The sequence below is a fragment of the Dipodomys merriami genome, unplaced genomic scaffold, assembly GCF_024711535.1.
Source record: "Dipodomys merriami isolate MVZ:Mamm:240054 unplaced genomic scaffold, mDipMer1.0.p SCAF_134, whole genome shotgun sequence".
Classification (NCBI taxonomy): Eukaryota; Metazoa; Chordata; class Mammalia; order Rodentia; family Heteromyidae; genus Dipodomys; species Dipodomys merriami.
The window spans coordinates 687,974-760,062 of record NW_027202649.1 but is presented as its reverse complement, the minus strand read 5'-3'; the positions used below and the strand labels follow the sequence as shown (position 1 = coordinate 760,062).

General features: G+C 45.4%; 1 protein-coding gene and 1 long non-coding RNA gene across 2 annotated transcripts; one reads left to right on the top strand and one right to left on the bottom strand.

The window, feature by feature from the left end:
* Nucleotides 1–52,162: 52,162 nt before the first annotated feature.
* On the bottom strand, nucleotides 52,163–58,235 carry LOC138825092 (transcription factor Maf-like). Its single transcript, XM_070019467.1, is given in 3 exon segments — nucleotides 52,163–52,277; nucleotides 52,280–52,302; nucleotides 56,876–58,235. Coding segments are annotated over 3 exon segments (1,236 nt in total). The 5' UTR covers nucleotides 58,021–58,235; the 3' UTR covers nucleotides 52,163–52,209.
* A 1,421-nt stretch (nucleotides 58,236–59,656) lies between these two features.
* On the top strand, nucleotides 59,657–62,188 carry LOC138825090 (uncharacterized). Its single transcript, XR_011371339.1, has 2 exons — nucleotides 59,657–60,513; nucleotides 60,857–62,188. It is a non-coding gene; the product is annotated as an uncharacterized lncRNA (long non-coding RNA).
* Nucleotides 62,189–72,089: the final 9,901 nt, after the last annotated feature.

Genomic DNA, 72,089 nt, shown 5'->3' with positions numbered 1-72,089 from the left:
ATGAAGATTCAGAGAGGTTAAGTAACTTCCCAAGACCGTTCTGTTGGTAATGCTGGAGTCTCACTCCAAACAGCTCTGTCTTAACCATTGGATTTGGCTTATCCTCATACCCAATGAAATGATGGTTTAAAGGCAAGAACACATGGGAAATACTTGGGATATAGATCGGGGAAAAAAGGAACACAGACTTCTGTGAGAAAAACTTGGTGTGCAAAGGACCAGGATTCCTAAAGCCTGGCTCTTCCGTGCGTGCTGTCCCTATTCACCATAAGTTAATAAGATCATAAAATATCATTGGGTCTTAATGGGACCCCGTGGGGGTTAATTACATGGTTGAGAATTGTCCTCCAGCTCCACCACTGTTGGTATAATAGATGTACCTTCAGGAAAAAATATATAGCACATTGATCTCTAAAAGGAAAAGGAAAGATGCCCCAAGTGTAGATGAGGAAGAGGAAAATCCGCACTCAGCATTTAACCCCCCATTAATCCTCGGGACACACTTCCTACAGGATCTCTGGGTCCTTCCTGTTGTGGGCTATGGAATTCTAGAGTTCAAGGCTTCCAGCCAGAGCGACTTCCCAACCACACTACACAGGATCCTCCTCCCTCCTTTTTCGAAGATGCCCAGAAAAAAACAACAAAAAAAAAAACAACATACCAAAAAAAACCCCAACCACCTTCCCACCTTGTGTATACTTTTACCACAAATGATAACCATGCCTGGTTCATCAGCCAGTCTGGTCTTTCTAGGACAAGGACCTTCAATGAACTTGGATCTCCGAGACTCAGTTTCCCCATCTAAAAGTAGGGGTAATACTCTGATGCCAGTAAGAGAGCTTCATTTCAGGCAGGTCCAGAAGACGCTTGCCAAAGCTTTCTTTGTGTGTCCTATGTAAAAAAGTCTGCCATACCTAACAAATACCTCTCTATCTCATCGGCTTTTACCTGACACGAATCTCACCTAGGCGAGAGAGGTTACTCTCCCGCTCTTCATTTTCCTGGCTCCAGGGAAATAAAGGTGAAAAGCCTAGAGTCACATCCCTCAAAGAGCTCCCCTTCCATTGGGAAGAGCCTGGGACAAATGGTCCTTGGAAGGCAATCGAGTCAGTGTGCTGAGCACTGTGACACACAGAGAGGGGGTCAGAGACATCTAGGGAACCAGAGGGACACTGTGCTTCAGAGCCTGGGTTGAGGTCGAGGTGGTCCCAGCCCCAGGTCATGGGCCTCTACGGTTTCGTGCTCTTGGGTCTTCTTAGTCACACACCAGGCTTCCCTGGGGTTGAAGCTACGCTGCTCTCCTCGCACAAGCCTTTCTTTGTGTGCGAGACAGAACTGCAGTGACTTGTTCCACGGGAGAACAAAGCTCATAACAATGAAGGTTTTGCCTGGTGCGGTGCCTCACACCTGTAATCCTGTTTATTCAGGATGCTGAGAACTGAGGATCACAGTTAGAAGCCAAACTAGGCAAGAAAGCCTGTGAGACTCATATTCCATCAGCCACCAAAAAGAAAACAAAAAATAAACAGTGGTAGAGTGCCAGTTGAGTAAAAATGCTAAGGGACAACACACAGGCCCTGAGTTCTAGCCTCAGTAACCAGCACACACACACACACACAACACACACACACACACACACACACACACACACACACACACACACACAAACACAAATAATGGAGGATTGATTGTCCTGCAAAGTGCTTCTAAAAGGGCAGTTCTGAGGTGCTGCTCCTGAGAGCCTGCACAAGTAGAAGAAATAACCACCAACAAAACAGAACCAATGATTACCGGAGCAGCTGTATGATACAATGAGTCTCCCTGTGCCTGGCACAGGGTGGAGGCACCAATAGGCACTTGGACTTTACCTCTGCCCTTTGAGAAGTGACAGTCAAGCCCGGAAGGCCTGGCTTACTTGAGGGGCAAGTGGAATGTACGCTGAGGTCAACGATCAGGAAAGAGCTCCAGGAGGCGGAGAGAGCTTCTTGGGTTAAGATTAGTACAGCCATGGCTTGCTTGCCGGGGCTTTGGGCAAAAGTCATTTAGTAGAGCTGAGTGTTGTAAGGCTGAACTCGATTAAGGTTTTACACGTTCAGAGCGCCTCAGGTTTTACACGCTCAGAGCTCCTCAGGTTTTACACGCTCATTGCTCCTGGAGGACCCTTGCTTCCTAAATATCATGCAGTTGAACAACTTGGTATAATGATATATCCCTGTGGGCATCCTGGTTAGACTTCTAAATTCCAAAGAGAAGACACACTGTCTTCTGCTTCAAAAACCTTTCCTAACCCAGGGCAAAGGAGGAATGAAGGGGTAGGGTGTGCAGGATTTAGAATGATAATAACCCTAGAGTCATGGTAAACAACAACAAATTACTATTCTAACATATTTCTCTCCCAGCAGCTAATGTTTTCACTTGACTCCTTGGAATTTTTCTGATCCATTGAGCAGATACCATTTGGGTATTAGAACCCCGGGCTTTCTATGTGGTAGACCCCCAACTGGCGTCCATTTGGACCAATTCCCTGTGACAACAGACTACGCTGTTGTCACAGAAGTCCTTCCACATTCTCAGCGGCAACCTCGGCTTCTATGGCTTACTTCTGATGGGGTAAATCCCCCAACTTGGGCCAAGGACACTGCTGAGGGCTGTGCTCTACCCTAGACCAGGCGTCATTATAGAACACGATGGAAAGAACTGACACACATATGACTTATTTCCACTTCCACACCACTCTGTTGGTGTGAGTTCATTCATTCACTCGTTCTAAAATGTTTCCTGTTGAACACTTCCTCTGGACAGCCACTTACTCGACTGGTGAATAAAAGATCGTAAGTGTCCTAAGAGTTAAGTGACAAGAAGAAGGGACCACAAGAGGAGTCTGGAGGGAATTGGCTCCAGGACCCTTCCCTAGCATATCCAAATCGCTGAATACTCGAGTTCTGTACATTAAATGGCATTGCATTTGCACACTAGGCAAATATATAAGCAATGCAAAGTCACTATTCTACTTCAGGTCAACTCGACCTGCTGTACAATGTCTGATACAGAGTAAATGCTATGTAAACTGTGTTGTTGAGAGAATGTTGATGAGAAAAAATAGGACAATTGAAACTCTTTCCCCTAATTATTATTATGTTTAATCTACAGCTGGTTGAATCTGAAGCTATGGAATCCTGTGATACCAAAGGCCAATGGTAAACAACAAGGTGACAAGAAGAGTCACGTTGAACGCAGCAAACTAGAAGCTCCAGTGTATGGAGAGGTCAAATGACTCGTGGAAGATCATCAGCTGTCATCAACAGCATCATCCAACCAGGCCTATGAACTGATCCACCTTCATGGAAATGAATGTATTAGGCCAATAACCCAATAGCGGTCCAAAAAAGTGTTACTTTCGCAACCCAGAGAGTGTTGGAAAAGTGTGTTGTGGTTTTCTGCATTTTCTTGTTCTTGAAGAAGAGAACTGAAGGGATCCTGGACTCATCAACATGAACCCATCCCCTGATGTCTTGTGTACAACACACACACACACACACACACACATATACACACACACACACACACACACACACACACACACACACACACACACACACACACACACCTATCTTGGAGCTACCACAATTTCCCTGTCATTCAAGCCAGTTCAGGCAGGCACTGGGGGATTTGGGAGCTTCGGAAGGCATTCCCTGGCATCCAGCTGTGCCTGTCCCCATCAGCAGTGGCTTTTTCCTCTTTGATAAAGCCCCTGATCCCTGTTCAGGTCAGTTTCAGTGGGCTAGCAGGGAGCCTGCAAGGAGATATAAGCGACTTAACCCTTCCACGGGGGAGTTAATTTGCTGCGTAGGCTGGGGGCTATGCAGTACCTTCTCGCTCAGATTTCCTGCTCCTCTCTGAAGGATTATGCTTTCCTCTGGGATTGGCCTGCTTTTTTAGATGGGGATTTATTTGAAACGGGCAAATGAAACTTATCTAGCCATTAGTTTGTTACAATTCTTCCTGTCTGGTCAGCCAAATGAGAGCTCAGATGAAGACCCCAGAGTGTCCAGGTACCTATCCCACATTAACCCACGATTCTGGAATTTCTAGGCACAGCAAGAGGAAAGAAGCATGAACCCTTAAGATATGGCTCTCCTCCCCCACCCCCAATCATACTTGCTTGTACCACACTTGGTAATTTCTCTAGGAGCTTTGGTTTTGTTTTATTTTGAAGGTTGCCACCACCGCTCAATGTCAACAGACACTTCTTGAAAGAAACACATTATTATTTCCCATTGACCAACTGTAGAAATCATATGGTTATCATGTAAGGGGAAAAAAATCTGTCATTACTTTCTTTCCTCCCCAATTTTTTAATCCCATTGGATATGGGAATTAGATAAGATTAAGTTCTTAGGCAACACTGTCTTATGGGGTGAGCAGATTCTCTGTTGTCCCTCTGTGTCAGGACAACATTTATATCTGCTTAAGTAGGAGACAATGTTGCCAACACACACACACACACACACACACACACACACACACACGCACAGATAGCCACCCGAGGTTTGCTTTAAGCAGAGCTGTGTGAGATGACTTTAAGGTGACAATTTCTAAATGAGAGCAAAACTGTGTAATAAGATTTAAAAAATTGGACCCATTCTTAGTTCACCAGCTCCCCAGCCAGTGACAAAATACGCCATTAGTGGCCACAGCACGATTCTGAAAATATACCTTCCTTACGATTTAACGCTTTTTTTTTTCCCTGTGAGCTAAAAATTACAAAGCCCCGGATTTCATCGCTCTTGCAATCTATTCTTTTCCCCTGACTTCCTGTTTTCATGAAATTTTAATCAGGCACTTAAAATAAATAGCTATGCAGAGCTCCTCTGCCTCCCCCAATACCCAGAATGGATGTTTGGAGTAAAGTGATAGTTCAGAGACCTTGAGAACAGTGAATCCCGCTCAGACTTGGCAAGACTACAGAAATGACAACACAGCCCCATCCACGGTCATGCTCAAAGGGACAGAGTGGTCGTGAAGGATCAAAGACATAATAGGTTGGCCTCTCTTCTTCCTCCCCCAACTATTGACAGCAACTTGGCCAATTTAGAAGGCAGGCAAGCTCAAACACAACAAAATTATTCCAGGAGAAAGAAACAGAAACGAAGGAATAAATCACAGCAAACTTTTCCAGTCTCTTTAAAGTAGAGTAATTAGGCCTTTGTTATAGGCTGCTAATTCTTATTACCAATGTTTTCTTCACCATGCCTCTTTAAGTCCTCTTCTTTTAAATAAAAAGATGAGTAGAGTTTAAAAGCAGCTAATATTTCTGTTTTGTTTCTCTCCATTTCAATGAATGAGTCTATTCATAAATGACAGGAGAGAAAAAGTTTAAAGGGTTGGGTCACATAAACCCGTCTATCTAGGAGTGATGCTTTTCTAATAATAACTTCAGCCTTCATTATTAAGAAGGTGAAAACACTAAGTGGAAGAATACGTAGTTACTAAACATTTGACAATTCAAATTCTCCCACTAAGTAGTACAGTAGAGACAAATAAGTATATAAACAATGGCATACTACAATAAAACAATTTGAAGGTGAGGACTTTTTAGTACTTGTTCCATTTGCAAATAGAATTTATTTGATTACAGGTTTTTGTGATTTGCTTATGTATGTGAGAAGATGGGAATTAGAACTCAGGGCTTCCTGCTTGCAAGGTAAGCACTCTGCCACTTGAGACACACTCTCCAGCCTTTTTACTTCAGTCATTGTTTTCAGACCAGTTCTCAAGTTTTTGTCCAAGTTTTTGTCTCAAGTTTGTGATCCTTCCTATTTCTACTTCCCAAGTAGCTTGGATTACAGACCTGTGTAACCACACCAGATTCCACATGATTTGAGGTTTAATAATAACCTCACAGAGCAGCAACTTACAATGCTTCTGAAAATGTAGCAGTGGGTTTTTGTTAGCTAGTAAAGTCCAGGACCTGATTTTGGAGATGTGAGCAATGGCAATGGTCATTTGTGGCTTAGTACACTTACTTTTGGATCTACGCTGGTTAGGTCATGGCCTTCCCAAAATTTCCCCATTACAATTGACCACAAAAGACCACTGTTTTGCTGTTGTTGTGTTGTCTTGATTTTATTTTGTTGTTGTTGTTTTGGTTGTGATTTGTTTTGGTTTTTGTCTCTTAGTCTTTTTTTTCTTCTTTCTTTTGTTATAGACAGTTATCCCTTTCTTCGTCTCCAAATACAGCTCTTAGCTAGCTTTCCTACCTTAAGGAAAATGTAAATATAATCTGAAGAAGACAGAAATCAACTCTCTAGGCAGAAAAAGCAGTCATTCAAGCTGTATGGAATATAATATCAAAAAGAATGAGCTTGAGAATATGTCCCTCCTACAGGCCCAGAGGATAAAGTTTCACTAGAGAAAAGAAATGAAACTCGATTTCCTTTCCTACGGCTAACACTTGGTGACCCCTTAGAACAAAGGGCCCGGGATGGAAGGATGCTCTGTCGTTTGGTTCCAGTCCTTGAGATCAATCCTCAAGCTGTGCGGAGTGAGCATCTGTAAGAATTCTCACAGCAGTTTGAAGAAGAGAACGTTGTCCAGGCATTTGGATGAGCCACCAGAGTTCTCTGAGGAGAGGGTGCATCCAACACGGTTCCAAGACCAATAGAGAAGAAGGCGAGAGCTTCAGATTGAAATTAAATCTGAAGCCTTCGGTTCAACTTGCCAGGAGGTTCATATTCCTACAGTTTTCTCTGCCCTCTTTAATTCCTTGGCCAGGTCTGATTCCAAGCTCCCAGCAGCCTTTGGCCCCTTCTTGTGGCAGCCCCAGCAAGGAGTGGTCTGGGTTTCTGGCCTGATCCTCATGCAGAAGGCCCATGAATGCCTGCGGCTGAATCCTCCTAGCTTCTGTGAACCGCACACACTAGCAACAGACCCTGTCCTGCTGGCCCCGGGAGTCATCCTGCTCCTGGCATCAAACTGTGACACTTGGGTAGGAACTGAGCAACACCATCCAATCCAAGCAAAACTGAGCAGAGAGCAGAGCAGGGTGCGCTCCCTTCCCCCACCCGCCCCTGTCTACTAAAATCTAGATTCCGCATGAAGGATCTTGGCCGAACTACAGCTAGTTAACGTCACAACTGTATCTCAAATAACCCATTCTCTTAATAAAACACAGTTTGACTTAAAGGCTTTGAGATATCAATTTGAAGGGAGGGCGAAAACAATAAAAGCAAGCCAGAGGGAAGGCAGTGAAAAGCCTCCTGCCGTATTAGTGCTCTTATTGAATGCATATGCTTAGATGCATTCCTGACAGACTTAATCCCAGACTCTGCAATTCAAATTGGCCGCCTTCAGCTTCTTTATTTACGATCCCTAACTACTCTGGGCTTCTCAGAAATGCCAGTTATCCCTGGGAGCTGGGTGCCTCTCCTTCAGTCTCAATCAAAGTAGGTGGTGACCCTGAGCAGGATTTCCCTGCGTTTGCATATTTATAGGGTCTCCTCCAGCTCCACTAAGCCTAGCTGGGTGCCAGCAAAAGGAAATCAAGCTGTCAGAAGTTTCTATTTTTGTTCTTACCTATCCTCTCAGTCAGCCTACCCAAGCTCTTCTCCCAACTGAGAATAAAACTACTCTGAGGGTTCGCTTGCCTGCTACATTAGGGGTACCCTTAGGCAGACTGGGATGTGGGAAGTGGATGTAAAAGTTCTGGCTCTAGAATGGAAGATTCCAGACTCCAGCTGGGCCTAATATATCCGTTCTACCTTCCCCTGGGCGAAAGGAGGCAGGAGGTTTATTTTGGACTCCCACGTACCTGAGTTTAAACCCAGTCTCCCGTTGGAAAACAACTTTGCTATCTGAGCCCCACTTGTCTTATGTATTAATAAACAGACAGACCAAAAAAATATAGAAAAGAGAAGAAACTCTCCATTGGGGAAAGTTAAACAAAGCATATTTAGAACTCTGTGCTATTTTAACAACTTCTTGTGATTTTTTAAGTGTGCATTGATAATAATAACAATAATATTTTTCTTAGTACCTCAGAGGGTGTTTTGGGAAAGGTTGAATAGCATGCTATGTGGAGAAGTGTCTAACAGGTAGTTGACATTTAAAGAATGTTGAGTGAAGGCAGAGAGAGGAGTGTGGATGCTAAGCACATGGTAAGTGTTGGATAAGTGTTGTTGGAGCTTAATTTCAGACAAGGGACGATGTGAGTTGCAGGCATCGAGCTCCAGGAGAGACATTTTTGTCTTAAACCAAACAAAAAGCTAGAAGAAATCCTCACCCACAGCCTCGAGTGAGGCCCAGTTGAATGGACTGATAACGCCATATGTTTATAGAACATTCAATCCAGAAGACAACCCAAACAGTGTCTTTTAAAGTGCTGTTTATCTTCTAAAGTTCGATTTTATCGTAATGTTTCTTCACACACCCCATTCTCACGTAGCAGGCTTCCTGAGATCTTGCAAGCAACCCACACAGGCTGGCCAGGGGGCCGATCACAATCTACAGTCACTCCTCTCCAGACACCAAAACGCCGAGGTGGAGAGGTTCACCAAGATGGCACTCATATACTGAGCATTCTAGAGGAAAGGCTGGGATACGAGCTGTCTTAGTTTGACAGCCACGGAGCTTTTAGGTCCTATTCCGGCTTGAGGAACAGCCAGATCTCTCCAGCTTCAGAAAACAGTGAACTACAAGATAGACAACAGAGTGTGGATATGTGGCAGTCCCTGCCCTCTGTACCGGTTCCCTCTACAAAGAGCCCCGGAAAGCATTTCCTATGCCAGGCACCTTTGGGTGCTACGAAGTGTAAGGAAGCAGGTACAATGAGATGATTGGTAGGAGACCCTGTCCCGTTAGCTGGGCATGTGATGGGCTGGAAGGCCCCAGAGTGGGCTGAAGACCAGCTGAAGACCTCTGGGGAGAGGGCTCTGCACTGGGCTGATCCCTTATGATACGAACTCCGGCTAAATGCTGATCCCATAAGTAGATGTCAATACTGTGTGGGTTCTCCTGATACTAAAATACATTTTCTCATTTGTCCACAGTTCCCACTGAACCAGATTTCTTGTGACTTCCTTTCCTGGATCTGATAAACATTCTCCAGCAACACCTGGCTCTCCAAGTACTTGGGGAAGGGTGGAGAGGGAAGGGGTCCCAACGCTGGTCTGAGAAGGTCCAGGGGAAGAGGGTGGGCGCACAGAAGAGCCCACCCAGCCCTCCAGCTTCTAGAACCTCTCACGAACCTGGCAACACCTGCTCCCTGAGACAACTCCTGGTCCGAGAGATGGCTCCTTTAAACCAAGAAGAGGGCGAGTGCTTGGAACAAGTTTAGAGAAGAGTTTTACTATTCACAGGAGAGAAAGAAGCAGCAGATGTACAGCGGCTGAAAAGCTAATGCATGCAGGGGGAAGTTTCTCCCAGTTCCAATCACTGCACTTCACTAACTTACTATAGCCGGCAGAGTTTTGGTGCTCGGTATCCAAACTGAACCTTCTCTCCTCAGAAGGGAAGTCAGGAATCATCAGACATCTGCGAACTCAGACAGGACTTAACTAGGAATTAAAAGTGGCCAGTGTCTTGATCAGATCACAAAGAATAGGACGTCCCCCGGCTCCTTCGAGCTTTTAATGTTAGCTGGGTGTCGGTGGCTCGTGACAGTAGCTATTCGGGAGGCTGAGATCCAAAGATCACAGTTCAAAGCCAGCCTCAGCAGGCAAATCCAAAGGACTCTTACCTTCAATTAACCAGCCAAAAAGACCAAAATGGAAGTGTGGCTCAAATTGTAGAGTGCCAGCCTTGAGCTTGGAAAGACGAAGAAGAGGCTCTGGTTCAAACCTCAGGACTAGCACAAAAAGAAAAAAAAAAAAAAAAACCAACAAGCTGAACTGGAATTGTATGAAAGTCAGGAGCCTCTGTCAGGACTTGTAACAGAAAAGGTGTATAAGGAAATCTGTGTGTGTGTGTGTGTGTGTGTGTGTGTGTGCGCGCGCGCGCGCGCGTGTGTGTGTGCGTGTGTGTGTGTGCGTGCGCGCGTGTGTGTAGTACCAGGCCTAGAAGATGGACAAAAATAATGCCGATCAACCACTCCATGCCCAAGATGTCTTTGAAGAGGCTCATGAGCCTCCTCTCCATCCCCAAGTGGCCCCCACAACTGTGTGGTCAGTACCAGCTATGCACAGTTAAAATAAAGCAAACAAAGATCCAAAGATCCAATATCATGGTTGCAATCTGGCCTGTGGGTCTGGGTCATGGCCAACATCAGAACTGTCACATAACCTCCTGGCCTCTAAAAATAGAGATTCTGTGGTACATATAATTTTTATAAGATGACTAATACAGGAATGCCCTTTGGGATAACTTAGTGTCTTCGTTTCTCTCTTTTCTCTCTATATTTATCTATGTCTTCACTGGCCTCTTTGTATAAAAGTTAGACAGCGTAGCCATGGACCAAAACAAATTAGCAAAGAAAGACTAAGTAATTTTTTAATCAACAAAAGAGACATTTGTATATTTTTAAAAAGGGACAGGATCTGTATTTTACTTCTCTGTCTCTAAAGATCACTTTCCCGCTGGGTCTGTCAGATGGGACTTCTTGCAGCCCTACTTCCTCTCTACTTTATTCAGAGCTGAGTCAAAAACTGTAGGGTAATACAAAGTCCTGGGGACTCCCCAGAAGCTCCCTGACAGCAACATTGCTGCTCTAAGCCCAATGAGGACTCGGGTAATGAGGACTGGGGTAATTCTGAATCATGGAAATCTTAGTTGGAATTTTAATCTTCTCTTCTTTGAATTGAGAGAGAAAAAAAATCAGAGAAGGAGAAGGAAAAGGGAGAATAAGGAAGTATGGGAGAAAGGGAGGGAGGAAGAAGAGGAAGACAAGAAGAAAGGGAGAAGGGGGGAGGAAGGAGAGGAAGAGGTGAAAAGAGAAGGAGTAAGAGGTGAAGAGGGAGACTAAGGAGGAGAAGGAAAAGGAGGAGGAGGAGATGGATGAAGAGAAGGAGAAAGAGAAAAAGAAGGAAGAAAGGAAGAAGGAAGAAAAGAAGTGGAAGAAGAGGAAGAGGAAGAAGAAGAAAGAAGAAAAAGGAGGAGGAGGGGAGAAGGGGAGAAAGAAAGAAGGAAAGAAAGAAAGAAAGAAAGAAAGAAAGAAAGAAAGAAAGAAAGAAAGAAAGAAAGAAAGAAAGAAGAGAAGGAAGGAAAGAAGGAAGAAAGAGAAAGAGAGAGAGGAAGGAAGGAAGGAAGGAAGGAAGGAAGGAAGGAAGGAAGGAAGGAAGGAAGGAAGGAAGGAAGGAAGGAAGGAGAAGATGACGACATTCCCTTTGATTGCACTCCTCACTGCCTGGTGCATGGCATGCTCTCTTGTCCAGCGGCAGGGGTGCCAGGAAGTGGCATGACCTGCTAGAAGGAAAGTGACTCAGACCCATGTCTCACTTTCTGTCACCTCCATTTCGATACCAGGGGCCTCCAGCCGCCTCCAATCTGGTTAGCACTCACGTGAGGACTTGAAGTGATGGATTTTCCTATCCAGTGGTGTCCCCCCTTGGGAAAGAACATTCTCCATCCACAGCCCTCAAAACAATAACTGCTCTGATGGCCGATGTCCCCAGCTGGGGGCGTGTGAGGGAGGAGGTGAGGCTTCCATGGGAGAGAGAGGCCGGCAAGGCCTGAGAAACCCACGCCGTGGACATTCCACCCCCACGTGGCTCTGTGAATCCCTTGCTGCCACCACACTTGTGAGCTAATCTGACAAGAACGCTGACTGCAGTTGTATTTTAAGCCACAATCTGTTGAGGAGAGAATCCAGCATCCACTTGGGCAGGTGACTGACCCAAAGCTGGCCACTCAGAAGTACAACCTGGGGACATGCAATAAGACTTTATTTCTGGCTTTTGAGGTTGAATACGAGTTCATTTTACACCTTTCAAAGAACACAGAAACTTAATGTGAGCTACTTAATCCTCTCCTCTTTCCCCCCCCTCACTCTCTCTCTCTCTCTCTCTCTCTCTCTCTCTCTCTCTCTCTCTCTCTCTCTCTCTCTCTCTCTCTCTCTCTCTCTCTCTCATTCATTCACTCACTTGCTAGGCAGGCTCTCTACCGTTGAACCACGTTTCCTGCCCTTCTTCACAGTGGATATTGGGATAGAGTTTTACTCTTCACCCAAACCATGACTACGATCCTCCTATTTATGCTCCCATCATAGCTAAAATGGCCACGCTGCAGCAGCATGCTCAGCTTCTTCCCTGGAAATAGAATTGACAGAACTTCATGATCATTTTGGCTGGGGCTGGCCTGTCCCTGCCATCTTCTCAATCTCATCCTCCCATGGAGCTGGGATGGTAGCATCGAGTTACCACACCCGGCTTATTTTCCATCTTAAATTAAAATGCAAGCGCCACATGTAGCTCTGCTTCTGCTTTGTCCTCCATCTTCCCTTTCCTTACTGCCTTACCAAGTAGTGGTTTTAGTCTTGGGATAAAAAGAGGTTAGTGCAGCTGCATACTTGAATTTAAACATCTCAGGATGATGCTGAAAACGTGCTAGAAATCTGTCCTGGCATGCAGAGCCGTGAAGCTAACCACCCACACTGCACACAAGTTCTACAAGGCATCCAATACCCTTTTATTCCAAGATGACAGAATTCTGTATAAGTTGCAGAATAGTACTATTTACACCTGCCTTAGGAAACTAGCCAATACAACTGCTCTCTTCGAGGAATTTTCCATATGGAGCCCAGACATGAGGAAAGTGAGGGGGGGAAGGAGGTTAGGAATAAACATCTAAACTTTAAGCCCAGATATTCACTTAGATAGATAGATTGACAGATGAATCGAAAGATGAATTGGTAGACATATTGACCAATAGATAAAGAGAAACTCTTGTAGTTATGAGGCTTCTGGTTCTTCTGCCCTGTTGATCATCATGGTGTTGTAGCATGGCTTTTGGCAGTGCTATTTTGAGTGACCAGAATACTTTTTATAAAAACTTGGCCCATGTAGTCTATGCAATTTCGGAAGACAGAATTCACTACCAGTTTCTACCCATCAAAAACAGCAAGCGAGTCATCCATGCATTTCCCAAGACATGGGAGAAGCATCTATGTATGTGTGTGTGTGTGTGTGTGTGTGTGTGTGTGTGTGTGTGTGTTCAGTGTGTGTAAGCATGTGAATGTGGGTACTGAGAGGTCCTCACATCTACAAAGTCCTGGAAAGAATGACTTGACAAACCAGCATGGCATCTTAACCAAGTAGGTCATCATTTGCTGAACCTATGCACAGCTCAGATGTGCTGGAAATGGAAAGGAATGACATTTGGACATTCGGACATGCAGTTTCCACATCAGAGTTTCTTCTCTGACGTTTCTTCAGTAGTTAACCCCAAATATACAAACATCTATCCCTCCTCCTCCTCCTCCCTCCCCCTCCCCTCATCATCGCTAGCCTTTAATCATCATTACAGGAGGCATGCAGAGTCTTTTCTTGTGTATTCCAGCTCATGCATACTACTTTAGAAGTTGTTTTTTTAATAAAGGGAGGCATTACTGCAAGACCCACTTTACAGATGAGAATACTGGCACTCACAAAGGTCAAAGGACATGTTCACACAGCAATAAGTTAGTGCGGCTGGGCTTTAAGCCCAGAAACATTATTCTATTCCTGGCCAGACTTGCTCAAGCAAGGAGGCTCCTCGGGCTTAGATTCTGCTTTGAAACTCATCAGTGTTTTTCAAGTGGCAACAGGTTGTTGTTCGTTGTACAGAGACTTGGGAACAGGTGTCTCCTAGAAATTCTTGAGATGCCATGAGATCTGTCACCTTGAAATGTCAAAGCAGCAAAATTCAAACCCAAGGACCCTAGGTGCCAGGGAGACAGCTGGCATCTCTTTACTCCCCAAAATGAGGTCAGGGATGGAATGTGAAACTGAGGAGCCTCAAAATGGAAGTCCCTGCCCCAGAGATCTTGCTATAGTACAGGCCCTGAGCCCCTGGCATGAGGTAGGTTCACATGGCCTTGGTGTGGGGTGGGTACTAGTTCACCCCATTTCACAGATAAGTAGACTGAATCTCAGAGATGAAAGAACTTTGCCCTATAGTTTATGACCTGCAAAGTCAGAAATGGAGTCATTATCAGTCTGGTTTCAAGGTATGATTTTTTTTTTTTCTACAAATTGCGCTGAGAGAAGAACAACTGAAGGCATCGTTTTCATTAGAATTTTAAAAGGAAAAGTGTGAAAGGACGACAGCTCTGGACAATATTAAGGGTTATTAGAAATGACAATGATAAAGTTCTATTCTTCAGTGGTAACCAACAAATGAATCAGTCAGTGAAGTAACGCAGATGTGTGTGTGTGTGTGTGTGTGTGTGTGTGTGATGAAAGGGACAATGATAACTAAAATTCATTGTATTCATACTACTTCACTGAATGGAGGATCCTTTGCACAACTACTTAAAATTATTATTTTTTAATCAGTTTGGCTTGAACTCTGGGCCTGGGCGCTGTCCCTCAGCTCTTCAGCTCAAGGCCAGTGCTCTACCACTTGAGCCACAGCACCACTTCTGGGTTTCTGGTGGTTAATTGGAGATAAGAGTCTCACGGACTTTCCTGCCTGACCTGGTTAGGAACTGCCGATCTTCAAATGTCAGCCTCCTGAGTAGCTAGGATTACAGGTGTGAGCCACCGGTGCCTGGCATAAAATTAATTTTAAAAAAATCATTGAGGGAGGAAGGTTCTTAGGACAAATAATTCTAAAAAAAAACCTCATTATTTGTACAAAAGAGTAAAGTCAGAGTCTTAGATTAAATGCAAAGCTAGACTCAAGATGTGTTGAAGACTTAAATGTCAGGTATCAAAGTTATTTAAATAGGTGAAGAACTAACTAATACTTATAAAGAAAGCATTTATAAACATAGAAACAAAGAAAGATTAAGCATGAACATACTTCATTCACAAACTATTACACTGCAAACATAAATATAATCAAAAGGCAAGATATTTTGTCACAAATATGACAAAGGGTTAATGTACCATATATAAGTAGATATGAGAAATCTCCAAGAAACTCACCAATGATCCAGGACTAGAAAAAGGTGAGAAGAGTAGGCAATTCACAGAAGAACAAATAAAAATTGCCATAAAATAAAAAATATGGGAAAATGTTCAACGTTAAACAAAAACATGAATATAAGATATTGGAAACACTGGTGTGTGCTTGTGTGTCAAAGAAGGCTTATAAAACGAACAATTCTAATAAAATCACCACAGTGAAACTAGCTTGTATTAGATTGTGTGCAAGTATAAGGTGGTTTTATCTTTCTGGAAAGCAATTTCATTTTGCATACTGAGTTTTTTTTCCCCTTAATCGCACTTGTACAAGTAATCCTGTTTGTTAGAATTTATACAACTGAAACAGACTTAGCATGACGTGGATGCTCAGTATAGTATCATCTATAATAGAGAGAGAGAGAGATTGTCTATTCAATAATGATTGAATGATTAAACCATCCCACTTATGAAGTTTAAAGTTCATCAGCAGGTAGGCCTTTTAACATAGTTAACGTATTTGGGGGAACTAGTTAATTGCGCATCGCCTTGGACTTGGTGGAGAAATGCAGGCCGCGTAACTTTGAGTACACGTGCTCGTAGCCATGTAAAGTACCTCTGCAGTTGGTGTGTATGAAAAGACCCCAAGCCAGGAGTTTTCCCCTGATCAGATTGTGAGAGATTTCTAGTGTCTCTGGGGTCATCTCTTCTAAGTATTAGACTATCCTACTTCTGTCATTAAGGTGTTTTCATGAGAGCATGTCCGGATTGTACGGTCCTGGAGAAACTCCTGCTGTGAGTGTCCCCACCAACACAAGGACACCTCAGACGTAGTCACAGCCCCAGTGCCGAAGCGTCCCCAGGAAGCCGTGGCACGGGAGAGTCATTCCCTGGGTGGGACAGAGCCTCATTACCCCTAGAGAGACCAGCTGCAGACACGTCGGGATTCTAGGCCAGGCCCCTGTGTGGAGTACCTCTGATTGCCTGGAGACCCTGAGCCGTGGCTCCACGCGCTACCAGCCGTGCTGTGAGAACCAGACAATCCCGAAGCCAATTTGGCCTCCTCTTGCCATCATTGCTCTCAATATGCGGACACAGGCCTGCCAAAGACACTCTAGCTGGCGTGAGAGGAGCTGGCTGGAGGGTTAGGTGGGTGTATGAGGCCTTTTTCCCATCAGCATCCTTCTATGCTCATCTTTCACAGATGTCTGCTGCTTATCGTGAACTCACAGTGAAGCCCTGTGGGACAAGCCGGCTCCTGGCTGGGTGTCTGCTTCCTAGTGCACATCATAGAGGTCACAATGTGACGTCTACACTTCCCAGGCTGTAAGCAGCCAACTGTGCATGTGGTGTGGGCATATGGACTTCGCTTCTTTTGCATGTAGGAGGAGCAGGTGTCGGGGAGTGGTGGGGAGAAAGAAGTAAGGGAGTTTAGCAGTGCGAGAGTTTAGCAGTGTCTGTCACAGGACAAAGTTAAGGTTAGATGCTCTTACTGCTGCTGCTACTACTACGTTTCACTGATGCTGAGGTTTGAACTCAGACCTTGCATTTGTTTGGCTTGCTTGCCTAGTTGAAGTTGCCTAGTTGAGACACAACTCCAATCCCGGTTTTTGCTAGTTCTCCTGGAGATGGAAGCTCACGGCCTTTGCTGTTTGGGCTGGCTTTGAACTGTGATCCTCCTATCTCAGTCTCCTGAGTAGCTAGGATTACAAGTGTAAGATATCAGAGCCTGGCTTCTACTTCAGGTAATACTACACTTACAAGCACTATTAAATTAGTTTACTCTTGCTGCTGCTGGTACTGTTACCTGAGCAACTCACATGCATTTCCCACCAAGAGACATTCCAGAATCGAAGGAAGTCATCTTCACCTAATCCTTTTTGTCTTCTCCACAAACTCTGAACTGTCAAATACATTTGACACACACATGTGTTTGTTTAATCATTCCTTCCAGTCTTCTCCCTATACTCTTAAATATCAAATATAATTGTCCGTTCCTGTATGTGTGTCTCTAACTCCAAATCTTGAGTGAAGCAGTCATGGAGGCTGACTGGAGGAATCTGGTAATAGATCCTAGTCAGGGCTCTATTGTTCTTTGAAGGAGGAGGAAACTGAGGCTCAGAGCAAGGAGGTTGTGTGCCTGAGCTCATTACAGCTGGTGAATGGTGTGACCCTGAATCAGACCAAGTCCAGGGCTTCTGCTGTCAGCTAAAGTGCTAGAGTATGAAATGATTAAGAGGCCCCTGGTCCAGGCATGAGCTCACCGAAGGTGGGTTTTGAATAAGATGCTGATCTGGTTCACCCCAGTTCTCTTTGTTCCAATCCCTGCCATCACTGGTGAAAATTCCCTCCACCCACCAATAAGAACGTAACAGCAAGTGACCACTATCTGTCTGTGTGGGATGCCGGGGAGGTCCCTCGGGAAACAGCAAATGGCAGACAGAAGCAGCAGGAAGGCCTGGGGAGCCACAGTGCCATGGGGGGGGGGCAGTGTGTGTGTGTGTGTGCGTGTGTGTGTGTGCGTGTGTGTGGTCAGGAGCACAAACAGGAAAGAGGTCCCTGAACCTGCAGGGCCTTGTGCGAGCTGGCTCTGTGTCCCCAAGGCCCCCTGAGTGTGTGTTATTTTTGGAACGGGCCACGTGAGGAGTGAGCGCCTGCTGGATTAGATAGGAGTCAAGGCCGGCTTCCAGGCTGGTATCTCCCAAGCACTAGGTCAGCAGCCCCCAAACCACCAGGCCTGTGGCAGGATTCCAAATCACAACCACCCCGCCCAGACCTCCCCAGGACCCTGGATAACAAAGGGAGTCATCAAGAGAAAGGGGGAACTGCGCTTCCTTCCCCTCCACCATTCCTCTGCAACCCGAATCTGCAGCAGAGGCGTATTTGATGACCTTAGCAAGATGCTCTGGCCCAAAGGATCCTGCAAATGTGGGCTTTCTGGGGCCTGTGCTTTAAGGCAGACAGGGCTTCCTGGGCTGGGAGGGGTGTCCTTCCTTCCCCTGGGGGAGTAATACCTCAACCTTTCAGCAGTTCTCAGAGCCGTCCCTGGCCTTGGCTGGTCTTCGGGGACCAGGAAAGCAGATTATGATGGACTTTAAGAAAAGGAGTTTCAAGGTGGTTGGTTTCTACATAATTAAGACTCGAGTGTGTGCATGTGTGTGTGTGTGTGTGTGTGTGTGTGCGCGCGCGTGTATGCATGTGTGTGCCTATTCTTCATCTCTGTCTCATAACCACTTAAGCAATAATATAGCTCAGGGAAATGCTTAGGTTTTTGGGGGGTTTATTTTGTTTTTTGGAAGCAGAACTATGTCACTTTACATGTTGTATTTCACTAGGGAAAGTTATTCAGATGGTACCATGGTGAGCAGTACAAGAGTAACACAAGTCCTCTCCTCCCAGACATTTAAAAGGACAAGTAACAGAGCCAGCCCTGTCCATCCCATCCTCCCCGTCCACATCTGCCAGGATTATTTCTCAGCATCTTGAAGGCAGGTAAATGTGGAAAGAGGGTGGAGTTAAGAGCTGGAATGGAAAGGGGACCAATTCTGTAATCTAGGGGTGGCAGTGGCCCCCACCAAGCCGCCTTGTTGATTCCCCATCCTGTGTATAAAATATAAATGGTGCCTCTGCTAATGTCTTGACACTAAGACAACAAGAGCAGCACACACAAAGTGCTTACAGCTGACCCTAGAACGACGCTCAGATAATGACTGGCCGTTCTTGAGACGTAGCCCTGGTACTGGTCCAGAACTTCCTTTCCCTGTAGTTTCCTACAGACAGAAGAAGACATCTCAGCCCCATAGTTAATGTTCCTCTGTCTAAATGCCCATAGTCTGGGATAGAACGCTCAAGTCCGGGCAAGTTTCCACATTAGCTCTATAGCTGAGCAATTCCTAAGCCTCTTTCTGATATCAACAAATGCAGCCAAGAGCATTGAATCTTTGACTAAAAGAGGAGAAAAGTTGATAGTCAACTTTTGAAAAGCAGCAGAGCAGGTAGAGAAGGGAGAACAGGCTTGTGTATAAAAAGGAATTTATGCAGAAATAAAGGAACTACTGGTTGAACTTGAGCCGTTCAACAAGGAGGAACTAGCTAAATGTGGCTATTAAACTTTATACTGATTAAAATTAAGTACAATTAAGCATTCAGTACCTGCAGTCTCATTTCAAATGCTTAACAGTCACATGCCATAAGCATCAACTGCATTAGACAGCACAGATCTAGAACATTCCTACATTAGAGAAAGTCCTATATAGACACCATTTGAGATTAAGAGATTCCAAATTATTTCAAATTTTGTTTTCCTCAGTGATACTTTATCATTATTTTTTCTATTAAAAACTCCAATACCAGCTAGGCACCAGTGGCTCACACCTGTAATCCTAGCTATTCATATATACTATGCTGATATATATATATATAATATATATATATATATATATAATGCCAATACACACACACACACACACACACACACACATATATACTATGCCGATAAGGCAAAGAAAAATACTAAGATATCATTTTACATGTTGATCATGTGTGTAAATTACATTCATATTTGTGCATTTATTCATAGTATTTTATTATTGTGATTCAAAAATGGCAAAGCTAAAGTCAGAGAAAGAGGTGCTCACCCTACAAAGTCCTCTGGCCCCTCGTCACGTAATTTCTCTCTCTGCTTCTGAGGATGCCGGATGTTAAAAGGAGGTACAAGGAATGTTTCAAACTTAAATGTTTCAAACCATCTGTATCTGGCAAATCATCTTGGGCCAGGCATCTCTGATTCCCTAAAACCAGGACAGAATCCTTTATTCCCCAATGGCCACTCAGCAACTCAGCATCAATCTCCATTGTTTGCTGCCTTTTATATTCCTAAGATATTCAAAAGATGATTTTTCAACCTTCTCATCCTTAGGTTCTACCCTTAAATGTGTGTGGGGGTGGGTGAGGGAGTGGGAGTAAGCCAGGTAAGAAGGACAGAGAGATATTTATACGTGCACATGCACACACACATGCACACACATATATACTATATATGCATATGTACACATATACATATGCATATGTACAAGGAAAAGTTTTAGACCTCAACAACCAGCAAATCAAACCTGAGGAAAACTTTGTGTGTATAGTAGCTAAAGATGGAGACTGCAGTGTCTAGCATTTGTAAGGCCTTCGACTCATCAAGAGGGCCCCAGTGTAAGGTGACAATGGCACTTCTAGAACGGGTCAGAGAAGCAGCTGCTTGTGTTCATGCTTAGGAAGCTGCCCAGAAATATATCGACATTTTCCCATAAACTACTCGAGAAAGAAAGTAATTCCAATAAAAAAAAGAAAACATTCCAAAAAAAATCTACCAATAATTGGGGAAGGGGGTGCATGTACCCCTTCTCCGTGTCTTCTTATTTTTGGTTTACCTCTGATCTCAATGTTTAAGTGTGACATATCCTTTATCACTCCTTTTGACATGTAGAAGTAGAGAGGAATGGTAAGGACCACAGACCAAGGGCTAGCCGTTGAGGGATTGTTGGTCAAAGGACACAAAATTTCAGTCAAAAGTGAGGAGTCACTTCAAGAGACCTATTGTATTGTTTGGAAGATAAATGGAGCCTAAGACTTGAATCTGGAATTACTGTGACTATGTGGCTATGTCCACCTTACAGAATAACCCAAGCCATCTTATTTGGAGTATCATTGCTTGGTAATAAAAGGGAAAAATAAAAATCAATGAGAGAATTCTTTGGACATACTCCTAAAGCTACACCCAGAGAAAGAGATCCCAGGTCACGTACATACCCTGATTCGTGCCATTTTCCATAAGGGGTGGGGTGACACGGAATGGCAAAGGAGGTAGAACATTACAGCATGCTCAAAAACTGCAGGAAGAGATAATACGTTTAACACTACGATCAGAGTGGTCTATTTTTATGGAATCTTACAAAAACCAAAGCGCTTCCATTTCACGTAAGATTGTGAAAGTGTGAAGCTAAGTAACTTGGTTTACATGTAATCTGAATGTTCGCAGGATGGAGTTGAGCAGGAACTCCCGGTCCTTCTGTCATGGCCGGCCTGCAGTCAAACATCCTCCTGTCAAGAACAGGGTGAAGAGTTGAATGCTGTCTTGCAGAGTAACACCCACCAGGTTGTTTACCAAGCAGTAAAATCTGTGGCATTGGGGGTGACAGCATGGACTTGGTTAGCACCAAGGCTTCAGATCTCATCTGTACAGCAGCTTACCCGCTATGGGGCCTAGGACAAGAAAAGTTTGCTTTCTCCTTTAGTTTCCTCTTCTGTGAAACAGAGGACATGATTCAAGTACCTGCCCAGGTGTATGTGTGTGCATCACAGAGAAAGGGTACGTGAAGTACTGACCCCGCCAAGTGACCCGTTGCTGATATTTCCGTGGAAGTGACATTGGAGAAGAGAGACGTAAGTGCCACATCTATGAAGTGGAAGGCAGATAAGAAGGAAGCTAAATCCAGTGTGTGTCGTTTCCTAAGCCAGACATGGAAACATACGATTTGCCTGTGATGGCACAGAACATTTAAATCCGTCTCTGTTGGGAAGTACAAGACATAGATCCAGGGTCACGGGATGTGAATATCACCAAGGGGTGTTCTCATTGAAAAAAGTTGCTTTTTGAAATCATGTGCGTCTAGCCCTTGAGTAAAGATGGATACAGGCAGGGAGGGGGAGATGGGGACGATCGAGACACGCTCACTCCAAATGTATACACTCCTGTCATCTATACACACACATCCTTACACACACATACCTACTCATGTCCCTACCTGCACATGCACACATACATGCACACACACATACCCTACACATCCTATACATACCCACCTCTACACACCTCAGAAAAACTCAGAGCCTACACATGTGTGATCACACACCAACATATACCCTCCATATCCTTATAACTACATACATACCTAACTCTACACATATTGACAAAATCCCTACACACATATGCACGCACATGTGTGCACACATACCACTTGATCTTGATAAAAATGCCCTTAGAAATACCTTTGCGGAAAACTCTAAAAATTCATTTTAAAGCCAACTGACATATTATCTACTAGGCATTACTACATAGATTCAAAAATGAGCTCCCTTGTGAACTGATTCACTCTTGAAGATTATTTGAGATTCATCAGATTGATCTCGGATCCCAAGAAGTTCTGTTGCTGAGGTCTTAAAGGCCATGTTAACAAGAATGATTTACCCAGAGAGCAGCAGATCACAACAGTCCCAGAAATTATATAATGTCTACAACTGGCCTTTTCTCCCTACCTTCTCTATCCAGTCTAACCGTGAATTTTGGTTTAAAATGTGTGGGGGGGAGAAGATGGGAGGAGGGAGATAGAGGGAAAGAGATGGGAGAAAATAGCATGCTCAGTATTAGTATTTTGTTTCCTACATGTATTACTGATCCCTGTACTCAGACATGCAACCGCTTCAAGACCAACCGGTATCAGTCTCTTTAATAAACGTATCATGGCTTGATGTAGTGGTTGTTTTCTTTTTTAGACTTGATTTATCTGTCACTTTCTTTCTAAATTTGATTTATTGGTCAATTTCATTTCAAGATTTGATTTATTGGTCAATTTCTCTTCAAGATTTGATTAAAACACATTACATAAGTCTTTTCAGGTCTATTTCTAAATATCATATATATTTCTAAGTATGGATGTTTAAAGTCTTTATTCATAGATGCTCTTGATTGATGGCTGTTTTTTCATTACATTTTTTATACTACAGGTAGTCATTTATTCTGTAATCAGAATCAGCATAAACAAACCATAAAATCCAATTGTGTAATGAATTACTCGTATCTTCGATTCAGAGAGCTTAAGACCATAGCAAGGTAAAAACAGCTTGTGCCTGTGCATGTATGCGGGTGGGCAGGGGTGGGGGTGGGGGTGATGGTTGGCTGGGTAAGATTTATAGATACCTATGAAGGGATTCCACAGGAAAGGAGTCTAACATGGTAGCTTCCAAACTTTCTGTAGTCCATGGCTACATGGATGGCCAAGATGAGGGAGACTCTTACATTGCTCTGGAAGACTGTGTGTGAATGGAAACCTGATGTCAGTTTCTTCTCTTAGTCATTTGCCATTCATTTCTCTCCCTACAGATCTTGAGGCTTAAACTCTGTGCCTGATAATGTCCTGAGCTGTTTGTGATTAAGACTAGCGGTCTACCACTTGAGTCACAGCTCCATTTCTGGCTTTTTCTTTTTTGTCAGTCCTGAGGCTTGAACTCTGGACCTGGGCACTGTCCCCGAGCTCTTCAGCTCAAGGGGAGTGCTCTACCACTTGAACCACAGCGCCACTTCCAGTTTTCTGATGGTTTATTGGAGATAAGAGTTTCACCGGCTGGGCGCCGGTGGCTCACACCTGTAACCCTAGCTACTCAGGAGGCTGAGATCTGAGGATCACGGTTCAAAGCTGTCCCAGGCAGGACAGTCCGTGAGACTCTTATCTCCAATAAACCACTAGAAAACTGGAAGTGGTGCTGTGACTCAAGTGGTAGAGTGCTCGCCTTGAGCTGAAAAGTGCAGGGACAGTGTCCAGCCCCAGAGTTCAAGCCCCACGATCGACAAAAAAAAAAAAAGAGTCTCAGGGACTTTCATGTCCGGGCTGGCTCAGCCTCCTGAGTAGCTAGGATGAAAGGTGTGAGCCACTGGCACCTGACTTTCCCCACGGATTTCTACAAGGAGGCCAGGCACACCGATGCCTGCCCACCAGGCTGATGGCACATGACAAGACAGTACAGCAGGACCAAGGACGTTGAGAGTCAGAGTGCCCATACCCCAGAAGCCTCATTGGATTTAAAAAAGAAAAATAGTGTCAATGTGTACCTCGGAGGCAAGGGGATCTATATTAGCATGTAGAATTTTCTAGAAAAGAAATGATCATGTGTCATACTATTCCACTCTTGGATTTGTTACATCATCTGTAAAATAAGGATAATATTCCTTATGTCGGAAGGTAGCTGGCCAGGTGAAATGAGCATTCAAAGCAGAGCCCAGGGCTGGTGAGAAGGTCACTGTGTTCTATTTTAAAAAGTGGTGGTGAATACACAGGACAGCTGGGCACTTACAGATGGGCCCCAGTGTGCCCAGGGTACAAATATCATCACCCGCTACATGCTCCGTGCACCTCAGGAACCGACACAAGCGCTCACCCTCTATGGATTGCAGACCGAGCTCCCACGGCATATTTCACATTGTTGATACTCGGCCCCTTCTCAGCTTGGAGCGGTCATACTTGCTGAACAACCAGCCTTCCAAGGGGCAGGGAAAGCCCTGATTTTGCCGACGAGGCACGAGAGTCGAGTAGCGCAGCAGAGCGTCAAACAACCTTCAAAAACGTCTGTTTCTTCATCATCCCAAGTGAAGTACGATTGGCACCATGGCATTCTGGCTGCGTGACCTTGGTCAAGTGAGATAATCTCTCCATGTCTCAATTAATAATAACCACACAACAGGACATAATGTATACAAAGAGCTTAGGCCCATGCTGGGCACACAGCCAGTGTGTGCTCAGATTTGGCTCTATAGGGATTTTTTTTTTCTTCTTATGATGGGTTCTGTGCTTTCCTTACACACATACAAGTTCTTCTACCCTTCTGACAGGCTTCATCCAGTGGGATCTTTTTCTTTTTCTTCTCCTTTTTTAAATTCCATTACTACTGCCAGCTGTATCGACACTTGGATTGTTGAGGGAGAGCTAAGCAAGACTTTTCTGCCAAGGTAATTTCCCGAAGTTTCCACTTTGGGAGGAGAAAATGAGACAATGGCCAAGATCAGCAGTTTGGGGATGGAGGAGGAGAAAGTTCACTTCTCTTTGCCAATCATCTTGTCAGAATTTTCCAGTATTCCCTGGGCAGAGAGGGGGTAGAAGCTGCTATGTCCATGAACGAGAAGAAATGGATCTACCAGTAGAATCAGTCTGAAAGACTGATGTTTGTTTATGAGGGAAGGGAAGGAACTGGAAAGGAAAGTGGAAAGGGAAGGAAGAGGGAAGGGAAAAGAAAGGAAGGAAGGAAAGGAGGGAGGGAGGGAGGGATGGAGGGAGGGAGGTTAGTTTATCAACCCACCCTCAAGAAAATGTCATGGTTTAATATTGTTGATTGATCTTTTTGGTTAAGCATATTGATTGGATTTGTCATATTATTAAAATTAAAAACTAACAAGGGAACTAATTTTATGTCATTGCTTTCTCAAGAGATGAAATAAGGCTTGGATCAAATTTTGGGGGGAATTGTCTCTATTATATTAAGAGAGTGAGAATCAGCCATGATGGTGCAGACTCTTAATTTTAGCACTCAGGCAGATGAGATAGGAGGAATGAGAGTTCTAGGCCAGCCTGGCTACACAGTGAATTCCAATCCAGTTTGCACTACACAGCAGATGCTGACTCATAGGTAAGTAGGTAGGTAGATAGGTGATAGATAGATAGGTCAATAGATAGACAGACAGACAGACAGACAGACAGACAGACAGACAGACAGACAGACAGATAGATAGATAGATAGATAGATAGATAGATAGATAGATAGATAGATAGATAGATAGATAGATAGATAGATAGATAGATAGATAGATAGATCAATGATAGACAAATAGAGTAAGGCACGGAGATTGTCCTGACTTCTGGAGGTTGTATGGTATAAGAGCCTGTAGAAAGTTATAATACTATACGAGACCCTAGGATACATGGCTGAATAACAAAGATTCCTTTCCTCCTCAACATCCAGCATGGGATAAACTTAAGAGCCCATTCCATTAGAATGATGGAGATGATTGTAATGACCTCTCCCAAGGTTGTCAGGGATTGTGAACCTGTTTCTCATGTTGGAAACAGGAACTGTGGTTCTAGGAATCATTTTGACTTTGAGGGATGATCACTTGGGATACCTCCTGCATCCTGTCTCACTCATCAGCAGGTTGTTTGTTTGTCCTTGGCCAGACACAGGCACCTTTCTTCTGAACCAACAGAACACCACAGAAAGCCCTTTGCAGGCTGTGTCTTGTCAAGCTTGCCTGGTTTCTGTGGGGCTGTTGACTTTGATTTAATTGCCATTTCTAAAACCACAATATAACTCCTTGAACACAAGAATTGAGCCTGAGGACTTTGACCGTGGTTTGAGTGGGCTGAGCTATTAACCAAATTTGCACTGCCAAGAATACAATGTTTAGAGGCTCTGGGATCCCAGTTACTGATGGTTTTATACACACACTCACACTCATACACACACACACACACACACACACACACACACACACTACTCTCATTGGAAGGAACCACTGTTAAAAGTAGACAGCAGTTTGGTTTACCACTGAACTCACCCAGATTGTTCACATCACAAAACTTTAAAGGCCCCAATAAAGCGCATCTCCATGCAAAGTCTACACTGACGACAGTTTGGCAAAAATTACACCGGATCTTCCAAAGGAGAAGTTCCCCTGGGGCAGATTTCAAGTCACACTTCCACCCTAAGTGGCCCACACCATTTCTAGACCTGTTACTTCCTTCCCATCCAGTGGTTAAAAACAGGAAACAAGTACCAGGTGATTGAAAAACTTGAGCCTTCCACTGTTTTATTGACTTGTCACTGCAGATAAATTGACTATAATTTACTTCAAGAGTAAATTACAAGATGTTCATAAAAGAAAAAAAAGAAACTGTTGTACATTACAGTCCCTAATTAAGATGTTAAACATGATTCCTTTCTTAAATTGGAGGAAACAACGGAAATGAAAGATGCTGATGGTGCGGAATTTCACTCTGCTTTTATTCCATCCTTTCTATCACATTGGGTTATTGTTTGCCGATCTGATGGGCAGACATGGTGGAAGCAGAGTATAGAGGCCAGGAAGGGCCCACTCTATCATTGTTTTGGTTTTGCTTGGTTCATTGTGTGCTTCTCCATCACTGGCCCTATTCTTTACAGAAATTCCATAGCCACACATTGCTTTGTAGAACTGATGGCTGAATCAGAAAACTAAAAGGATTTGGGATGTGAAAAGAAAATCTACACAAGCTTAAAATGGAACTACACACACACACACACACACACACACACACACACACACACACACACACACACACACACACACACACACACACAGACACGTCTGCATATCCATTCACTGAGAAGAATAAAAATAGCCTAGGATTCAGGTACACAAGAGTCATAGGTAGGAGGATCAAAGTCTAAAGGTTTTCTGAGGTTGTCCAAAGCAAAAGTGTGAGACCCTGTCCAAAAGGCAAGCAAAAACATAAAGGGCTGTGGGCATCACTCAAGCGGTAGAATGCTTGCCTAGCAAGCTCTGAGTTCAAACCTAAGTACCACACCAAAGGAAAAAAAAAAGAAAAAGAAAAGACTGAGCTATTTTGTTTGATTTTCTTAAAACACATACAACATCCAGGAGACTGCTCTGCAAGAGATCTGATCCAGCCCAAAAGAACTAGTAAGAGCAAATGCCGTCCTCTCCAAAATAGGGCTTGGATCCAGCCCCATTCCTAGAGCTGGTAAATAGAGTAAATATCTGGTAAATATCTCCCCCCTCCCTTAAAAAAAGTAAAAGAACTATAATGAAACCCAGATCTCATCTGTGGGGCAACAAGTCTTTCCATGTCCAGGGAGACAGCCCCCACCCCCATCCCTGTCTTCAGAAATAGTATCTTCTACCAACCAGCCACCCTCATGGAGCTTCCTTTATTTCCCAAAGAGCCGGGCTGGCCGTTTTGTATCGACAGACTCCAGAGCTTAGATTTATTACAGAATGGTAATCAGGCAAAAGAATAAATACACTGCATCTTTAATGCATTCATCACCTGAGAAAGCAAAATGACTACAGTGAAGAAGACAATATGTTTTCGGATGTTGGGGTGGGAGAAGAGGGAGTTGGTTTCTCAATAAAATCCAGTTGCTGGAATCCATTTTGTGTGCAAATGGGAGACAGGACAGTTTACCTGGGTGGGGTGGCGGGGGGGGGGTTGGTAGAGAGCTCTTCATAGGTCAGATGGGGCCAGGTATCTGTGGATGTCCCCAGTGTCCCTGCTGGCTTTTGCTGGGCTCCTGTAGTAACTCCTATAATATCCTGAGCCATAAGATGGCTAGAAAAACAGATATTGCAATCAAACCATCTTAGGTTCAAATTCCTCCTCTAACTAGAAAATGGGGAGTCCTGGGAGAGTTCACCCATCACTTGGAGACACATTTGTCTGGTGGGAGGTGGGTTCAAAAGGTGTCTTCTCCTTCTCCTCTTCCTCCCTGCTCCTTCCTCCCTCCTCCTCCTCCTCCTCCTCCCTCCCTCCTTCCCTCCCTCCCTCTTCCTCCTCCTCCTCCTCCTTCTTCTTTCTTCTAATTCTAATTCTAATTTTTATTCTTCTAATTCTTCTTCTCCTTTTGCTTCATTAAATTCTCATGAAAACAGACCTGGGCAGAGGCTGCAAACATGTCAGCAAAAATTAGACACCAGGCTTTCCTGGCAGTTGCATGCCCCTGAGCCCAGGAGGGGGAGTTGTCTACCTTCTGAGACTTGGGTCTGACCTGGCAGGCTGAGAGGTGGCCCTATTCCCACCTGAGTTCTCAAGCACTGACAACCTGGAAACTAGCAATGAGCTACCTTGTCACCTCTGTAATAGGCCTGCAAATTAGGCAAGTGTAAGTCAGCCTCTAAGTGTTTCCAAGCTGGCCTTGGGAATCAAGGACTGTTTGAAGAGACAATGGCAAATAGTAATCCTAAAGAATTTTACTGAACTCTTTTAGAGACTTCACGAGATATCTTCCTCTCTTCCTTATAATCATTGTGGGGGGAGAGAGGTCTTCAGCCACATCCCTCACCCCTGCTCCCACCCCGGTTCAGCTCATCTAGTGACTTGCACTTTTAACTTGGCACGGTGGTGCATGCCTATAATCCCAGCTACTCAGGAAGCAGAAACAGGAAGACTTGCCCTTGAGGCAATATCAGGCTCAAGAATAAACAATTTTCAAAAGTGATCCAGATTCTGTCTCTAAAACAATTTGCTCGTGGTGATATATGCCTGAAATCCTTGCGACTCAGGAGGTGTAGGACCAAAGTTCAAGGTTGGCCTAGGCCAAAGCACAAAATCTATCTGGAAAAGAAGAAAAGAAAAAAAAAAGTAGGGGGCTAGAATGATTGCTGGGTGCCACAACCTCCCCTTTTCTCTTGAGTTTTCCACCTCTAGTCCACAGCTGTCACTTGTGGTTACAGTCAGAGCAGCCACCTCACTGATACAGTCATACTTCTCTGATGACCACTGGTCTTATTTTTTCATACTAGCTTCTTATGCCGTGGTGTAAGAGCAGGCCCTCTGGGTAGGTGGGAGTGGGGCTGGTGGGTCCTAATTTGAAAGAACTTGCATTCCCTCATTCAGATATTCCCATTGTGGCCAATTTCATACTAAGTCTCCGAATGTGAATGGAGAAGACACCTGGGGTAATTGCCTCTTGCAAGCCGGAGACCAGAGCTCCAGCACGCCACTGATAGCCAATCTAGCCAGCATCCACTGGGAATGCCTTGTGCTAAATGTTGAGCCCGGGAAGGAACAGGTAGGATGGTTGGTTGGCAGTCTGGCATGGAACAAAGCAGAAACCTGTCCTTCAGTGTGATGGGTGACAGGCAGAGAAGGTGGTACCAGAGGTTTAAATAATAATAATAATAATAATAATAATAATAATAATAATAATAATAATAATAATAAAAAGAGGGCTCGGCCAGCACCTGCCTCTCTCTGAGTCCTGAGGAGGAATATGGATCATCAGTGTTTTCTTACACCAAAGGAGACATGGTCAGGTCACATGGTGATGGTGGAAATAGTCATACAACCCAGCTGAATTCCATCAGTTGGCTCTAGCATCCCAAAGATGAAAACAGGAAACATCTCTAGAGGCGATCGCATTTTGGCAAGATCACAAAGCTGGAGAGTTCTGACACGGAGCGTCTGTGTGGTTTTCTCCCCATCCTACCCCACACCCCAACCCCGGCTCCCTGAAGAATGCCTGTGTTTCCAGGAGGAAAAGTGATCCCGTCTAAACTAACAGTAACGGTTCCCCAAGATATGTGACCTGGGCTGCAGAGAGCAGGAGCCTCAGCGGGACCAGGGGATGAGGACCAACAAGAGGGGGACCACGGTGGGGGGGGGGACCTCGGGGAAGGAGACCAGGGGACCAGGGGAGAAGGCCCCCGGAGAGAAAGAACAGCACCACCCTGCTAGCTCCGAATTTCTCTTTTATACAGTGCTCCCACATGAACGTCCATTCCAGAAATGATTCCTCGGCTGAAACAAAACAAAATAACACGACTTTGAAAACCTCCGGATTTGTGCCAAACCTTTACATGTGCGGAGAGAGACGGTCACTGATGCTTAGGGAGCTGCTAAGTGGTCATTCCGCCATTCTAATTTCCTTTCTCACCTGGCAGAATGGGACGCTCACTACAAGACAAGGATAACTGGGAGGAAATTTTTCAGAATATGCACTCACGTCCATTCATCCACGCTAAGCTTCTAAGCAGGGCAGAAAATGCATTAGTAATAATAATAATAATAATTAATGATTATCCCAGGGGCCATGGAATGGGACATTGCTTTGTGTCCTTTCGGCTGAGGTCATGGGCCACAGCTCCGCTGAATGTCCAGGCTTAGCATGGTTTTCACACCACCCAGTCACATCCTGATTAATGCTCGAAACACTGGAGCCAATTACCTTTGGCGTAATTTCTCTACAGGTTTGTGTACCCCTGTTCTGCAGCTTCAACTCCCCCCGTCCCACCGGCCCTGTCCCCCATCCCCAAATTCAAAACGGTTAAAGAAGTGCAACTCCCAAATCTCCTCCTGTCCTCACCGCCTCTCACCCTTCCCACCTCTGGTCTTCATTTTCTTCCTCCTCCGACTGGGGCCGCACTGCTGTTTTAAGATATAACTCACAAATTAAAAACCCAAAGAAGAAACGCGTTTCTCTGTCAATGGCTTAAGGGATTCCACCTCTAAGCTGCCACTAAAGCTTGCTTAGTCTTTTTTACATTTGTAGCATTTTGGAGCAATTTGCTGGAGTCAAAGAAAGTAGTGAAATTTCCACAACCAACTTCAAAGCCCCCAAATCCTGTATCAGTGGAGGGGAATCTGGGAGCAACACCAGAGGGGAGGTTTTTCAAAGAGGCCTGTGGAGAAACGTGCCAGGAATATTTTTTTTTTTTTGCCCTGCATCTGCGATTGATGTTAATGGCAGACACGTGATCCAATCCCCATGCTGTTCTTTGAAAAATGCCCCTCCCTTCTTTTCCCCCAGCCTAGTGGGCTGAAGCTACTCACATGACGCAGACAAGCTAGAACAGACAAACTGCTGTCTCAGCTCTACAAGCAATGTTGGCCTTAATTTGGTGAACGCACCTACATCTCTTAACTGGTGAGAAGAGCAGAGCAAAGTCAGGTAGACCAAGACCAGGTTTCTCTGGATGGTTCTGCACTTGGAAAATGGATTTTAGAAGTAGGAAGGATTTTGGAAGTAGGTGAACATGGAACATTACCCAGCAGGGCTCCGGCCACGCTCCTTCCCTCTCTTTTTTTTTTTCTGTCTTGGCTGGCTTCCCAAATGCTTCTCTACTGAACTCTAATCTATTCATCCTTGTCTGTGCTCAGAGCAGACTTTTCTTCCCAACTCACACGTGTATATTACTCCACTTATTCTAGCCCCAAGTTCAGTTTCCAGAATATAAGTCGAGTACAGTGTTCATTGGGTTCAATGTTAAAGTAATTAAAGCATAACCTAGTACTGATAGCTTATACTTATAATCCTCACTACTCAGGGGGCTGAGCTCTGAGGAGCTTGATCCAAAGCCAGGCCAGTCAGGAAAATCCATGAGACTCTTATCTCCATTTTACCAGCCAGTAACATAGCACTAGAGCGTTGAGCCAAAAAGCTAAGAGACATCACCCAGGCCCTGAATCCCAGTTCCAGTACCAGCACATACACAAAAAAAGAGAAAATGAATAATTAAAGCAGAATTATTTTGACATCAAGGCCATTACAGGAAAAAATAAGATGCATTTTTCAATAGATCTCTATTAGAAGATTTTTCAGAGAAAAGAACTCTGGTACAGATGACTTTTACCAACCTGCCCAGGAAAGGAAATTTAGTCCACAGAAATCTGAGACTGGAAGTCTTTTGCAAAGCTGGAATAGCGAGAGAACAACTTCTAATTTGTGGCAAATTGCAAAAGCACTCATCTTCAACACGTCACAAACTTTGACAGGCCCTTGTCACCCATTGTTTGCTTATTTGCATAGCTGATTGCATATTCAGGAATTCCTTGTTGTTCGGGAAAAGATGAGCACACAGCTCCGGAGGGCTGCTGTATTCGGAGCTGTGTTGGACACAAGAATAAACGAGGCCTGAACACCACCTCACAGTGCAGTGTCCAGCCGGAGATGGAAAATTTAAAACGTAATTGTCTTACAAGGTACAGTGATGAGTGTCTGTATATGGGACCATGATGGTGTGGTATGCTTTAGTGGAGAATCACAAGGGCCTGACAGGATGTGATTAAGCATTCTGGTTAGCTTCAGCCTGATCCTATTTCTATTGTAAACCCCACCACATATAGCCTAGGTTCCTGATGATGATAATGACAAATAACATACGTATCTAACTGGCATCTGTGAAAGTCAATACAAATACTTTGAGACCATGTCTTTGTAACTAAATGCCATCATTCTCTTCCTTAGGCAGAATTCACTGTTCAAATTAGCTGTGTTAGTTCAAGTCTTGGTTTTCCTTCAGTTCACACTCTGGGTCTAGACAAAACTGGCCACTAGGCTGATTGCATAGAGCCATCGAAGCCCCTGGACCAAGGCCAAGTGACTGAATTTCAAAAGAGAAGCATGATAAGACTCCCCGGCGAAATCAGGGGACTGTGTCCCACCCAGCTGCTGTGGCTGCTCAGTGGCCAGGTCAGGTGTCCAGATTCAGTTTGCCTTGCCTGGGATCCTTCTCTGGTTCAGCCTTCCTGTGACACACAGAGTTGATGTTCACAGAGGATTGGGGAAGCCAGGTGGAGTGGGAAAAGTACAATGCAGTTGTTGCCCCTTTCCATTTTTAACTGGACCTGGAAAACGCTGAGTCACCAGAGAGACAATAGGATGGAGGAACATTGCCAGAGTCTTCTGGAACATTCTGGGTCTCCATAGATGGCAGTGTCTCCAGTGTACTTCTCTAGCAGATCTCAGTCCTGGATTTACAGTAGAACATCTGGGAATTGTTTAAAACTGAACATACGGATGCTCAGCTCCCCGGTTCCGATGGGACTGATAGAGGGCAGAGCATCATCATTTTGAAAGCCCTGTCCTTCCCGGCTGACCATCCATTCTCCAGATTCAGACGGCAGTTCAAAGCCCCAACCTATCCCATTCCTATCTCCCAAACGAGTCTTGATGAAAGACTGGAGTCTTGGGTTTCAATTTTCATGAATTCACTATTGCTCAGAAAAATCTGGGGAGGCGGTGAGCTGGCAGGAAGGCCCGCCTCTAGCCACCACTGCTTGAGAGACAAGCCAATCAGCCATCTCTTTTGGGAACCAGAAGTTAAGAAGAGAGGGTGCTGTGGAGGGTGGTTCAAAACCAGCCTGGGCTGGCTGTGAGACTCTTATCTCCAAAAAACCGGAAATGGCACTATGGCTCAAGTGGTAGAATGCTCGCCTTGAGCTGAAGAGCTCAGGGACAAAAAAGTAATTTTTTTTTTAAAAGGACCGAAGCCCAAAGGCAGGGTGTTTATGTCCAAAGAATCATTGGCCAAAATCTATAAAGTAAGTACATTGTGTACAGCACTGCCACCAGCTTGGACAGCACCTCCAGTCACAAATGGTGGGGCCAAATGAGGCAGAGACCCTGCGTTTTCTAACAGAGCAAAGCATTCCACGCTGGGGTCCTGACACCCCAAAGGCGGACCCATAAAGGAAGCTGACTGCACCTACACTGGGTCACTCTTCTCATGGGTTTCCTCTCCTGAGTGTACATCAACGGAATGGTACCAATGCTCCCGAGGCTAGCATGAACTAAACACACAGAGTCCCAGAAGTGTGTGCGTGCACACATGTGTGTACATGCAAATGGGTGTGAGACAAAAGGGTCCTTTCATGGTAAATAATAACAAAATAAAATGCCAGGATTTCAGTACTTCAGGTGATCAGTTTTCAAAACTGCCTTCTACAATGCCAGTATCACAAGAGAGTTGATTAAACCTCAGGATTACATTTATGAAAGTTTGAAAAATATTGAGTAATATCTGTGCTGCTATCATATATGTATATGATTATATATCTAATAGTATAATATTAAATATAAATATATAAAATATGTCATATATAATACTTTATAGATAATCATATACATATATATACATATGATAGAAAGGCCATGAAATGAATGATTTCAGAACTGTCTAGCTTTAATTCAATAATCATTAAACCAGGAGATTCCTCAAAGCACAGCCTTTTTATTTTTCAAAGATGGTCAGATTTTGTTTTTAAAGAAGAGGGTACACAGTATCTATAAGCTGATTTTCTGTGTTTTCTTTTTCAATTTTCCAATTTTAGAAGTTATTTTAGAGCAGAAGAGAAAGAAATGGCACAGTTATTCTAATATAAAGCAAGGCCTGCAAGATGTCAAAGTCAAATTGTCATCCCATAGACGGCTGGCCACAGCCAAGCATGGTGGGCGGTAGGGTATTTACCCTCTGCCAGGTGTCTTACATACATTACCATATTTAATCCAGGTGGTTTGCATGTATTATCATATTTAATCCTCTCCCCACACCTTTGAGGGACTACCCACATCTTACAGATGTGGAAACTGTGTTCCTTTTAGTGTTAGTACAGATTTTTGCTGACAACTTTTTATTAAATGCGGCTTTCATTGCAGTGATTCAACACTGATTTATCTTCCCTCTTCAGCGATTTCCTGAGAGCAGGCTGTTCACCTGACACTTTCCACACTATAGGGTTTTAAGGAAATGTGCCATCTAGTATTTTTTTTAAGTGCCTCTGGAAAGCTAGTCTTTACTTTTCGAGTGGGGAAGGGCTGCTCCGTTCTCAACCAAAATCAAACTTCAGGAGCATTGGTTTGTCGAGGTGGGTGGGGCCTTAGCTTGGGACAATGCTAGCTCTGAGAGATAGAGATAGATGGTGGATTAAACATCAAGGTCTGTGTTCACACAAGTTTGGGAAATAGCAGGTGCTCTATGTTGATGAGATTTATGGAATGACCAACTTGTGTCTACTTTTTTATACTGTATCGGTCTTAAAATGTAAAGATTTTATTACACGGTGCTGCGTTCCTTTGTTTCTTTATAGTGTTTTATGGAGTACGGAGGCTGAACTCAACGCCTTGGGTTGTTAAGTAAGTACTCTACCACCTGTGCCACACCTCCTGCCCTTTTTGCTTTATTTTTTTAGAAAGAGTTTCTCATTGTTGTCCAGGGCTACCCTCAGACCAAGATCCTCTGATATATGCCCCATGCACAGCCGAGATCACAGGCATACATCACCACTTCTGATTTGTTTGTTGAGATGGGGAGGTCTCACCAACTTTCTCTCCCAGGTTAGCCTCACACATCAGTCCTCCCAGCTTCTGTCTCCAAAGTTGCTGGGATTATCGGTGTAAGCTGCCATTCCTGAGGCTTGTCGTGCCTCGTTTCTAGGTAGAATTCTGTAGCTCTGTTCTGTTCTCATATAACAAGGAAATCTGTCATAGCGCTGGTCCTTTATGTACTAATCATATGATATGTATTTTCTCCTGGACTTCCTCAACCCCATGCAAAAGAGATGACCAAGAAAGAGAAGGCACTTGGGCTTCAACTATGGGAGCTGAGATTAAACACCCTCCCCCATACCAACCCTCTGAGTGTGTAACTGAGGAGGATGGAGGATGGACTGACCAGGAGGAGAGCAGCATGGTGCCTGCTTAGAAACAGCCGCATGATTACAATGTGAGATCAAATAACAGTAGGGCTGCCTCATGCCTGAGTTTTCCCCACTGCATGAAGGGGATTAAAATACCTGCTCCTCTAGTGTTCTAAGGACCAAAGATGCCTGGCTTCGATGGTGGGATGTCGTGGATGACCTGCAAAAGTCGAGCAGGGGTGGGAGACACCCCGGTCCTCATGGCTGGGCATTTCCTCTAATTCCTGTTGAACCAGTGCAGCCTCTCATGACCAGAAGAAATGCTCCGTGCCAATGCTCCTTCTGAGTATATCAAAGCAGACTGGGAGAGGCCCTCTATTTCTGCATTCTCACCTTCATTCTGGCCATCTTTGGAGAGGTTGAGCTTCTGGCCACTGCTGACCCTGCATCCTGAAGTACCCAGAATGCAGAGACAAGAGGCTGGCATCCTGGTTGTGAGTTTATCTTGCTGACACCTTTGTAAAAACGATTCCCAATCACAGAAAATAAAACTCTGCTAATGAGCACATAACAAGTAACAACTAGGAAGCAGAATATCTTCTCTGACCAAAAAATAAATAAAAAATAAAGGATTCAGCTAGTGAAATCATCTGGTGTTATTTTAAAATGCTCACTTGCTTTACTAACATTCATCCATTTCATGCCTTCACTAAATACCGCATTGAGCACCTATAATTTGCTGTGTTTACTATGTTTGTAATTTAGAGAATATATTGATTTGTGTCTTATTTTATTGCAGTGTTTTGGGGTATGTTTTTGGAGGTGTGTGTCAGGGGCCCTCTTCTCCCTAGAGAATATTATCAAACTTTGCTTCAGTATTAATGAATCCTAAAGTTAAATGCCTGAAACTCAGGTGGATAGATGATAATATTTACATTGATATCTGTAATCAATTTCACCTCCACTTTTATACCATGCATCATTTTTCAAATGTAAAGATTTCATTATTCAGTGCCTTACTTCTAGATAGAAGTCTATAACCCTATTCATTTCTCAGCTTAATAGCTTAATACCTAAAGTTGGGGAAAAAATAAAACAAACAAGGATATATGTAATGAGAAAGCTTTAGGGTTCACTTAATAAATAACACATTTTCACTTTGGCAAATATTAGATGTAGTTTAACAAACAATGCCTGTCCAAATCCTGTTTCCCGTTTTAAACTCAATCATCCTGAGAAATACACGAATTACTTTTGCTCAGCAGTATTAATCATGCGTTATTTTTTTCTTTAAAAATTAATTAAAGGTTCTAGATGGAATAAATATTTCATGAGATCAACAGCAAAGTGGGAAAATACCATGTGTTTGGAGTTTTAGTACCCTCTGAATACAGAAATTTATTTGCAGCCAGCAGAAAATAGACAGCCAGCATAAAAACACGGCAGAGTCCCCCTAGTAAAATTATTTATCAAGCTAACAAGGGAAGGACCCTTCTAGTAACAACAAGGCAGAGAGGAAAAGACATGGCTTTATATTTTACCTTTGGGTTAGCAAACCAGTAAAAATGCCAGCCGACAAGCACTTCCCATAAACATTTCTTTCTAAATGAGCTTCCTTGTTAGGGGGAAGAGAAAAAAAGTCTTTCAAGCTAAGGAGGAGTACTATAGCTTTCCGACAGAGAATTCTAGCATGTATCTTCTGACTCTTTGGTGGCCAAATAACAACACTGGAAAACTAAGGTAGAGAGGATTCTGAGTGGAGTTTAAAGAATAAATTAGAAGTTCATTCAAGGAAATATGTTTAGGTCCTGACCACTGTACCCTCCTACTTGGATGTTTCTCAGAAATCACAATTTGGGAAGATGCTTTTGTCTAGGACTAGCCTTAACAGGCTCCGGAACAAACGACACCACGTATACCCAGACACACAGCTACTTACACATGAACCAGCAGTGTCTCTCCTGCCCAAGATCCATTGCTATATATTTTCTCAAATATTTATATTAGGAGCAAACCCCCAAAGTCTGTTTGCAAAGTTCAGTTTAACGACACCAATCTTTGAGAATAAATTACATGTGACCTTATTGTGGTTTGTGATAGCAAACAAAAAAAATAAGAAATAGAAGTAGTGGAAGAAGGAAGTGAGGGAAGAAAGGAGAGAGAGAAAGAGAGAGCAAAAAGAGCAGAGAGAAAAATGAGAGAAGAATGGAGAGAGAGAGGAAAAGAGAGAGAGGGGAGTGAGAAAAGAGAGAGAGAGACCCTACAAACACTGAATGGCTCAACCCCAATGAATCATTAAGAAATAGTAAAAAACAAAGTACATTCTCAAAATAAATGCATCTTCAATCACTCTACAAATAACATCACAATGAAACCGAAACACTGGAATCTTGTCTTTCCTAGAGTTAAAAATCCATAGTTAAGAGTGACAGTGGAAGGGACTTTTTCTACTTGTGGAAGGACACACAGAGGTGCTACTAAAACACAGAAAGACATTGGCTACCAGCGACCTCTACCCACCTCCCCGGCTTAGGAAATACAAGTTTCTCAGCAATAGCATGGGCAAGTTTTCCATTACTAATATCAGCCAGCAAACATCAGCAGGAAATAGGAGGAGGAAAAAAAACCCCTACAAACAAATTCTTCCTTATTTATTTTTCTCCTCTCTAGAACAGGGTGACATTTCGAGACGCCTCTGTGAAACTTCCCACTCTCAGGCCGGGCTCACGTCCTAGCCTGTGCTTTTCTTCCAGGGTCAAAGCCCGAATTCTCCAGCTTGAATCATAGCAGCTTGGTTTGGGAGTAGAATCTGCAGGGCTGGCTTGTCATACAGGATGCCTACAGCCTTGTTTACCCCTTAAGTCTGGGGTCTTGTAGAATGGTACCCAAGCAAGCAAAGATCAGAGCCAAGAGATGTGACACTCTAAGCGACTCCATCCCTCAGCTGCCCAGGAGACTCGAATGTCTGGACCACCACACTACATTTTTATCAATGATTTTGTTCCACCAACAGCTAAGCTGGGGCTTTGAAGGCATCAGGGTTGTTAGTTTTGAGGCGGTGGTTTGGACCCCTACAATATCCAGCAGGTAAAGATACCTGTCATGAGTCCAGGAAATCAAAGGGATGCCAAAGGACTTTGAGTGGACAGCGACTCTTCAGGTTTCTGCAAAGGAGAGTAGGCGGGGCCCTCATAGCTGGACAGCAGAGTACCCTCAACTCTGGCTCATGCAGAAACAAGGTCCCCATGTTGTCTCCTACCGAGGATGCCAGCCCAGCTACCAACCTCTCAAAACACCTGATAAAGCAGGTGGTAGATCATACATTCTCCCTTCACGTTCTAGTAGGCTAGAGTAAGAAGACACTGTTCAGAAATTTGAAGGTGACAAAAAAGAAAAAGGAAGTATTGAAACGCTGAGGAAAACCAATAACAAATACGCAACATGGCCTTGGAGCCTGGGAACAGAATTGCAAGTCTGTGCTACCCACAGGAGCAAAGAATGAGAGCGCAGTGCTGAGCTGGGGTCAGAAAGGTCAGCACTGGTGAAGGAATTTCTCTTGGCTACCCTGGGTATGGAGCGGGGAAGGGATGGGCAAGCATCCTTCCAGCAAACTCCACGCCTTCTGAAACGCAGTGCCAACTTCCAGGGTTACCTTCATAGCGTGCACTTAAAGACTGCTTTGAAGGGATCCTAATAATGTCACGTGCCAGAGAGGGGGGTGGAGGCACAAAAGTAAGCAGAAAGTTGTTTTCTCATGTTCAAAATATTCAGTAAGAAGCTCCCACATTAGTGCTCTCTCTCTTTTTTTCCTTGTAAATCAAGGATGAATTTGAAAATATAAACACCCTAAAGGCATACCACAGCAACATAGACTTGAACCTGGTAATTAACTAGCAGGTAGAGGGTAGGGTAGAGGGAGCAACACACGTCAGAACCCTTTTAAATCACTGCAATCCCCAACTCCACTCTGCTGTTAGTGGCAAGCAGGATACAGAACAGAAACTTGGTCTGCAAAACCCAATTTAAAGGCAGATGACCCTCAGGGTCAAATTCTGGGAGCATTTGAGATCAATTCCATTCTCATCCTCAGTGGCTACCTGCTAGCGGGTGAACTACCTGTGCTGTTCAGGGATGCAGGTGAATAACCACGTTATTAGATACTGCCTGCTGAGGAAAACACAATCTAACCACCTAACAAAATCCTCTAGACTGTCATTCTCAACCCATTGCTGGTTTATATTACAGCACATAGGCTGGGATGATTAATTAAGGTGTTAATATCTTCCAGCCACTTACACCAGAGGTTGCTCTGCAGTGACCGCGATGTCTCTGGTAGCCATGCCTGTAAATGCTACAATAGCTGGTTGGGAATTTTCCCACTCAGCCTCCCAATGGCACTCTCCCTCCTCTCCCCATTTGGGGACCAGTTCTCAAGTGAAGGCATGTGCATGCTGCTAATACGCTAATACTAGAGTATGTTCCCACCGACACTGCAATGAGAGCCCCACTGCCCATGCCTTGTCCCTGTGGTTTCCAAAACTGACAAAATGCATAAGCGAAATCAAACAGAACACTTCAACCCTGGTGCTTAGTTCATTTATTGCTGATAGTTTCACTAGGTGCAGGAAAGGGGAAACGACACAAGAAACAACAACAACAACAACAAAAAACAGATGCCAAACAACAACTTGCAGTGATTTTGGAAAGGAGGAAACGAAAGCTTCTGGAAGCAGCAGGTGAAGGGAGTTTAACCACTGGCATCTGGAGATGTCAGTGCTACTCCAAGCCTTTGGCAGGTGACTGAGTGTGTACTTTTACAAGGAACATCCTTCCCAGGAGCGTGGTGTCGTTTTTTAAGTAATGAATGCTGGACTTCTGCAGAAATCCCTCCCCCTTAACCCTCCCCCATAAATGCATACTCCTTTAGGTTCACCCTTTCAATAGCATCCTAGGATTGGTGGAAAATACTACAGGTTCAATAATAATAACCATACAGGTTCATATGGCATCATTATGCCAGTTACTGGGACAAAATTAATTGATTAAGTCAGCTCAGTGGTGGGCCAGTATGGGCAGAGAGAAGATGTATGGGAAGGAGTGGTTACCAAGGCTGTGGTTAGGAAGGATCACTGCTTAAATAAAACAACAATACAACAAACCAATTAGACGAGTATGGAGAAAGAACCCGTTTCAATGGAACTGTTTCCTCTAATTTTCTCAGTGCCAAAAGATATACTGACATCATAGGTTGGAGACATATTCTTGGAATTTGTGCTAGATTGGTCCCAGCAAGACAAGTGCTTCTACTTTTCATCTGGAAAGTGGGGTTTTATTCGAGACACCCACTGTGTAGAAGCTCTGAGAAGCCTTCTGTCAGGAGAGTTATGAGCAGCCATGTGGGCTTTTCAGATGAACCAAAAAATCATAATCTACAGTCTGGGTTTCATACCACCTTTGTATGGAAACACAGCCTTGCCATTTCTGTTAAAATGCCTTAATACTTTCCACAAACAAGGGATACCAGGCAGACCTGGCTCCATATATGTGAACTAAATGGTTCACACACTGTGTTAAAACACACACATGTAGAGTGGGCATTAGGAGCCCATGTTCACATTTTATTTCTGGATGATTTATGAGTAAGATAGGAAACCAGGTAAACAAAAGAGAAGATTTCCGAGTACTTTGACTGGTTTTGTTTCACGGCAGTTTAGTTTTACTCTCAGCTCATAAATTAGTGATGTCTTCCTTCCTTACATTTGACAACTCTTTGAATTTAACTCATTGGCAAAAGTATGGACAGGATAAAATACATCCACATTGGAGACTAGGGGGGGAAATTGATGAGTGTATTAGAACCCAGGTGCTGTTTCTACAAGCCCTCTCAGTGACCCCTGCAGGTGCTAGGAAAGTCACAGACAGCCTCTCTGCACCTGCCCCCTCTGCACTGCCCCAGACAGCTCTTCAAGGCTTGGTTGCCTTCAGAGAGGTCTTAGCAGAGTACAGATATGAACTGGAGAAGGCCCTTTTGCCAAGACCATGTTTCAGCACAGGAGAAACAAGAGCATCGCCGGAAGGTCTACTTTCCACTTGGGTGAAATCCTTCAGAGCTGATCATCTTGTGACAATTCAGACCAGGAGACCACCTTGGAGGCTAACTCAAAAGCCACCCTGACTGGGTGGGTAGGGGGCAAGCAATACCAGGGGCATCTGTTTCCATGGTAACAGTCACACCTGCAGCAGTGATGCTCCTAGTCAAATAGTTTTCTCTGGCCGGAGTCAGACAGGCAGTGCCAGAGTGCCGATCTGCAGGTTAAAAGACTTTTCTTGGAAAGCACAGCCCAGAAAAACCACGCGTTTGGGTCGGTTGAAAAAGGTGAGGTCAAAGCACATGCTAATAGAAAACATTAGCCAGGATCAAGAGATATTACCAAAATGGAGAATTTAATTTTTCTTTTTTCTTTTTTGCAATACCACTTGGGATGTGCCTTTTCTAATATGCCTGTGAACCATAATATAATCTAGACTGTGTTTTGGAGAAGAAATAAAAGGTAATTAAATAGCTCCCCAAATGGTTTCTGATTTAATTTTCAGAACCTAACCCAGAAAACAGACAGAAGTAAGCGAAGAGTCGCGTACACGGTGGAAATTAACAAGAGAGCAGAAAACCCTGTGGTTTACTATGTCTGGCTCACACTACTGAAATTCTTTAACCAAAGTGACTTCACAGAAAATAAACTAAGTAACTCTCCCAAGAGCACCAGGCATAGACCTTTTTCATCAGGCAGCTTATAATATCTAATATCACAGAGGAACTTCAAGGAATTGTCCTCCTCCTCCCCAAATTCCCCATCTGACCAGCTCCTCTCCTCTCCCGAGCGCTCACCTGTCAATCATGCTCACAGCTGAAATTTGATTTCTCTCCACCAGTAACCTTATATGAAATATTACCGAGGGGTCAAGATCTGTGTGAACCTTGCTTTTAGAGTTCATTAACTCTTTGTTCAAAATGGATGGTTTCCATGTCACAGAAAACTGGCCACAGAGCCTAGACTGTCACATTTCAGAGGCAACTTCTAAATTGCAATTATCAAGACCAGGATAAGAAAGCAGATAAAAGGTTGAAACTGCATGCACACATATGGACATGCAAAGGAAACACTGAAAGTGTACACACTGAGTTATGATCTATGCATAGGAGCAACTAAGGAAAAATGTTCATTTGGGATGAGGTTAGCAGCAAAGGCACCAGATTATACCTTCCCGGTCCAATTGTTGCAAATGAGATGCTCATCACCATACAGTTAAGTAATCAGATACTATTTTTCCAATACAGGAGTCAGGGGAAGAGGTGCTGTTTTCCCTCCACATGGCTTCAAGGGTCTTCTTTGCAAAGAGTAGCAATTTGACAGTGTGACTTTCACCCACCTCAGTTTCACATAAAAATAAATAAATAAATAAAAGTATTTCATGCAAATTTCTCAGCAAGCAAAATTGGTAATGAAGAACAAAAATCAAATTTCATTCCATTAGCCAATGAGAGGCCACAAGAATACATAAAGGCTATGATACTAAATAATTATTGGCGTGAACATGTTGCTCTAGCTCTCCACACCAAGACAGTCCTCATTTAAGTCAGGCTGGGAGACTTGTCATTGAAAACCATTTAAAAAGCTCAGTTTTTCTTTCTTTCTTTCTTTCTTTCTTTCTTTCTTTCTTTCTTTCTTTCTTTCTTTCTTTCTTTCCTTCTTTCTTTCTTTCTTTCTTTTTAGTAGATGAAAATTTTATTTCTGCCTCTCACTGGTCTGGTCTCCTGACCCTTTTGCTTCCAGCCAAAGCAGGAACATACAGCTACGATTTCGTTCCGGAAAGAAGCACAGACTGAGCTTTGAAATTACAGTAAATTTTCCATCTATGAGCTGAGACCAGAGTATTAGGAGATCATGAATTAGGGATGTTTACAGGAGCAGAGGTAGAGCATACCACAGAGACCATGGAGGGCAGTGGCCCAAATTGACTCAAATTATCTGACATTCCAAGGAAGGACTGTCTTTTTCTGTTTCCACAGGGTGAAGGATGTGGGAGGTATTACACTGGACAGACACATACCTATATGACAACATAAAAACTATAAATAAATGCATGCCAGGCCTCACAAACATTGTTTCTATCCGTCGCCTGCTCCTGGGGTCCCTGAGTGACCCCATGGACGGTTCTCGTAAAACCCAAATACTAAAACCAGGAACTTTGCTACACCTAATGAAACAGCAGAAGTGTTGGCTGGCTGGCTTGCTTTTCCCATCCAGGCAAACTCACTCAAACAGGCACATGCAAATCAAAAATCAAGATGTACCTCTTTGACTTCAGGCCACAGGATTTTTTCACATCACTGATGTAGAGGACTCCCTTGGGTACCTGATTTAGCAAATATATTAAAATAAACAAAGGGTAATTAATAACCATGAATTGTGTTCCGAGGACAGTATGTTACAGGCAGCCTAATTATCTATGATAAAAGGGTACAGTTAGACTAAAGGAGGAGCGATTTGATTGTACTTGCTTTTGGCCAGATGAGGGTACTTCATGGACGGAAATGACCCATGATGTCACCTTGTGTTCTCTTAACTATGGCTTCCCTTCTAGGAGGCCTTAATAGCCATCAACCCATTGGGCCAGTGCTCTAAGCATCTGTGAAGCTGTCCCCAGTTGTAAAGGGAACCTAAGCACTGCACAGAATAATTGAACCATCACTGTGCTGGCCCAGTGGTCCAGGTTCTGCAGGTAGGTTAGTAGGACCTGTTTTCCTCCATATTCAGACCCTTCCATTTCACTGGTCTTTCTGCCAGTGTTGCTGTCAATCATAACTACAAATAAAATCATTATATATCATCCCCTTTTCTAATTAATGTCTTTTTGGCTTATGTCAGTAGTAGGGAATACTTAGGACAGCGATATAAAAGTCATTTTAAAAAAAGAGAGAGAGACTTTTGCTTCACCATGAATAACAAAAGCACAATAATTCAAAGTACTTAGCTTTCTATGCTTCTTTTAAAAAAAAAACACCTTATTGCTATTAGCTGTACTAATGGAAATGACAAAATAATCATTTGCCATGCAGAGTCTAATATTTTCCAGACGGCAGCTTAATAACAAAGCAGACCTGTCATTTCTTCCTATGTTTAGTTACACTACACCAGATCAGACTGTCAAAATACATTTAAAATCTCATTTTAAGAATTCAACAGGGTTACAGTACATCTGTGTATGACAACTGAAATAAACTAGTAAGTCAATGTAATTTTTTTCCCCAACAAGGATATTCAGTTATTTTTTTTCATGAATCCTCCATACATTGGCGTGAATTACCTTACAAGTGGTGTGAACAATAACACAATGTTCACTTGCATGCTGAATTCTGTAGATCGTTGTGACTGAACACAATCTTTATTTACTTAAATTGTCACTTAGCATAACTCTCCAGTTCTTTCCAATGCTTTTTATCTAAGTAATAAGACTATGCTCAAGGGCTTGGACAAATAAATTTCTACCTCTATCTCTTTCTCTGCCATTTGAAAGGACATTATTTGTCTTCATTCATATTTCATATTAAAATATGCTGGTATTGGGGCTTGAACTCAGGGCTTTGAGCGCTCCCTTGGTTTTTTGTTTGTGTTTTTTCCATTCTATCCTACAAACCACACTTCCACTCTGGCATTTTACTGGTTAATTGGAGATAAGAATCTCACAGACTTTCCTGCCAGGCTGGCTTTGAACCTTGATCCTCAGATCTCAGCCTCCTGCGTAGCTTTGACTAAAAGGTGTGAGCTAGCAGCACCGAGCTTAAAAACACTTTTAAAACCTTAAAGTACAAAGTTTTCTTCTTCACAGATTAATCAATCCCTTGCCAAGCATACTATGGCTACCAAAAAGGAAAAAAAAAAACAAGAAATATACTGAAAGTATACAATTTGCAAGTGCATCAATAATATAAATTGCTCTCCATTTGAAGTTCAAAGAGTTAATCTCCAAACACAATAAAAATAAAAACTGCCCATTTAAGATTTCTTTTTTTAAAAAATCTCTGGGAACAACAGATTTTTCTGGAAATTGAAGCAAACAAGAGTTTTAAAGCCGCAGCGATTGTAGAGGGAATATTATCGCAATTCCTCTGGGAGCCTTGCAAACATATGCTAAGCTTTGGCAAGGAATGTTTACATGAGATCATAGACTTGTGAGACATTTTTCAATTTTAGAAAAATATTACAAAGCAATAATTGGACACCAGCTTTTTAAAAAATGCTCCCTTTTTCCTTCCTGACCTTACCATTGATACAGTCCGTCCATAGTTATTTTTGGAGGGGGAAAATAAAACCCAGCCTCATTAAATGCAATATTTGGCATGGTGCCGAAAAATCTCATAAAATAGATGATGTCCTTTTTAGTTCATTGGTGTCATTTTCCTCAGAATGATCTCTCCTCTCTAGCCACCTGGGAAACTCATTCTGTTATCTAGACATTTACTTGAAAAAGCTGGAGGTGTGTGTGTGTGTGTGTGTGTGTGTGTGTGTGTGTGTGTGTGTGTGTATTGGGAGGGGTCTGTTTGCACACCTGAATAGAGTCCAAAAACCACTGTGGTTTTTGTGTTCTCAGTACTTTTGCCCAGACAGTCACTGGGGAAGGGTAGAGGCAAGGGGCTTTCACTTGGGAGTGAGAAAGATTTCAGAGCTGGCCCAGGCTGGTGTAATCTAAGCCAGATGCTTGACAGCTTGAAGTCTCTTGTGTTAACCACCACGGAAGAGTTGGGGGGTTTTGTTATTGTTATTGTTGTTTTGTTTTGTCTTGTTTTCTTTTCTTTTTTTTATAATAGCACAAGATTCAAAAGGGGCCTCATCTTCACAAGTGCACCCAGAAAGTGTGTCACAGATTGCCAGGCTGTGTCTCCATTCACCCCCAAGTCACAGAGAGTGTGGCAGACAGGATGTCACCTGCTTTTTACATGAGAGGATTGTTTTTCCACTCAGGCTCTGCTCCTGTCCACCAATGCCTCTGCCCTTGTGACCATCTTCTTTTCTTAAAGTGGGAGCTGCAGATCTATCTTTCAATAGCTTTCCCCTCTCTGCAACGCGTTATGTCAAAGGGCCCTCAAATAACCAATCATGTGTGGAATGCACTGCCCCAAAAGTGTAGAAAGACACAGTATCATCTCTAAATAGTTCCAATCTCAGAATGATAGCCCTAGGTTTTTGTTTTTTCTTGTTCTATAAAAAAATAAATAAATAAAACAAGAAAAACCCCAAAACACCAAGATATATGTTTTTAAAATCTGAAGATAAAAGTGCCTGGGAGGTTTATTTCATTCTTTTAGCTCCAGTCCACTTATGTGCATATTAATACATTCTTCCCTAACAGAGAGTGGGGAGGGGGGGAGAGATCTGTTTATGCACATGTGGTCATGCTTGTGTGACTTCATCAGTCCCACTATGGACCGGTCCTTCCTGAATTCGGTCCCTCTGAAACTTCCTTCTGCAGACACAGCCGCCTGATTCCCCGAGCCGCGTTAGACGTGGGCCTGCCCGCAGGCGCCTCCCCTGGGCCCCGCGAGGCGCGGGATCCTCCAGTCTGTGCGCCCGGCTTGGACCCGCGTTGCGCCGCTGGCTGTGAACCGCCGCGAACGCCGAGCCCGGGCGCCTTGGGGGAGACTTTTCACCTAGAGTTTCCCCTGATCCCCTTCTCTTTGTCCTTTCTGGTTCTGTTCCCAAGTCTGGGAGTCGGGGAGGGGGTGCTGAAAAATGGGCCACGGAGATGAATAGGGTGGGCTCGGGTGCAGCCGGCCGGCTCGGGGAGCTGGCGGGTGCCGGGCGGGCTCCCCTCTTTCCGCCGGCATCTGGCTGGCGCCCCGCAGCGCGGCACCGCAGGTACTTTGGGGGGGGAGCGCAGGGAGACTTGGAGGTTAAGAAAAACTTGGAACCGAAGTCCCACTCGGATCGGAGCTCTCCTGCGGGGACGCAGGAGCGGGGTAGGGGCCGGGGGCGCGGGGCGCGCGGCATCGGGGCGCCCGTGGTTCCCCCACCCCGGGTGCCGGGCAGGGTGCGGGCATCTCCCAGGGCGCGCGCCCCGCGCAGCGCGTCCCGGCCCGGGGAGCACGGGCCTCGGCTGCGCCGCCGGTCTGCGCTGGGGAACTGGCTGGGGGCGTGGGGCTGGCGCTGGCCCCCGGGCGCGCACAGATCCACACACTTGGCTGGGGAAGCAGGCCACGCGGGGCAGGGGTATAGTGGAGGTCGGCGGGGACCGGGGTGCCGGGGAGGAGCATGCATGGGAACCAGGCAGCTGTCTCCTCCACCTCCCTGCCGGCTCCCCTCGCCTTTGCACTTGCAGGGGTCAGGGGGTCAGGCCCCAGTGTGGACCACTGCCCCGTGCTCTCCCCACCCCCAGGCTCCCTCGTGGGCCCAAGGGCCCAGGCATACGAGGAAATTACGAAGAGGGGCACTGGTCGAACAGGGCCCAAATCCTGGGGCTGAGGATCTCACGGTCTCTAGCAGGCTGAAGAGAGCTCAGGGCCTGTCTGTCAGCCACTCTACAAACAGGTCCCGGCTGGCCAGGACCCTAGGTGACCTGAGCTGACCCCTGAAGATTGCAGGGTGAGAGGTCAGGGTTGGCCTTTGTTAATAACGTGTCTTCCCCCGGAGCCTGCGCTTCCTCTCCCCGTCCTCTAGGCCCGGGTTGGGGCTGTCTTTTGTGGTGGGTCCCCTTTAACTTCTGCCCAAACCATCACAGGTCAGAAACCCCCTTCTGCCTCGCTCCAGAAGCGGCCCTGGCCACATAGAACCTGCCTCTGAATCCCGAGATTCGCAGGCCAGGATTCTTGTTGAAATTCTAGAAGGATATGGGTTTCTACTCCTTCCTGCCTTGCTTAGTTCCGTTTCATGGCCTTTCGTGGTCCTGGACCCAAATAATCAACCACAAGGAAAAACAAACCAACCAACCAACCCCTTCTGGAGGCTTGGAACCAGGCAGGACTGGGAGTCAGAATATGGAGAAAAGAGAAATTCAGAAGCAAAATCTTCAGTTTATAGCTGTCATTCAGGCCTGGGCTGGGGGTGAGGCTGTGAATGTGTGTGTGTGTGCACGTGTGTGTGTATGCACGCGCGTGCGCTGAGAAACAGGCAAACCCTAAAAACTATTTCCTCTCCTCCTTCTCTTTCTTCCAAACCATGACAGGCCTCCCTCATCCTCCTTTTCTGGATTAATGTCTCTTTGTAATCATAACTAAAGATCCCAGATGAGTCTGTGCAGAAGGGAGGGACGCGATTTTGCAATCCCAAATCCTAATTATAGGGGGAAATTGTTATCTAACAGAAAGAAAGGAAAAGAAACTGCACTGTGTGGAATCCACAGAGGCTTTTCCAATCAGAGCATCTCTGTGGAAAATGGTGCTGTGGGAGTTTCTTAAAAACTGCCCAACTCTACTGCAAATTCACATCAAGATGACTTCTCTGAGTCTTGGGTATGCCCCTTCTATCAGCCTTGTTCTTTGGGGATGACTTACGGGACACACACACACACACAAAGCTTTCAATTTTAAACAATAGAAATGGTCATGTGCAATGATCAGATAAACATTGGCATCACACCTCAGCCTGAACCATACAATCACCCATCGGCATATTCATAAATGTCCTCCCCCTAAATTAAGATGCTATCCATTTTTTCCCAAAGCTTTCTATTTGGGTTGAGAACCCCAAAATAGTTCTCCAAAAGAAACTCCACATGTGCATATTTTTAGAGTCATGGACAGCCAAGAAACTTGTTTGCACCTGGCTATGTGAACATTGGCTCTGACTCAGGCCACTGACGGACGAAGTGGAGTTAACTAGAGTTACTTATTCCTGGGACTCTTGCCTTCGAAGGCCTTCTCTCTCTGATTTTTCTGCTTCAGAAGGACCTGTGAAGGGTTTAGGGAACAGAAACGAAGAACTCTGCCATGCCTTGGTGAAGGCAAGTTTAATTTTTTAAAATCGTTATTAGTGAGAGTGGTGCTTTTTTGTTCCTCTCTGAAGGGTAAAGATGCTCCCCATTTGTGTGTCGGACTGAATTTCTTTATGCCCCAACAATCAGGAGACAGCTTGGGAGACTGAAATTCTCTCACCCTGCCCCTTACCTAGGCTAGGACAGGGGGAGAAAAAAGCCAGACACAGCTGGGTCTGTTCAGGGGCAGGAAGGAGTACAACGATGCCAAGAGATAATACCCTTTTTCTGGGGTTTCATGTCTGGATTTTGAAGATTTATATGAAAAGTGAGAAAAAAAACTATTACAGGATGGTGGGTTAAAGCTCTTCTACTTAAAAAGAAAAAAGAAAAAAACAAAGCAAACAAGTCCTGATTCAGATGGATACATCCTGGACCCCTAGGAAGTAAAACCAACACAAACAAACAAATAAAATAACTCCAACTCTTTCAGCATTTTTCTTCTCTTCCCCATCCTGACAAGAAGGCATGGAGCTACCTCTCATTATTTAATCATCATTCTAGGCAATAACCCAGAAGGGTGAAAATCATAGCTACTCACTGCAGAGAAAACTTCCTTAAAAGTACCCATGCCCCCCCCCACCACCAAAACCAAAAAACAAAAACCAAGACATTTCTTCCAGGAAAGTAACTACATTCTTTTTTACATTCTTTTTAAAAATTTTTTCAGAATCAAAGTGAATTGCAGTGCAAAGCCTTGTAAATCTGCAATAGCAATGTGGAAGATGATTTCCTATCCCTTTTTCTGGAGGTTTAGGCAAGTGCTCAGGCCTCAGAGCTGAAGTGTGTGTTTTTCTGACACCCAAATCAGACCAGCTGGCTAAAGGTTACTCCTGAAGTATTTTCATCTACCATTCAACCTCAGTTAGTCTGTAACTACAGTAAGTAGCTATGAGATTTTTAAATATATTGATTAGTTCAGTACACCGCTAGGGTATTTAATCAAGCCAAGAGTATGGAAAATGGAAACACTTTGGGATAACCAAAACAAAGTAAAGACAATAAATGCACATACCCGGGAACCTTGGAATGTGTGATAAGCAACTTTGGGTATTGACAGGTGGAAAGGCTTGGACTGTAGCGACCAAGACAGCTGTGGTTCCAGTGTTCATGCGTGTGTGTGTGGGGGGGGTACCATTTGCCCTCTGCTCATGCTTTTAGCTTTAAAGTTGGTGGTTTGGCAAGGGACACTTGCCAGAATTTGTGTTACCAAATAAAAGTGACTGGGGTAAAGGTATAAGATCAGTGCATGAGCATTGTGCGTTCAGTAATCAACAGAGTATTTCCATCAGGCCATTGGTATGAAAAGAGAGCTCTGGTTACTGCAAATGGCATCTAAAGAGAAGAGTTATCTTCTAGGCAGAGTTAAGACCTCTGCCTAGTTGATGTCAATACATTAATGTGTCAGATACATTATATAATATATATATATATATATATATATATATATATATATATATATCTCACATTGTTTTGGTTAAAAAAAAAAGCATGGAAAAAGCCCAGGGAATTAAGAGGAGGCATTGTTTTTTTGAGCCTCAGTGACTAGAGAGAAGGTGTGTGTTTAGTTAACTTTGTATCTTGTGCCATACATTGTTTTTACTGACAATTCTATCTGATAAGTGACATGTTTGACATCATAGAAACAGCACCAGCTAAAAACCTAGGTTGTCCCCCTCTGCTAACACTCACACTGCTGGCTTCTGTCAGGAGAAAGGACTCGATTTTTGCTGCTTCTGTCGTTAGTAAAATTCTCAGCCAAAAAGAAACAATGGAGCATGGAAATGTATTCTTCAGAATGTGCACATCTACATATACATGCTTTAAAAATGCTAGCTCTTACCTTTTAGAGAACTTTTATTTCCTTACCGTGTACATTATATCTATCTACATATATATGTAATTTGTAAGTTGTTTTTTAAAAGCAGCATTCCAGATTGAAAACTAACACCTGTTTGCTTATGTGCATAGTACATCCAAAAGCACGCACACGCTTTTCTATGGATCCATACAGAACACGGCTCAGTTCATTACTAGTTAGTAGGGAGGTGACACAGTTAATATCCTCCCCTCACACAATAATTTTTTTTTCTGTAAAAAGTGAACTCAATGGAACTCAAGTTGTTTTCTCGGACTGTAAATAATAATAATAATAAATAGTAATGATTCATACTAATTTTTAATGTACAGATCTCACATAAATTTCATTTGGGGAACACATCTGTAAGTAGGAATGGCCGGGACTTCGAAAATGTGGTGTTTCCAGGGGTACCTCCAGCTTGCCAGTGGGCTCAGTTCTGTAATTGGAATGAAAGGAATTTTAACACTACTTCCACAAATACTCCACACAGCCTAACTCAGGGATTGGGGGGGCCGAGATTAGATTTCCTTGTATGATTCTTTTTTTCTTAAATTTTAGAGACGTATTTGGAATGATGGGGGTCTGCACAGTATTTGGTTCTTTGTGAAAAACAAGCATACAATTAAAAAAAAAAATCATGTGTGTTTGCCACAATCTCCCGAAGTCTTTAGTAATTAGTTCCAAAAAATTCATTTCACTACAAGTTAACTTTTTCTTAAAGCCAGTATAACCCAAGCTATATTTTTTAAAAAAATATTAAAAAACAGGCTTCTCTGCTTTATTTTGTAATATCTGGGGGTCCAAACTGGCGTATTCTAATGAACCATCTTATGGATTTATTTCTAATCGTTTGTTATTGTGTCACTGTATTTTCTCCCCCCATTCAAGTTCCAGTCTTCGAGGATAACTGCAATAACCATATCTTCAATGTCACCCGGGGTTTGAGAATGTGTTTACCTAAAATCATTGTGGGATGCTGAGCTTTCTGTAAAAATGACAGGCCTATTCCTATGTCTTCACAGGGCAGGTACGTCTCTGTCTCTCTCTGTCTCTGTCTCTCTCAGTTGTGATCCGAGAATAAAAAAAAAAAAATCTCTGAAGCCTAGGAAGAGCTAACTCAAGCACGAAAGGGTAGGTTTTTTGTTTTGTTTTGTTTTTTGTTGTTGTTATTAAGTGGAACCAAGTGTGGTTTCAGAACCCCATCTAGACTGGCACAGAAAGGAAGGTGAAAATATAAAGGGTAAATGCTGTGTCTTCATGATCAGTGAAAGGGGACAGGAAGGCCACTGATAAACTGCCCAGAATTCATCAGTGCTGAGCACAACCTGTTTTCTTCAAAACAAGACCTTTCTTCGTGCAGTTACAATATTATCCTTTAAAAAATAAAAAAGAATCGAAGAGAAAATAAAACTATCATCATGTTTGGTTATGTTTTCAAGACAGTGTTGGCTTTGTCTAACGTTCTATTTAGCATCAGTATGGAAAGGACATGCATTTGTAACATTAGTTGCTATGAATTTGTGTCAATTTAAAGTAGGTCAGTGCTTAGGAGTTGTGGTGAAGGTAGCTGAAACCTTCCCCAAACTCATCTACAAGTTAGCGCCTACCCAAAGCCCCTTTTAGGGTCACAAACCAGTTAATCAAAGCACTGCTTTCAGTCCCCAAAAACCTTATTTTTATATTATATTTTGGAGACCAGTGTGACCTCACTCATGACCAGCTTGTCTTAAGTGGAGAGAGAGAGAGAGAGAGAGAGAGAGAGAGAGAGAGAGAGAGAGAGAGAGAGAGAGAGAGTGTGTTCACTAAGTATTGTCAGTGAAAGCCAGATACGAGATCTGGGAATTAAGAAAAAAAAACAACGTAGGTTTTTTCTTTTTCCTACATAACACAAACGACCTGCACAGTTAAAAGGAAAAAAAAAATTAAAAAGCAAAACAAAACAAACAACTTTGATTTGTCCCAAAGTGTTTATGTACAGACTTGTCAGGCCTTGGTAACAAGAAAATCATGACGTGTAAAGGAAGAAAGAAAAATAATCAATTATAACCAAAAAGCAAAAATCATTTATCTTTAAGTATATGTGTGGCCCAAGCCATCTTGGTGGGTCACATTTGTGGGTTCCTCTTTTTCCTACATGGGTTAGAGAACTTAGGGGTCATGATTCGAAAGTCCAGCTCAACTGTTTTATTTATTTATTTTGTTTAGTTTTTCATTTTTCACAAAAGTCCAATGATAGCCCAAGTCATCTGAAAACTGAAAAACTTTGGGGACAAAAAATAGTTGAGAGGTCATAATTTACATCTCTATTAAATATTACTAATTACAACATGGGGCCAGACTCCTCAGAGCACAAAACAGCCTATAATTTCACCCTGAATTATTGCTTTCCTACTCTTCCATTAATCATTCCTCTGGAGAAAAAGAGAATTCCATGCAGTTGTTGGGCCCAGTTAAACTGTACGCTAAGAAATTGAGTACGGAATCAAAAAAATGCAGTTTATTATTGTAGATTATTCTTTTTTCTTGATATAACCAGAATTGAAAATGAAAGAAAAGCACATAGGAACGTCACGCATCGGTAGTTAGTAACTCAAGATATAAAACAATTTTGCACAGCAAAATATGAAAAAAAGGAAAAATAACTGACAAGATTTTTTTATATTTATTGTGGTAAGATTTGCTTTTCATTTTTTTAAAGACAGGATGTCAGTCCCTGAAAATAACATTTACTGATTATTGCCTTTAAAACTGTGGATTTTTTTTTAAGTTACAGAAAATCCAGTTTTGCACCACAATACAACTGTAAAAAAAATCTGCATCATCTTAAAACTGTGCAGTAATGCCATTTTTTATAACTGCATAAATTTTATTAGCGTTCTAAACAGTTTTGCGATTGTTTTGTATATTATATGCTTGCAGGTTATGTCTTAGTGCAATTCAGTCCCAAATATTTAAATTTTGAAAAAAAAAAACCATACATTTTTGAATGTAAAATACCCCTACAGATATAAACAGGGGTTTCTCCCCTTTTAATACTTTGGTTTTCAATACAGTCAGTGGTATAGCAAAGACTACACATACCCAACTTATATTAAAGTTGCAAGCACATGCTATATAAGCTACTTTTTTAAACAGTCCCCCCTTTGCAAACTCTACCCCCCTTAACATCACAACAGTAAACAATTTAGTGCATCGATCTTTTAAAAAAAATCTACAGCTACACAGACCTAACTCTTTCAAATGTATCTATAACATTCCTTTATCTGTAGCATACATTTTAACTGGGCTAACAGATTAGAAAAAACTATAATTAAATTATATACTAGAAACCCATAGCATTCCACATTTGACAATGACCAAAAGCCAAAAAATATATATATAATAATAATTAAAATAAACAAAAAAAAGAATGGGGCAGATTTCTTTCTCTCTTTTTTTTTCTTGAAAAAATAAATTTTAGACTGCTTTCAGCAATAGCACAATTTAAATTCCCCTCACCGAAATGGAGCATTATTCTTAATTAAAAAGGAAGCATTCCTAAGAGTTTGTGAAATTTGTAACCCATTCTGGTATCTCTGACAAACAATTCCTTCAGTGCATTTACTCAGGGAGGCTGCAGGTTTGAGTAACTCAAAAAAATTTTTTTTTGGAGCAGATGCAAACTTTCATAGGAAGAAGGCTCTAGGGTTGCATTTTCTTGTTGTTGTTTTGTTTTGTTTTTGTTCAGAACTCAAAAAAGTCATGAGGCAGTAAAATAAAAGTATGAGGACCATGCTCTAAGTCTTCCAATGTCCATTTCCAAGCCAAAAGGAAAGAAAAAAAGGAAAAAATAATTATACCATACATGTCCAGCATGCAGGCTTTTTTATTAATATAATGTCTCTTTTCCATAAAGTCTTTGAAACAGTTACAGTTCCTTGTTGCTAAGACAAAGTAGCAAGCATAATAATATGTGAGATGACAGTGAGTTTTTTATGGCAGACTAAACTCTCAGATTTGGCCCCAGAGGGCCAGACTCCACCAATCACACCCGCAAGGCTGATGAAGGCTTGGTTGTGGCAGGTTCACAAGGATTTTCTTTTTCTCTCCTCTACTTTAGCATGACAATGCTAATTAAAAAAAATACCTCTTGGAACTCAGCCTGCTGCAAGTCTATAACTTTTCACATTTTTTTCTTTTGAGAGCTCAATCTCCCATGAAGACCTCAGGAGGAGAAAAAGAAAAAGAAAAAAAAAAACAAAACACAAAACCCCAAACTTGGCTTTTTCTTTCTTTTATCTTGGAGGAAGGTGGGTGGAGAGGAGGAGGAAGGTGAAAAGCTGGGTAACACAGCAAGCTCCAAAAAGTAAAATTAAAGGGGGGGGGGGATCCAAAGTAACACACACACACACACACACACACACACACACACACACACACATACACACACACACACGCGCGCGCGCGGGGGGGGGGCATCCGCTCAGGAACTGATAAAGAAGGTGGGGGGGGGTGATGCAAATAACGCCGGTTTCAAAAGTGAGCCATGTTTCACATGAAGAATTCTGCTGAGATCTTTGACCACGGTTGCAAGTCCGGTGTGGGGAGGGGAGGGGGAAGGCGGTGGTGTGTAAAAACACAAACAAAAACAACACACACAACAACAACAACAAAAAACACCCCGACGAGCCAGCCGGGGACGGGGATGGTTTCAGCAGGGCAATCCGGGGGAGCCGGACACCCCTTTTCCCTCCCCAACTTTCCACGGCCCCCGCCCCCGCCAGGAATCAGTCAGGGTGTGTGTGTGTGTGTGTGTGTGTGTGTGTGAGCGCACACGTGTGTGCGCGCGCCGGGGGGTGGGGAGCGCGCGCGCCTGGGTGCGAGCGCGCGCGCGCGGAGGGGACCCTGGGGAGGGGGTGAGTGGTGAGTAGGGGGGGCGGGCGATCTCGGCAGAGGAGGGGGCGCGGGGTGGGGAGGGGGCCGGGCCCCCGCGGTGGCGAGCCGTGGTCGCGCGGGTGTCAAGAACTCACATGAAAAACTCGGGAGAGGACGGGTTGTCGCTGCTGGAGCCGTTTTCTCGGAAGCCGCTGCTCACCAGCTTCTCGTATTTCTCCTTGTACGCGTCCCTCTCCCGCACCAGCCTGGAGATCTCCTGCTTGAGGTGGTCGACCTGCTGCAGCAGCTGGTTCTTCTCCGACTCCAGGACGTGTCTCTGCTGCACCCTCTTGAAGCGGCAGGACTGCGCATAGCCGCGGTTTTTCAGGGTCCGCCTCTTCTGCTTCAGCCGGATCACCTCCTCCTTGCTGACCCCGCGCAGCTGCCGGTTCAGCTCGCGCACCGACATGGTCACCAGCTGCTCGTCGGAGAAGCGGTCGTCGAAGTGCAGGCCGCCGCCGGCGGCGTGGTGCGGGTGCAGGGCGCCCCCCGCCCCCGCCGCGCCCCCGCCGCCGCCGCCGCCGCCGCCGCCCCCGGCGCTGGCCGGGGCCCCGCCGCCGCCGCCGCCGCCTCCTCCGCCCGCGCCGCCCGCGCCGCCCGCGCCGCCCGCGCCGGCCGAGGCGGACGCGCTGCCCGCGGCCGTCGGGGGGTGGTGGTGATGGCCGCCGGCCGGGTGGTGGTGGTGGTGGTGATGGTGGTAGTGCGGGCCCGCGCCGCTCTGCGCCGCGGCCGCCGCGATCACGGCGGACACCACGGCGGCGGCGGGGCCCATCTCCTCGCCGCCGCCGCCCAGGGACGCGCCGGCGCCGGCCCCGGCCGCCGCGGCCAGCTGCTGCGCCCCGCGCGCGTAGCCATCGAAGCCGCCCTGGAGCTGGTGGCTGTTGCTGATGAGCGCCTCGACCGCGTCCTCGGGGCTGAAGCCCAGCGCCTCGGGGTTGAGCTGCTGCGGGTAGCCGGTCATCCAGTAGTAGTCTTCCAGGTGCGCCTTCTGCTCGCTGCCCGAGCCCGGGCTGGGCGCCGAGAAGCTGGGGGACGGGGGCACCGAGCTGCAGGGCGTGCTCATGGGGGTGGACGACAGCGAGCCCCCGGCGATCAGACGGCCGCACTGGCTGATGATGCGGTCGGTCTCCACCGGTTCCTTTTTCACTTCGAACTTCATCAGATCGAAGTCATTAACATATTCCATGGCCAGGGGACTGGTGGGCAGGTCGGAGTTGCTCATGGCCAGTTCGGATGCCATCCTCCTGCCGCCGCTGCCGCCGCCGCCGCCGCCGCCGCCGCCGCCGCTCCTCCAGATGGGCTGCAGGAGAGGGGCCAGCGGGCCGGGCTGGGCGGCCAGCGGGTGAGCCAGCTTGCCGGGCTGGGGCGCTTCTAGCTCGCGCGCCGGCGATGGCTGGCCCGAAACCTCGGAGCGCGCGCACCCCCCCCGCCCTGCCCGCGCCCCCCGCGCCCGCCCTCCCTCCCTCCCTCCCCCCCCCCCGCTCACGCCAATGTGCTGGCTCGCGCGCCCCGGCCCCTCCTCGGCTGGCTCGCCTCCGTGCGCGCCGAGCCGGCGGCGGCGGCGGCGGAGCGGGCTCGGGAAGGTCCTCCGCGGGCGGCGGCGGCGGCGCGGCGGCGAAGCCGGAGGTGCCCGGCCCGGGAACGCGGCGTCCCCCGCTCGCCGGCCGGGCTGCAGGCGGGGCGCGCGCGGCGGCGGCGGCGGCGGCGGCCGCTGGGGTGCTGGAGACGCGGCGGGCGGCGGTCCGGGCGGCGCGGGCCTCGGCGCGGGGGAGTTAACACTTCATGCTGCTCGCCTCCTCTTCTGCCTGGCTCTTTTAATTTTCCCCCCTTCTCGCTCGCTCTCTGTCTCTTCTCGCTCGCTCTGTCTGTCTGTCTGTCTCTCTCAGTGCAAAGTACAAGACCGAGGCGGCTGGAGAGAGGGAGCTCGGAGAGCGTGGGGAGGGGGAGGACTTGAGTTCTTTCTTGCCTCTTTTTTTTTTTTTTTTAAAGCAAAAGAAAAAAAAAGAAAAAATAGCCCAGTCCCGGGGCCGAGGCGGGCGGCGAGCGGAGGGAGCGGGGAGGCCGGGCCGGAGAGCCGCCCGAGCGGCCGCTCCGGGAGGAGAAAAGGTTTTTAAAGCCTCTGATCCAGCAAGAAGAGTTTAAAGCAATTGCCGAGTTTTATAGCGCGCGTGACGTCAGGCCCCGGTGGGAAATTGACTGGCACTCGCGGCCAATGGGCGTGCGCGGCCGCGGCGGCCATTAGCATAATAGTATAGAAACAAGGAAACTTTTCCGAGCTGTCAATCAGGGTCCAATCAGCTGACTGTCAGCTGGGACGGGCCCGGCTTAACCCTCGCGGCGCCGCGGCGCCTCCCCGGGACGCGGGGAGGCAGCGGGGCCCTGCGCAAAGTTTAGTGCGGGAGACGGAGTTGTGTTTGTGGGGCGGGGGGGGGGGGGGAGGTTGGTTTTGTGTTTTTGCGGAGGAGAGGCTGGAATCCGGTGGATTCCGGAGGACAAGTTCGTGGCTTTTCTTTGGAGCGCGAGGGAGGGCGGCCTGCCTTCCGACCCCCCCCCTCCAGCCCGCCGCTCCGCAGGCACTGACCCCCCCCACCGGAACGGTGGGTTCGCTTTGCAGCCCGGCCCTCCCCGTGCCCGGCCTCTGTGTTTCTGCTGCCCGGATCTGTTCTTTCTCGGAGTCTGGTGCGGCTCTAACTTGGCCCAACTCTTTGTCCCTCCGGCGGATGACAGTGCGCGGGGAGGATGCGCGGGGCGCCCCGGGGTCCGGTCCGTACGCGCGCGCTCAGCCCCGCGGCCTCGCGCCCGGGCGGCGTGGAGTCCCGCGGGGAGGAAGAAGCCCGTGGGATCACCCCGCTCAAAGGGAGGTGAAATAAGTTGTTGGAGGCCCTTTGGCGCCGGGACTGGCCGCGACTCGCTGCGCCGAGCGGACCCCGGGAACGCTCCGCCCGGCGCAGCCCTCGATCCCCGGCCCGGGCTGGAGTTTTTGGGCTTTGCAATCGCCCCCCCCCGTCCCCGCACACACGCACGCACACGCGCACGTCCCCCCACGAAATCGAGGCCCCTGTGCACCGGGGGGCTCGCGCGCCCTTTGCACTTTTACGATTCACTTAATTTTTTTTTTTTCTTTCGGGACTGGATCGCTGCTGGGGAGGCGACGCGGGAAGAGCAAACAATGCCCAGCCCTCCGGGGCGCCCCTGGAAGGGTTAAACTTTAAACCGCTCCCCCCCATCCCTCCAACCCCCCCCCGCCCGGAAACCCAGCGTGGGGGTGGGGCGCTTCCCCCCGTCTTGGACACCAAAGCCAATAACTAGTTCGATTTTCTAAATCGCTTCTTTGAACGCTGTGCAAAATGCATGCATATATAATATATAGAGAGGGGGGGGTAGAAAAAGGAAAGAAAACCCAAGAAGGAAAAAGAAAAGGAAAGAAACGGGCAACTCTCTTCTAAGATTTTAAAGAGATAGGCCGGGCGGTGGAGGACAGACAGACAGCCGGCCGGAAGCCGAGCCAGGCTCGCAGAGGCCAGCCCCCCTGCTCGGAAGCGGGGCCGGCCGACCCCGCCGCAGGGAGACGCGTCTCGGGGTTCGTCTTACTTGTGTCAACTTTACGGGGAGGGGAGACGCTGCGAAGGCGCGCCTGGAAACGACAGCCGCGACCACAAGCCGCCCGGGCGCGGGGCCGGCGGACGGCGGTCGGGGCCGGTTTTTACCGCAACAGCGCCACCTCTCGGCGAAGGTCAGTGGAACCTGAGCGGGGTCCGGCGCGTGGCGGTGCGGGGCGAAGCGGCGGCTCTCCCCGTGGGAGGGGAGAGGAGGTGCGGGGGGTGGACCGCCACGGGAGGACCCCCCCCCCGACCGCCGTGTCCAGAGCACGCGTGAAGAGCAGAGGCAGGAGCTGGCTTCGCTCCCGTCACCGAGCACAGGCCCGGGACGGATGCAGAGACCTGGAGGCGCTGACTCCAGCCCAGCTCTCCTTGGAGCAGAGCAGATCCCCCGCAGACTGGGGGCCCCCCAACTTTAAAACTACAACAACTGTCAGGATGGATGTGTCAGCGAGGCTTTCCTGCGCCTGTCCACAGAAGTCAGCGATCAACGAGATGTCTCCAGGAAGGCCAAGTGCGGGGCTGCGAACTTGTTTGTCTGAGAAGGCCTCTCTGAGAAGCTGACTTCTGACACTTGGGCACCTGTGAAGCTTGCCTTTCGAACGCTGGGTCTCCTCGCCCCCGAGAAACCCAGCACTAAAAACAGAGCGAGTCCTTAGGTAGCTCCCACCGGTGGGCTCCACACTCCAGGGCAGACCCAGGGTGATTTCTCTGATCCTTGGCGGTCTGAGGCTTCAGCACACCCAGATATCCCCAAACTGGGAGAGTCCCCGAAAGGTTGGTAGGGAACATCTGAATCCTCCAAGGCCACTGCCTTGGCGTTTTCTAGACAGACAGCTGCAGAGCTGCCAGAAGTTGTTTAGAAGGGCATTTCTGGTTTGATAGAAGTACTTTGTTCGAGTGGAATGAACTGGGTTTAGTGCCAGTTCGGGGAAGAAAGTGAAGATTATGTCAATATTTATGCAACCTAAGAGACTTCCTTGCTTTCCTCCTCTTTAACAATATTTTACCTAGTAATGAAGTTAAGGGATTATAGTTTGGTGTGCAGAGGAACCCTCACTGCTGAAATGACATAAACATTCTTTCTGCTGCATAGACCTGCCCGCAGCAGCCGTTATGGGACAGCCTTCAAGTTGGTTTTTTGTGTGTGTAAAATATGAATTTATGTGTGTTTGGGGAGGATTAATTTTTGTTTGTGTGCATAAGATAATTTTTTTTAAAGTCCTTTTGCATCACATGATGGTCAAGAGCTCAAATCGGATCCCTCCCTCTCCACAGAGTCTTTCTGGCCAGGAATTCTGAAACCGCTCCACTTATAAATAAACATTTCATAAACAAAATTTGCTAATGACGAAGACCATGCCATGTCGTTTCATGGCCCTGGACCTAATTGTTGCAATTATATATCATTTCTAGAAATTAAATGCCCATGTTTGGGCAGCTAACTGTATTATTATCTGCACATTTTTTATGGTTTATTTTTGCTCATGGCTGTCAAGCTGTGGTATTTTTCTTTCTCCCATTGCAGTCTTTTATACTCTCCTATTTTCCCTGGGGGTGGGGAGAAGAGAAGAGAAGATTGGAATGATTTTTTTTGGGGGGGGGTATATGTCAGGAGTGTTCTCAGGCTTGCAACTTAATTCTCATTGTTGTCCCTTTTACTTTATTATTTAGTGACTCGTGGGGGTGTCTAAACATTTATGGTTCTCTGTTAACGCCATTTCTTTGATAACAATTGGGCTCTCTCATTTTAATTAGTACTCTTCAGGTTTCTGATTTTCTACAATTACAGCAGCCCTCATCTCCTTAGACTTTATTGCTTGCATTGTTTGTTTCACTTCTATTCAAGCCAATCTAATCCAAATACAATATGAACTGTGTTTTCTTACAGCTTAATATCCTTCACCATATATACTCTAGTAATCTCTGTAGAACAATATACAGTAATTTAGCAACCATGCATTTGTCATTATTGACCAATTCAAACCAGTAGCATTGAAGGTTCTGAAAGCAATGAGTATTTATAGAAGATTTCTGAAGGGGAGGAGAGCCTGGGTTGAATCACATAGAAGGTTTCGAAACAGTCACATCAAAAACACAATTATAGTTTCGTGTCAGTACATACATAACAACTTCATGCCAAAAAAGACAAAAGAAAAGAAAAAGAAAAAGGGGGTTTAAAAAAGCCCTGCATGTCCAAACTGCAAAGATTAAAAGCTAAGAAGAATATATATTTTCCTCACCGAGAGTTATTGCAGTTCAAGTATATATTATGTTGGATCCAGACATATATAATCAGAAGAGAACGGAATGTATCAAGAATAGCGTCCGAGCTCTTTGTTTATATAGGAGTTTATTTTATGGCCAAGAACTAACTGTAGTCCACTAAATTCAGTATGAAGCCAAGTAAATTGATTCGAGAGAGAGCTCTGAAGTCTAGCAGAGGCAAGGCATCCCTGTTCTTAGGGCTAGTGTTAGACAAATCCTTTTTACCAGTCCTCAGTTAGCAGGGTAAGTAAATCACAAATCACTGTTAGCAGATTCATGGGAGAAAATTAATAGAATCAGACGAGATAATCTGATAAGGGGGAAATTGCTGAGGAAACAGACTTGCCTGGCATTGGAGAACGAGAGACAAGAGTTTGATTACTAGGAGTCGTTATGAATAGGTGAATTATGTACTAAATAATCATCAGAGTAATTCAGCATTTATTAATTCTTTTCTCCTTAAGCGATTCACGGTTGTAAGTTAAAGCCACTCTCTTTTTGAAGACACATCTTTTATAATTTTTATTAGAGGTAATTTATTATTTGCATTACCTGTATTTACTTCGTAATTGAACATTTTGCATTCAAATTTATGTAATGCATTATGCTTGAGAATATATTTCTGCCTGATTAGCATAAATAGTCACTTACCTCATGAATTACTAACAAAGTTTATCTCAAAATATAGGGTTTTTTATTAAGTGGGACACAAACATATGTACAATAAATTCTGATTTTCCGGTGTAGTTAGAGAACAACTCACGTTAGGTTAGGGGGAAGCAGCAGAAAGAACCAAGGGTGGGAGGCGGGATGTAAACTACAGACGCATGAGACTTGGAGGTTTCTGTCTGTGGGTATCATTTAGTTGTGGTGGGGGTGGGGGCCGGGGGCAGTGCGGAGGGAGATGCTGTGTCCTGGATGATTTATTGTGAATCCTGGAGAAAGAAAAGAAGCCGTGATTGATGACTGTCACTTCAGTGGATGGGACCTCAAATGGAGAGGCTGGGAGGGGGGTTGTTCATGGCATTGCATTTCTGTTTTGTTGGTTTGTTCTTGTTTTGCAGGGTTTTCTTAGAACACAGTACACACCATTACAGGAAACACTTGTATTGCACAGGAGCTGTGATAAGCCGAGATGTATGCTGGGAAAGTGGGCCAGATTTTGTTCATCCTCTGGCCCCTGGTTGGCACAAAGGGGACTTTTAGGGGGGTGGGCATTGGAACCAAAGACTTCTTTGGTTTTAGGCAATAGGCATAAATATCAAAGCATGAGGTCGACTTCCTATTCTTGCTATTCCAAATCAACTAATTGCTATTCTGTCTCTGTCTGTTTCTGTCTCTATCTCTGTCTCTGTCTCTCTCTTGCCCTTTCTTGAGGGCACAGCTCAGATTGTTCTTTTCCTTCAATTAGGGGCTGCTTATGATTTGTTCTCTCATTGTGATCCTTTTTTGATCCTATTCATGGCTTTTACCGGTGAGGGAATTTGTCTCCAAAGCAGTCAACTCTTCAAAGACTTTTATTGTGGTGAACTCTTTTTGTTTTTGTTTTTGTTTTTAAAGCTAGAATTTAAAAACAAAAATGAAGCCTGGTACACGAAGACTTTCTGCAGGCCGAGCCTTTCATCCACGGTGACAAGGAGACAGCACCATCTCTGTGCTGTCTCCGTGTGCACACCCTCCTTCCTGCCCCTCAGCCATGCTGTAGTTTGTACTTTGGGTTTCATTTAACATTTAGCAGCCCTTGGACCTGGGGGGAAAATACGGACCAACCTTAAATACTCCTGTGATTCTGGGGAAAGTCTACCTATGCAGGTAGCTTAGGGGTTTCTGAGTTTGTTTCTCTGGGGCCTGAGCAGAAGGGTCTCTGATACCATTTTATATTTTTGTTGCTTCATAGATGTGGCTGGACTTTTTCCTCATGCATTGTTTCTGCCTCAAAAACAACAAATATACCCCAGCAACACCCTCAGGATCACCTCCATACTCACAGAGTGTCCCTGATCCCATGAAGAACAGAAAACTGGGTTCGTACCTCTACCCTCCCCAAATAAAAATCAAAGTCAACTTGACAGGCCTTCTCATAGCATTTTTTTTTCACTTAGTCATGTTATAACAGAGGTGTCCATTCTTTACTGAAATCAAATGATTGGACAACACAGAAATAACTGGATCACAAACCAGAGATCCACTGGTCCCAGACTCCCCGACAGGGCCCTGATTTGGTGTATACTTTGTATTCAATGGAGTTTTCCCAGGCATAGGGCTCTTTAACGTATCTTCCCCTTCAGCACACATCCAGGGCAATCTCAACAGCCAAGAGTGAGCCCTACTCTATTTGGAAGCTGAATTCATCTCCTGGAGGGGCTAGGAGACCCATGCTTCCCATTATTCTTCCAACCAATGGCAAGTCTAAATCTGCCTCATGCCCCATCCCTGGGCAGGGGAGTGGGAAGGTCTTTTGGGCAAACTTCTCTGCTGGGCACCACAGCCCAGCTGGGCTGCTCACGTCCCATAGAAACATTTTAATTCCTTGGACGACCAGACGAAAAGAAACAACTACAATTTAGCACAGATTATATGTGTCATCACACCAACGCAGCCTGAAGATATAATTTTCAATATGTATTTTTTTATACAAGAGTCCACAAAAGCCAAAATGCCTGAGGATCCACAAAAACCCACACACCTCTCAAGAAACACGTGCTTGTTCTCCAGTGGAAGGGGCTTACTGCTTCATAGTTTTTACCTTCTAGCTCGTCTACCACCTTCCTACAGTTTTTGACGTTGTCAAGAATATTTTTTCCATTGTTTGTTTTGCTCGTCTTAAGCTAGCATGCTGATCTGTGGTCTCAGATGCCAAGGGGTCTTCTTGCCAAAGAAGTAAAAAAGTAGACCACCTTTCCCTGCCTTTTGCTGCTCAGTCTTTAACCTTTCCACACACACACACACCTCTGTCTCTTCTCATTGCTGCACAGAGAGTACAAATCTCAGAACTCAAAGGCCCACACGTAATCCTCACCACACCATGCTCTTTGTTCTACAGGATGTCTGCTCTGGACGCAGACTATAATTTCATGAGTCTCTCCAGCAGACACATAACACCAGTGACTCACAGTGCGCATAGGATGGAGGTGGATTGCAGGCCCTGGTTTTCCTTCTCACATTTCCCGCCCCCCTTGTACATGTGTGTGTTTATGGTTTTGACCCCAAGTATAGAAATACACAACAATCCCCCAGCAGATGCCATCTCGTTCATCTCAGCCTGTTTCTTGCTTGTCTAACTCTCTCTGGCCATGGGATTTGTTGCTGACTAGTTTTAATTTGCTTCCTACTTTGGTGCCGGTTGCACATGAAATAGATGCATTTCTTTTAGATGACCTAACCTGTCTCAGGCAGGTCCCTCATCCGTCCAGTGGGATACTGCCGGGAGTAGAGACTGTGTCTGTAAAGGGGCTCATGCAATGAGGGCTCAGAACGGCTCATAGGTAATTACGCTTCCCTTTGAGTTGTTAAGAGGCCAGGAAAACTTGGGCCATCCCAGGAGAGGAAGCCCCTCTCAGACACCCAGGATCCACACAAAGTGACCCCTCTGGGATCATTCGAGACCCCGCAGGAGGGAAGAAAAACTGGGAGAGAGCAAGGAACGGGTGGCTTTGTCCTCAAAGAAATGTACTCATTTCCTGACTTACACACAGAGTAACCCCTCTGTACATTACCTTTATGATAACAATAAATTTACAAAAGACCCCAAATGGACATTGAAAATCCGCATGACTGATCTGGTAGACAGCATTCCCCCATCGGGACACACACACACACACACACACACACACACACACACACACACACACACACACACATGCTCTTTTTCTAATGAATTCTGAAGTGCCAACACTTTCTGGTGCTATAGGTAAAGCTCTCTGTTGAAGAGATTACTGAAGAAGCATTCTGCATTTCACATTTGCCTTCACCTTGTGAACCTTTGCCCTGTCAAAACACACAGCAATTGTCCAATGCTGAGACCTCAGAGGCTCATAAAAAATAGATAAAAATCTGGAAAAACTAAGCAGGAGAGCCGTGTGTGTGTGTGTGTGTGTGTGTGTGTGTGTGTGTGTGTGTGTGTGTGTGTGTGTGTGTGTGTGTAAAAGCATATTGGAGATCAGTTCTTTTCCTCTGTGGATTTTTTTCCCCCTCCTGTATAGATCACCAACTTTCTTGCCATTTCCTGGTGCCAATTTTGAAGCAGGAGACTTAGATGCATTTTCTTGAATAGAGAAATTCAGTCTCAAGGGCTCACCTTTGAGTGCAACTTGTCCTCTTTCCCCCCCTCCCCCAGCAGTCTCTCTTAAAGAGATTATGTAGTTTTTGCAAAAACCTCCTAGAGAAACTTGGGGACTAGAGCAGAAAGCAGCCCTGTGAGTTATTTATGACCGGCTGCGGAGAGCTGGGCTCCAGCCTGGCCTAGTCAGCGGACCCAGGTAGGGCCCCTCAGGGACCAGAGAGGCCGACATGTTGGGGGCTGGTTGGGGAAGAGCCATTGTTCACTCATGGTCCATGAATTGCTGCTGACTAGAGACGGAGCCCAGGGGCTGTGGCAGTGAGACGCATTCTGGGGATACAGATGCTGAGGTCAACGCTTACATCTGCGTATTCGTCCTATGCCCTCAGCAGAGCTCTTCACCGCCTTCCCCCAGATTCATTTCCAGGCTGCAAATGGACTGGGTTGCAGGAAAAGATTGGAACATCGTCTGGGTGACCAGGAGCTGTTGGGTGATAGTGGGAAGCAGACAGTCGGGGGGGGGGAGGGAGGCAGAGGACCACGGACAGCCTGGCATGCTGGAAGGCTGTGGAATGGGGTGGATCCTTGTGGCCAAGACCCTCTGAGGTCAAAGCAAGAGAGCCTGGGAGGCGGGTTCAGGACAGAGCCAAACTCGTCTGCATGTCCAGGCCAGAAGAGGTGTGAAGCGTGTTCCTGCCCAGGTGTGAGGTCTTGGCACTGACCTCTGTGGGCCTCAGAGTCTTCCTGGGTTAGAAGTGGGGATGGGGTTGGGATCATGTGGTGCTTAGAGGCCAGGAGGCAAGGTGCTTGTCGAGCACTGAGTCTGCGGGACCCCGTGCACAGCCGTCACATGCTGTCTCCCTGGGGGCCTGGAGTACACTAGGATTGGGGGAGTGGCTCTCTCATCTGTCCCTGTGCCCGCTGTAAGCTCTGTGTGTGCCTGGCTATAAGCTCTGTGTGTGCCGGAAGCTGCCTTCTTGCTTCACTCTGAAGAGTGCCACGGTGTTGCTCACCTGGAACTCTTTTCCTCTCTCTACCTTTCCATCCTCCCTCCTGGCTGAGGGGCCCCTCCCTTGAGTCTTGGGTCTCCCCTTAGAAGACTTACCTGAGTTCCTTGTCTTGTTTATTTTTGTGTTACTGGGGATCGAATTTATGGTCGTAAGCTTGCTAGGCAATGGCTCTGTCACCTGAGCTATGCCCTCATGTCCCCTCTCCCTGTTGCTTGTTTGTTTTCTGTGTTTCAGAAAAGGTTTTGCTAATGTTGTCTGGGCTGGTCTCAACTTTGAGATCCTCCTGCCTCTACTTTTTGAGTGGCTGGGACTACAGACAGGTGCCACCACACCCAGCTTACCAAACTCCTGCCTAGTGGCTCCCAGCGCAGGCCAGATGCTCAGAGGATAGCTTCACTGTGTTTGTGTCCTCTCCTCCCTTCATTTTCCAAAGTCTTGGCACAGTACATGCTCAACATGTATACCAACGAAAACAATGAAACGATACTCTGGTTTCTCACTTCTCCTCTCCTTCCTTCCTTCCTTTCCTCCCTCCTCCTTTCTTCCTCTCTCCCGCTCTTCCCTCTCTCCATCTTTCTTTTCTTCCTTGGAGTTCTAAGCCACACAAAATGTCCTCCCAAATGTCCCAGGAAGCCCAGCTTTGATGGGCAGAGTGGCTGGTGGCTGAGTTACAACATGACAGTTCTTGCATTCACGTCCCCCTGGTCCAACTGGCCCAGCCCTCCATGACCAGGGTGCTAATGTGGCTCCTTCCTTGGCCTGCATCTTCTTGAGATGGAACTGGATGGAAAGCAACACTGAGATGGGCAGCCCTGGAGCCGGGGTGGAAGGCAATGAGTCTTTCTGGGATGAGCTTGTGGGTGTGAGGGAGAGGGATTAAGAGCCGCGTTCCAGCCCTGCCTGCTGCTGTCTAAAGGGCCTGCTCCAGGCTTTCATCACAGCTGCGTCGCCAGGGCTTCGAGGCACCCGGATGGACGGATGCTGTGTGGGAACCCTGCCGTCCCAGGGCGAAGCTTGCTCCTCAGATGCAAAGCTGCACGGAGGCGCTGAGCAGCGTGTGGCGCCTGACAAGCCTGGAATCAAGGTCAGATGTGGAGGCTGAGCCACCAGCTCTGAGCGTCCTCTCCGCTCCAGCCTTCCAGGGGCTGGCTCAGCCTCTCCCGGGAGCCCCTGGCACGGCTCTGGGAAGCACCCAGCGCTGGGGTCAGTAGGGCAGAGGACTCGGGTGTCTGACCTTGCATGAGGCCTGCCTCTATGTCTGTCTGTCTGTCTGTCTGTGTATAGCAATGTCATGCAGTCCTCTGCCCACTGCAGATGGAAAGACTTTGACCTCAGTTGGCTTAAATATAAAGAGACCTGGCTGGCCTGAGCAGCTGCTCCAGGGACGGGGCTGGGCGCAGGGGCCCTGTGGTGTTGCTGACGCTGGCTTCCTCCTCGTGTGTGAGCTCAGGACCAGGACCCCTGTGGGGTCCTCCCGGGCGAGGCCCAGGAGGTCAGTGCGAGTCTCCCACGGGCTACAAGGTCCCGTCTGGCTGGATCATTTGACGGGTTCCAACCTCACCCCTGCACCAGCCCCCATGACAGGACGCTGGCTGCAGTATCCGGTTAGCTCAGACCTGGTCTCAGGAAGGGGGAGAGGCAGGAGCTGAGGCTCCCTGAGGGTGGCAGAGGATGGTCCCCCGAGGGACCCTGTGGAGTGGGCCATGCTGGAGAGTCAGTCACAGGCACCTGATGCGAAGTGTGCAGCTGGTGGTCCCCTTGCCCTCAGGAAGGAGGGACCTGGGGTCACCCCCTGAGGTCCTCCTTGGGGGTCTTTCCAAGATCACCCAGCTGGTGAGTGGCCCAAAGTATGAATCCAGGCAAATGGGCAAAGGTCACACCCCTGACTCTTTCCCTGTATTATCCATTGCAAGAAGAAGGTACATAAGAGACCAATAGGCAAACACCTAATATAACATAAAGCAATGTGATATAATGTACCATAACCTAATAGTGTCCAATCATGGGATGTAGCATGTTTTATAATATGGGAGAGTCATCGCATATCCTATCAGAACAAACTTTGGTAAGTAGTCTCTCTTGGTACCCATCCCAAGAACGCCTGCTGTGGGTGCAGTCCAGGGGAGAGAGTTAGCTGAGAGCTGGGCAGCTGACCAGATGCCTTGTTCAACGTGCACTAGGTGAACTCTTCATACCGGCATCGTTGTTGTAACATCCCTATGTTTGTTTCAGTCTTACAAGAAGAGCGAATGATTCAGGAGGAAGTTTGAGGAAAGAGCAGGTGAGGTGGAACTTCTAGACCTCTAGCTGTTCTGATAGCAGGTGTTTAAAGATAGCAGGCGAGACCTGGACTACTGAGGCTGTATTCTTGGGCGACCTGGATGGAAACGTTCCGAGGAAATCTGTTTTATAGGCAGATGGAAAGGGATGCAGCAGCAAACAAAAATGATGTCGAGCCTTGAAATTTATCCATCCATCTTTGGATATAATTTTTCTCCATCTTTGGAGAATTGCCACCCTAAACAGGCACTTGTTCCATAAGAACATGCTTTGGTCAGCTTTTGGGGTTGTGTTAAGGTGGACAAGGAGAGGTGAGGAGCAAAGGTTCTGTGTTAAATTTAGCCTAAGCTTTCTTCTGCCTTCTCAGGGTAGAAATTACCTTGGGTTCCCTTACTTCCCTCCATCCTCCCCTCCTGCAGCTCAGCATCATTGTGAGACATTTAATCAAAGCATAAAAGCAATTATAAAGATGCCTCCTGAAATTATGTTCACATCTGTAATCAGAATTGCTATCATCTCCCTCCCTCCACCCTCTTGGTGTAATCCTGGTGTGATTTCAGTTCCCTGTAGGTGATTAAGAGTCTAGTCACTAATACAACACTCACCAGCTTCATTGGCATTTATCGTCAGAAAGATCTATACGCTGAATACGACTCAAATGCAGACTTGGCTATTGCACAAGCCTGTACATTTTCGTGCCTTGAAATTGCTTCCCAAACCTGTGCACCATCACAGGGTTGTTGTCTGTTTTCCACATCTTAAGGAAGAAGGGTTTAGTACAAAGTTCTTTGAGTGATCAAACTTCTAGAAAGTGTCACTCTGTCTTACTTTTCTACTAGTATTAGTAAATTTAGTGATGATAATGATGATGGTAAATATAATAATAAAATACTACTTTACTGGACATTCAGGAGATGGAAAAATGATATGCACACTATCCAAGCAACCAGCACACAGAAAAGTTAACTTTTTGGGGAACCATGCCAAAGGAAGCTGTGGCAATATTTCAACAGCTAGCTCGCAGGAGAGGCGTGTGGAGTACATCAATCCCTCCGTACCTGTGGTTTTCCTCTCCCAAGTTTCAGTCACTTGCCATCAGCTGAGGTCCACAAATATAAAATGGAACATTCCAGAAACAAAAATCCACACATGTTCAATTCCCAGGACCATTTCAAATAGTATGATGAAATCTCCAGCCATTCTACTTCGTCCCACCTGACCTAGAACTGACCCATTCCTTTGTACAGTGTATCCACTTTGTGTATGGATCTTGGCCATCAGATCAACTACCTTAGACTTGGAGTACTTACATATCTCAACTAGTAATTACGCCTATTTATGCCACTAATTAGTAATTACTGGCATATAGCTGTCACCCAACTTTGGTGGGAAGCACACAAAGGAAGATCGTGCTCCAGGTCAGCTGGGCATAAAAGTGAAAGCTGACCTCAAAAATAACTAAAACAAACATACCCACAGAATTGGCTACATGGCTCAAGGCGTACAGTGCCTGCCTGGCAAGCATGAGGTCCTGCGTGTAATACCCATTACTGACCAGAGAGGGAGGAAGGGAGGCAAGGGCATGGAAAGAGGGAGGAGCAATGCTCTTCAGGTATATGGGAGTCCCAAGTCTCACGGAACATCCATGGACTTGGGAACCCCTAGGTTCTGAAGAATAAACAAGAAACATGATGATGTCCTCTTTCCAGATGCTGTCCTCTTTTCTCAAGTTCCAAGTGTGAAAGGGCGGTGACCAGCTGACCTGCTATTGTGATCACAAAGGCAGATCTTCACGTATTGAACGTATGTTGTGTATCAGACATTGTGATAGTCTGAGGTATGAAAGGATAGCTATTCAGGAGGCTGAGATCTG